At 36.1% G+C, this 60,948-nt stretch overlaps 3 protein-coding genes across 4 annotated transcripts; 2 read left to right on the top strand and 1 right to left on the bottom strand.

Annotated features, from left to right (window-relative positions):
- Nucleotides 1–7,355: 7,355 nt before the first annotated feature.
- Nucleotides 7,356–24,820, top strand: LOC147488714 (bidirectional sugar transporter SWEET14-like). The gene is made up of 7 exons (XM_086572832.1): nucleotides 7,356–7,596; nucleotides 8,690–8,741; nucleotides 8,825–8,861; nucleotides 13,885–14,092; nucleotides 16,492–16,653; nucleotides 24,336–24,455; nucleotides 24,551–24,820. The coding sequence occupies exons 2-7, from the start codon at nucleotides 8,690–8,692 to the stop codon at nucleotides 24,626–24,628; spliced, it is 657 nt and encodes a 218-aa protein (XP_086428958.1). The 5' UTR covers nucleotides 7,356–7,596; the 3' UTR covers nucleotides 24,629–24,820.
- Nucleotides 24,821–27,519: 2,699 nt separating this feature from the next.
- On the top strand, nucleotides 27,520–29,753 carry LOC147488713 (uncharacterized). 2 transcript variants are annotated; one of them, XM_086572813.1, is made up of 3 exons: nucleotides 27,520–27,891; nucleotides 28,020–28,397; nucleotides 29,174–29,753. In XM_086572813.1, the coding sequence occupies exons 2-3, from the start codon at nucleotides 28,035–28,037 to the stop codon at nucleotides 29,573–29,575; spliced, it is 765 nt and encodes a 254-aa protein (XP_086428939.1). In that variant the 5' UTR covers nucleotides 27,520–27,891; nucleotides 28,020–28,034; the 3' UTR covers nucleotides 29,576–29,753. The 2 variants fall into 2 exon arrangements, with proteins under 2 accessions (XP_086428939.1, XP_086428938.1); XM_086572812.1 differs by lacking the exon at nucleotides 27,520–27,891 and having other exon boundaries at nucleotides 27,898–28,397.
- Nucleotides 29,754–31,281: 1,528 nt separating this feature from the next.
- On the bottom strand, nucleotides 31,282–46,603 carry LOC147488712 (uncharacterized). The gene is made up of 20 exons (XM_086570173.1): nucleotides 46,398–46,603; nucleotides 45,107–46,327; nucleotides 44,952–45,023; nucleotides 44,671–44,869; nucleotides 44,341–44,437; nucleotides 39,199–39,330; nucleotides 39,017–39,058; nucleotides 38,836–38,917; nucleotides 38,664–38,723; nucleotides 38,519–38,571; nucleotides 38,270–38,436; nucleotides 37,789–37,972; nucleotides 36,550–36,607; nucleotides 36,405–36,461; nucleotides 36,067–36,312; nucleotides 35,278–35,339; nucleotides 33,277–33,333; nucleotides 33,049–33,142; nucleotides 32,002–32,142; nucleotides 31,282–31,762 (listed from the first exon to the last, which is right to left on the bottom strand). The coding sequence occupies exons 2-20, from the start codon at nucleotides 46,304–46,306 to the stop codon at nucleotides 31,637–31,639; spliced, it is 3,129 nt and encodes a 1,042-aa protein (XP_086426299.1). The 5' UTR covers nucleotides 46,307–46,327; nucleotides 46,398–46,603; the 3' UTR covers nucleotides 31,282–31,636.
- Nucleotides 46,604–60,948: the final 14,345 nt, after the last annotated feature.

The raw sequence follows: 60,948 nt of genomic DNA, 5'->3' as shown, positions 1-60,948 counted from the left end.
ACAAAATAGCTCATAAATAGCATTTAATATATAAAATTAAAACAAAGTAAAATGGAAAGGGCTTTTTTTTTGTAAGTCACCTCAATTAAAAGCCCATTAAACCATTTGATTTTCAACGCCTATCAGAAAAGAAGAAATCACAGCACATAACGCTTGCTTCAAAAGTTTATATTTACTTCTCGACCGTTTCAATTTGTTTTCCCTCGTAAGACTTCTTGAGCCTATTTATCTACAAACTAATCTCCTCTTCCTTCTTCCTCTTCAGGTATCTCTAGACCCTTTTGATTTCTTTTGGATTTTCTATGAAGCTTTTGTAGCTATTGTATGAAGGTCTGATTATATTTTGTTATGGACGGGCTCATATTTGTTTTGACCTCTCTTAGGAAATAATATATTAAGATGCTAGCTTCTTTGTTTTATAATTTTTGAAATATTTTTCTCCGGTGCATCTATTCATCTCAATCTAGAACTCTCATTTTTTTTCTCTCTTTTTGCAGGTGTCTCACCTATCCTTTCCGCACTCACGTTTACAGGGTAAGTTTATTCTTTTCTTTTTCCCCTTTGTGTTAGTTCATTTATTTTTCCAATTTAATTTTAAGTTTCCTCTCTAATTTAATTTTGCACTCCCTTTTGTATTTGGATTGGTACAATCGCTTAGAGAGGAAGCAAAAAAATTACCCAGTCTTTTCTTTTTTGGTCAAAATAACCAAAGAAAACCAGTAACTTTCCTGTCAAAACATTATGTGGTCTCCATAAAGTTCAAGTTTCTAATTGTTTTCTGATATACAATCTGGAATTCTCCTTTTCCTCAACTAACATTTATGTTAGTTTTTCACTGTGCACCACAAATAAATGTTGATTAAGCGCATTGCCTATAATATCGTTCAAGTGATCGAAGTGTACCTATATCTGTAATTGGTTTAAAGTAGACAATGATTCCAATGATTACTATATTTAGTATAGGTTGCTTCGTGTTTTCCATTCCATCTATTCTTTGAGGCGCAAGGCTTGGGGCTGATTTTGGACTAATTTCCCTCTTTAAGTTATGAATTTCAATGTTGTTTTGCTGTTTTTTTGTTGTTATAATCTGCAATGCACTATTGACACCATTTCTTGCACCCTTCTCTTATATAATTACGTAGTTCCATTTTCTTTTTATCTGTTTAGGTTTGTGACTACAAGAAAGGATGGAAATAGAATGACTCCTTTATATTCAAAAGGTCTTTGTGACAGAGGGCTTTGGAACTCATTGCTTCCAAAACACGACATGCATTCAAGGTATCATTTTGAAGCTTAATATGGATCACCAATTGCGAGACAAACAAAATTTGGTTACCTAAATTTGTTAGATTTTTTCGCAAATCATTTTGGAATTAAAAGCTTACTACATATGTAGTGGATCAACATGGATTTTGTCAGGATTATAGTTTGAGAATGTACTTTTATTTTAATTGATGAAATTATTTTTTATTAATTTCAAATGAGAACAATTGTTGCTCTGAAGAAATTCAATCTAAGGTTGAGCTATATAATAATTTCAGGCATGTTGTACAGTTGTTAAACGATCACAGTTCCATATCTCATCTTATCAGTTTACACCGATTTTGTAGATTCCATATGACTATGAGTGTTATTTGTTTGGGCATTTTTCAAAGCAACAAGGTAAAATCTCTTATGGATATTTTTCAGAGCAACACTTTATGTCAATTAGGATTTATTGCTACTTTGAAGAAAAAAAAAATAGAACAATTGGCTGTATACATTTATGAAATATTTTAAAGCAATGAGTTCCTATAACACATCCTTAATTCATACTATATCAATACCTCGACTTATACCATATTATCTTCAATGGTATATAGAATATGTTTATTGTCTTTAGCACATTTGGATTTCTACCACTGATACAAGTCACATAACCCCATGCGGACATTAGCAAGATGATCGTTTTTGAAGAACAATAATTTAAGATCAAACCGCATTGGATCAAACTTGATCTTAAGGATCATTTTAGACTAACATAGACCAAACATAAACCAATATATCTTTAGGATCATTTGTGGAGATTTATGATACTATAGATCAGTATAGATATGTGATACTAAGACTCTTTTTAGACCAACATCATAATGACTCATTTTAGATTTTACATGTGTAGTCGTCACTAACATGGTTTACATGGTATTTGAACACATGGAATGGTTGTACGAATCTATGGATTGGTAATGTCCTATACATGAAACCTTTTGGGAATGTTTTTATTTCTCGCAACGATTATTACAAGTCAATGGTTGAATTCCAAGTTGTATTCCCTTGACCTTCCTTCAGTGTGCATTTTCTCAAGGTTTAATTTGTGTAAGTAAGCTCCTGGAGATTGCATTGTAGACGAGATTCCTATTATAGTTATTATATTTTTTTTCTTACTTCTACCTAACAGGCTTTGGTCTCGGGTTTAACATGCATCACTTTAGTCGCCTACGTACTGTAACTCATTCTCTTCCTTTGATATAAAAGTGTGTACTATGCGTATTGTGTTTTTCCATTTTCTTTGTCATTGTGTTTTGCTATTTATACGAATGTTGCATTGTGTAGAAACTATTGATAAGTTTAAGAGGTCATCCAATTTTTGTCAGCTTATACTGTGGCAAAATCATGTGTGGAATGGATCTTAACACAATTGAGATTGATTACAAGCTCCAAGTTGGCTAACCACTAGGTAAGCTGCTACAAACTCCATTTGTTGATTCTTCATATTACTCAATTTAAAGTTGGCAATGCATTGTAGGATTTAATATCTATTTACTCAAAATGGTGTATAAAAAGGAGGAAAAAAAAAATCAAACAAGACAATCTAACGTCAAGGTTTTCATTTATTGTTTTTGTTTCTTTCGCCTTATTGTGTCCATAGTCTCCCCATTTAGGCATTTACCATTGTAAGTTTGTAACTATGACATCTGTAAGGAAGAAGCAAAAAAGTTCAAAGGAAAAAGCACTAACATGTGATGTTTTACCATATAATTTCACTAACGTTTAGTTTTTAGTTCAATTTATTTTATTTTATTTGCTCAGCATCTAATTTACAACTTTGTAAAACTAAACAAACTGAATAGGCCTGAGCTACAAAGCATGCAATCAATTGGAGTGTGATCTGCAACATATGTAACTTGGAGGTATGAACCCCAACAATTTATTTTTAACCATTTTTAAAAAAAAAAAAAATTATTTTTTCGTTTGATTCTTGACTACATAATAAGAACTAAGTTATCAAATATGACATTTTGGCATGTATTTTCTTTTTATTCATCTTAGTGGTTCCATATCATGTTGAGAATTTACACTAAGGTGTCATTCAAAATCTGATTTACATAGGATTTGTTTTGAAATGCATTCCTTCTTTGTTTTTATTGAGTTGAAAGGCATTCTTGTTCAGTTAATGATAGTTCATATTGCCTTTGCATATTTTAAAGATTTTCTCCTTCAAAATGTGAATTTGTACTAGAATGGTATCGTATACGCTTCTAATAATCCATTCTTATTGTATGTTTTTTATCAACATTTCTTATGCAGTAGCAGTGGAACAAATTGAATGCGTAAAACTTTCATGTTTCAATTTTTTTATTATACACAAACTTGCTAATAAGAAGAACTTGAATCTGTCCATTGATCTAGCGAGTGGTGAATAAAACATGAACTTCATTCTAATGCCATTTTTTTTTATGGTTATTTGAGATTTGGAATCCATGTTGGCATCAATTTAATTGTAGATTATTTAGCAGTGATGCACTAATGTGTGGTTTTCTTAGTTAGAATATCGGTGGCAGTAATAATTTAGAGGAATAAGCAACTTTGGCAATGTTGTCAAGGTCATTGTATTTGTTACGGTTAGATTATCATTCTTAGTGTATAGTGTCTTTGTACTTGATGTAGAACCCCGACATGATAACACAGACTGCAGATAACAACCACCACACCAATTAATATTTAGGAACTCAAAAGAGGAGTATGCTGACTTGCCATAGTTGGTTGCCTTTGTATTAGCAACCCAAGTAACAAACTATATATATAACCCGAGTAACCCCAAACTAACCATAGTTGGGTTATTCAGATAATGCAACGCAGAAAGTCCAATCTAGGTGCGATCTTAATCTTTAGCATGTTTAGTTAGTTTGGGGTATACACAAAGTAGGGGCTCCACCTTAGGTAAACATTTGAGTATAAATTTCGCATGAGATGAAACATTGAGGCAAGACTGCCACCTTTGGATTCAAGTCTAGGCGTTTAGATTTCTTAATCTTTTCCCAACTCTCTTGATCTATGTTAATCAGTTTGTGCTTTTGGAAAAGTTACCCTTTTATCGCTTTAATTCAACATTTTATATATTTGCAACTAGGATGGGAGCTGCTACTATTTTTGGAGGGGTTAGAGTTATTGACTTTTGCAATGCTCACTAGATTGAAAAGAAAAAGCTTTATGTCCAAATGTGTGATAGAATAGTAGACCTGGTTGATGCCAAGCTTCCCCGATGTCCACAATGAGATTTTGTTTTAATGTACTAATAAAGTGTATCAAAGGACCTCACTATGACTAACACTAACAGGTCATTGGGAGTAGTTTACCTTTGTAATCCTCTAAGTGTTTTTAATAGAATAATTTGATTCTCGCCATATCAAAGGTAAAAATGTCATTTATTTTTTCAAGAATCAGAGTAAACATGTCCTATAGCGAAAGGGCATCGTGTCGATAGAATATTTTGATTCACCATATCAATAGTAAATATGTCATTGTTTTTTTGTTAGAATCAAAGTAAATATGTCCTATAGCTTGCTAAGGGCTTCGTGTCGAAGGCACGCTATATCTAGGAGTTGGATTTTTCTGCTTTGTATTGCCATTTTAACTTGAGTATAAAACTTTGTGTTGCAACGTGCAGGTATCTGTTTAATAGAGAAAAGGAGGTTGCTGACTATTTTTGGGTACGTCCTTGGTGTAAATAAGTTGATAATCTTTTAGCTGCTCATTGACTCTTGCAAGTAATAATTCATGGGATAAGTGATTTTCCCCTTGAGCTTTGGAGACTTGAATAGGGTTCCCATTGCCCATGGCTCTCAATAAGCAAAATTAATTATTGGCCTAGCATCTCAATGAGTGAAACTTTTCAGGTGGGATGAGTAACTTAAATCAGTCGTCTTTTAAAGCGTATTGGGTGGTTCTGTGCATGCAGAGGAGATCAACTCCATGGTTTTGCCGACAAAAGGCCTAAAGGGAGTGAACTTGCTATTGTGGAAATCAAGATACAAGTCCCTTTCCTACAAAATGTTCACAAACTGATGTCCATTGTGGCTAGTGATTTCCCTGTCATACAAAATGTCCACTCTGAGCCATGCATGTTGTTACAGTGGTTAATTATCTGCAAAACGCTCTTAATCTTATTTGACTATCTTAATGTGCAAAGGTTGAAAGTGTTCAATGGAGAAACATGGAGTGGTTAAGATTATATATTTTATGTTATCATCATTTCATTTGCCTTAGGCGTTTCACGTTGTTGTTTGTGTTATTATATTTGTCTCTTTTAGTTAATATTTCTCTTGGATGGTATGTAATTTGAAGTAGAGAGATGTTTTCGAAATATTGTAAAGAGATGTCCACTTAGTATTCACAATTTTTAAATGCAAATAAATAAGCACAACCAAATTTATTCACTTTTTTTACTCTCCTTTTGATATTGAATTTGTCTAAGAACTCTTATCTTGCTAAGAAAGAAAAAGCTCCCACCTCCCTAAAGATTTTTTTTTTTAATTGTAAAGTTTGCGTCCTTTCTCTCATTTCTTCAAGTTTTCCTCACATTTCATCAAGTTTTTGTTTATAACTCTTGGATTTTATTGGAGTAGAACTGGCGCAACTTTAAATGTATTTACAAGGGTGTATGAATTGTCAATATTTTTTATTAATTTTAAAGGAGTGGATTTAGTACGTAAAGTTGATTTTCTTTTTGCTTGTGAACAAACTACTAATTAGTTGTTGTATTTTAGAATGATAATTGTTCTTTTCTCTCGCATTCAAAGAGGCTCTCGAGTCACTTGAAATTTTGTTACATCTCAAGCAGTATGTCTGTTTAGCAAATAGTTGCATTTTCTCAAAAAAAAAATTATTTACATGCGTGTTTTAATATGATGGATATAAATCTTGACATGCCACAAGTGTTATGGGTTGATTGATAAAGTTGGTTTGTTTGTTGTTGGTTGTATGGATTGGATTTTTCACGTCTTTGTTTAGTAGACACCCCATGATAAGAGTTTGTTTGGGTGAGAATTTGAGAGTTAATGCTCTATGTTGTATGTCTTGGGTTGCTTTGGGTTGTTGAAGTACTAACATGAAAGAAATTAATTATAATGTCAATCCCACTACTCAGTTTTATGTTTCTTATAAAATAATAATAATAAGATACAACCATCCATCCTCAACTCAATTATATCCAGTAATTGCTTATTGAAAAAGTTATATTCATAAATTCAGGCATAATAATTGTTTTTTATGTTTTTTTTTCATCCTTAGTCATAGTTTGTTTGTCTCAATTGAATGTGTTTTTTTTTTCCTCTAATTGGCATATAATAGTTTATTTGCAGAATGAATAATATTTCCAAAGTGCCGGATGAGACATGCAATAAAGTTCTTACTTCCAGTGAAGACAAATTCCCGGTTTATAAACCTATATGCACCCTCGGCACTTCAGGTCATCAAACATTCTTAACAATATACGACTACATTTGCAAAGCTTAGCGACCTAAAACCGACTGTCACGATTAGGGGAAAAAAATTAAAAATAAAATAAAAATAAAAATAATAATAAATGAAGAAAATATTTCAACAGAACCAGAATGCTTGTGTGGTTTTGGCCAATCGAACCGGTGTGACTTTTCTAACAATTCACAATGCATTGAGAGCATAGTTGAGTGCTCTTTGAAATTTAGAAGATTAGTAAGACAATAATAAAAGGTGATGTCGACAATTTCTGGTATGATGTTATATAATAATAATTGACATTAATTTTATCGTCTTTATATTGTTTGTTAAAAAAAAATATATTAAATGTGAACAACTATCCATTGGTGAGAGTACGGTGGATGAAATTGTGTTTAATTCATGATTTCAAATTGGGTTTTATAAATAAAGCTTAATCTATACTATTTCAAAAAATATATTCATTACCACATATTGGCATCCACAAAATAAACAACGACAGAGAAGTATGTCATCCAACGTGTAGTACCACTTCAAAATAAAATGTCTACAAATTCTCACATAGGCTACACATTTGAAAATATTAGGTGTACCAAGATTAACGTCATAAACAACATAATAATAAACACCTCATAACAAATCGTGGCGTAGGCACGGGGTAATACCTAGTTTTAAATATATCAAAGGCACTATGAAACCACTTACCAGTTCCATCCTAGTTCATAATTCCTCTCTGCATTTTGTTTTTCCAAATTTGGTACTAAGTTTTCCATCAACAACAATGACAACCAAAAGCTTTCATTTCTCCCTTCTTACGTTACGGAACAAGGTTTTCAGCAAAAAAAAAAGATACGGAACAAGGTGAGTTTTTTCTTTCAGTTTTTTATCAGCAATCTTTTTAACGGGGAAATAAACCATTGAATACAGAAGGCGAATGAGTAGCCTAAACTTGTTGGAAGAATGCATAGATTCATGTAATGCTGGACATGATTTTAGAGGTGTTGTGTTGGTTTAATTGACTATGAATGGAGCCATGTTTAGTTCAACTATATGATCCTATTGTTTATAGTTTCTTGTTGTGCAATATTGTTCTTGTCTTATATATATTTTGCAAATACAAATGTCAGACCTTCTTTTCAGAAATGAATGGCTACGTCAACTCTTTGTTTATCACTCGACAATTATTGTTTGAATAAACGTATTCAGCAACACCCTGCAAAAGTATCTATGGTTGCAACCAGGATAGAGAAAAGTAGTTGTTAATCAAAGAAACTAAATTTGTAAGATCAATGTCTCACCTTTGGTCCTTTGATGTACCTCAACACATTTATTTTTGAGTTTTTGGGAAAAATAAACAATGAATTCTGCAAAAGACTGGAGATGGGCAGACTAAGTTTGTGAGAAGACTATAGAAGATTACAAGAAGTCAAGAACAAATTTGTAGACAAGGTTCCAGGAAAAAATAACACTTAGAAGTGGGGTGATCAAATTGAAAGTTGTCGTGTTTGCTCGAATATTATTTTAGAAAGGGAGTGGCAAAAAGATGCCAAATATGTAGTATTTCCATTAGCTATTCATCTAAAGTTCTAAACTCTAAAGATCGCAACTTGGATCTTGAACCATTTAGATTTACTGAAATAGAGATATGTCCTAAGAAATAAAAGGATTCTATGCTATTTTTGCAGGTTCTAGAACTGGTATTTCTATTTAACATGTATGTAGACCCTGTCTCCAATATGCCTTCTGTACAGATAGAAATGATAGATGATAAAAAACTTTTATGCCTATAGGCTATTACATTATTAATCCTTGATTTTGTATCCGTGCATGGTGTAGTTCTCAGCACTCTTTACAGAGTATGTATTATATTTTTCAAATCAGAAAAACTGTTGATAACTCTCAGCACTCTTTATAGAGTATATAGTATATTTTCTAACCACGTTTTTATAAATAGATGGCTGGTGTAGTGATATTCCACCCTTTGGACCTTGTTTTTGGAGTATTAGGTATGTTTTTATCTCTCTGTCTTATTTGATTTCTGAAACTATTTACTAGCTATCACTAAGTTTTTGTTGTTGACTTTTGACAGGAGTTGTATTGACCTTTTTTGTGTATTTAGCACCAGTGTAAGTCTTTTAATTTCTCTTTTATTACTTAGTAAGCCTTATTACCATTTTTCGTAATCTTGCACATTTTTTATTCTAATAGTATGTAGTATGGGCGTGTTATGTGATTTAATGATACTAGCAAAAGTGCACATGCGTTGCACGTGGTTAACAATATTCTATTTCTTGAAAGCATTCTTAGTTTTTGCAATATTTGTTGAAGTTGGTGACTCTAAACTTTTCTATTTGTATTGATTGCATATTTAATTCGTTTTAAAGTGAACTATTATAGTACTGTTATATTCAAAGTACTTAGTATTGACTATTGTATTGTTAGATATTGTTTTCAAAATTGTTCACCCCAACCCAATGAGCCAAAGACATAAGGAAATAAAGAAATAACAACCCCTATGCACGTAGAGAAGCCAGAATTGATAATTGGGTTGGTTCATTGTTGGTCCATAAAATTTTACCTGCGCTCAAACGGTTCACATAATAAGCAATTTTACAAAACATTATTCTCCGTTTATAGCGCAAAATATATTCATTCCATCAGAAATTTTATCAAACATATAACTACTACAATAAACTCAACAAATACTATTTCCGAAATTTAGAGGTGGAATACAATAAGTGGACAATAGTCATTAAATACATTTACAAAGATGGATGAAGTGAATGAAAAGAAATGCTTTTGTTCTTTTTGAAAAAATCAACTACTAATAAAGAGAAGGTGGAGGTAGGGGAAGTTCTTGAAGGAGCTTTTTCATTAACTATTCGTTGTAGATGGGGTGAGAAAGCTTACTTCAAACCCCTCACAAACTCCTGCTCTAACCAAAAGTCTTACTTCAAACTATAGTCCACCGGACCATAGAAATTAGAAAACATACACCAAGGTGTGCTAGTGGATGATGGAGAGGCTATTACTAATCATGTGGTGGTATCCAATGAAACTCTTTACAAAGGACTGAATATATGGTGACCAAGATTGGAAGGGATTAACCTTGATAGAATTTCTTTGCAAGATAAATTAAGACTGGAAGATCCTTTGCTAGAAGAAGAGGTGAAATAGGCCATTGATGAACTAGGGGGAGATAAAGACCCGAGGACGGATTTCCTTTAGCATTTTTATTACAAGAAATGTTGGCACTTTTTGAAATCCCATGTGATGCAAGTAGTGAAGGAATTCTACGAAAATAACTTTTTCGATTGGAGGCTTAATACAACTTATGTAACTTTGATACCAAAAAAGGAAGGAGCCGGGGAACTCAAAGGTTATAGACCGATTAGTCTCCTTGGTTCGGTTTATAAAATCATATCCAAGATCCTTGCAATGAGATTGAAGACGGTCATGTGCGGTATCATCTCTAACTACCAAAATGCCTTGTCAAAAAGAGGCAAATTCTTGATTGGTAATGAGTTGATTGACTCCAATATGAAGATGAGTGGTGGTGGCATGGTTCTCAAAATACATTATGAAAGCTTTCGATCGTGTGTCGTGGAATTTCCTTGATTATGTTATAGAGAAGATGGGGTTTGGTTGTGTTTGGAGGCGATGGAATTTCTATGGAGTGAAGCTATCCTTACTGCGTGTTTCTTTATTAATAGAATGCTATCGAGTGTCTTGTGGAGTTTAAAACACCTCTTAGGGTTCTTTGTCCTGATTTTCCCCTTTTCCTGTCCACCCAAAGTCTTTGGGTGCTCGTGTTTTGCTCACGTCTTTGATTCAAACAGAAATAAACTAGATCCAAAAGCATTAGAGTGTGTGTTCCTTGGATACTCTAGGACCCAAAAGGGATATAAGTGTTACCATCCAGGTACTCGTCGTTGATTTATCACTACGGATGTCTCTATTTTTGAAGATCAGCCATTCTTTGTGGACCCTGATCATAGTCTTGCTCAGGGGGAGTGGTTCAATGCACTCACTAATGATGAGCCACTACCATCGTCTCCCCTAGCCTTACCAATCCTTCCGGAGTCTTCCACTGTCCCTGATAATGTGGTATCCACACCAATATTTTTAGATGCGGTACCATCTGCAGCAAAAGAAATGAAAGTATACTCTAGGCGCCCCAAAAAGGTCACCACGGAGCCACCCTGCCACATCTCTAAGGAACCAAGTCATTCCACAGGTAATTCCTCTCTCCCTACCACTTATGATTTGGATGTTCCTGTTGCTCAACGCAAAGGAGAACATACTAAACATCCTATTGATCGTTTTGTCTCATATCGTGCTTTGTCTGCGTCTTATCATTCATTTGTAGCTAAACTCTCATCCATATCCATTCCTAAAAATGTATAAGCTTTATCCATTCCTTATTGGAAAGCAGCGATGGACGAAGAGAAGCGTGCATTGAAAAGAATGGTACTTGGGAATATGTGTCATTACCACAAGGAAAGAAGTCGGTAGGGTGCAAATGGGTGTTCACAGTCAAATATAAACCAGATGGTACAGTGGACAAGTATAAAACTTCCTAGTCGCTAAAGGTTATTCCCAGACTTGAGACTTAGATTACTTGGAGACATTTGCACCAGTGGCAAAGATGAACTCTATCTGTGTTTTGCTCTTTCTTGTGGCAAACTACTCTTGGCCACTTCATCAAATGGTTGTCAAGAATGCTTTCCTGCATGTCATTTTGCAGGAAGAAGTGTACATGGACCTTCCACCTGGTATCACCTTTTCTAATGCTGTAGGAAAAGTTTACCGATTAAAGAAGTCACTGTACGGTCTAAAGCAGTCTCCATGTGCCTATTTTGAGTGCTTCAGCAATGTCATGCTTGGAGTTGGGTATTGCCAGTGTCAAGCTGATCACACCTTCTTTGTTAAACGAATTGGGATGAACATTACTGCACTCATTGGTTATGTTGGTGATATAGTTATTACTGGCAACTGCCCTACTGAGATACACAAGTTAAAACAGTTGTTGAGTCAGCAGTTTGAGGTTAAAACCTCGGTCCTCTACGGTATTTTTTGGGGATTGAGGTGGCAAGGTCGAAATCTGGTATATTTATCTCTCAGCGTAAGTACGTGTTAGATCTCCTTCAGTCAACTGGTAAAGTTGGTTCTCGACCTAGTGACACCCCCATTGAGCCGAATCATAAATTGGGTGATTCTGAAGGTGAGCCTCTGGTCGAGATTGGTCGGTTTCAGCGATTGGTGGGGAAGTTGATATATTTGTCCCTTACTAGACCAGATATTGCTTATGCAGTGAGTGTTATCATATTGTACTCAGACAACTTCTGTCAGGTTCAAGTAACATGGTGAGAAAAGCATCAAAGAGAGAGGAGGGTAAGATACCTGGTAAGTATGTCCATGAAGACATTTAACAGTTAAGTGGTCCACACTGCAGCAGAGATTGGTAACCATTTCTATTGTTCAAACCATTTCTAACAAACAATAAAAAGATTATGTGCATAAGCTATAATAACCAAAGAGAGAAGGAAAACTTGTAAGCAGGACCTTCTTTATGAAATGCTTTTTGGGAGAGTACGTGGCCTAACTCCTTCTAGTCCAATAATGACATCCGCTTTGTTAGGTACTAACACGCATAATCTTGTATTGCATAGAAAGCAACCCCCTTTGCAGTATTGTTTTTCTCTGTACCTTTAGATTAAAAAGACCAACCAATTCTATAACATCAAAATACCTTAGAAAATGATCAAGCGGTTAAACCGCCAAGCAGGTGCATCAGTACTTAAACCAAGAAGATGAACTTGCTGTTTAAAATTCACATTGTTTTATTAAAGCAGACAAAGAAACCAAGAATATCAATTAACGTAAACAATGAACATTTAATTATGAAAGAAATTGGACCTCACATGCCTAGAATATTTTTGGGTACCCCCATTGAGTTGATATACCCAATTGTCATACTCCAGCACCAATGCTAATGGACAACAGGCCAAGTACTCAAATTACTATGAACCTTAAGCTTTCTCTCAATGGGCTTCCCACCATTACTCCTGCCAACTCGCCAAGGATTGATTAACATGATTTAAACTTGTGAATTTACAGTGAGACACTAAACCAATGTACTAAGCATTCAATTAGCAATAGCAAATATTCAAAAAAATATCAATGTAGAATCTTTTATCCAAAAAAAATATCAATGTAGTATATCTTGTCTTTTATTTAAGTTTCCAAGTTTTGGAGTCCTAATTGTGTTGTCCTGCAACAACTATCAATCAAGTTAGAGTGTTTGTAGATTCTGCATTCTTTTCTCTTCTCAAAAGGCGTGTCAAATTGTCAACAGGCTATCATTTCATTGTGACCGACTTTGTAACTGACATAATTTTATCATTTTAACTTGCATTATATTCTGAAGTTACTTGATTTGATTATCAAAATTGGTGTGCATTGCTGAACACAAAATCTATTGATGAGTGTTGACATTGTCACCTGAAGTAGATCGCGACCAAGATAGAGTAGTCTTACTTTTCCTCTTCTTTGCTAAATCAAGTGCTATGTTACCGTAACTGATGCCAGTTCAGGCTGGACATTTCATTGGATCCATGTTTGTTATGTAGGAGCCTCAGGATCGCTTTAGGAGTTTGCTCCTTTTTTTAAAAAAAATTGATTATGCTTACATTGGGTCTGGGCGTATGTTTTCCTTAAATTTATTTGACACGGTCATGGCTTTCATATGTTTTCCACCAATTTTTGAAAATTTATATGTTGTTGCTGATGGTATATTTGAAATGCTTTACTATAAATTTGTCAAGGCTTAATGAAACTAAGAGGCTTTTCAGTTTCCATCATAACTGGATGGGGAGTCACCACTCTGTTATAGGTTTGTGTTGACTACTGGGAACAGTAAACATAGTTGTACTACAAATCTGATTCCCCGATATGGTTGTTTCCTTCCTTTGGTTTTTGCTTTGCAACTTCCAAATAAGATCAGTTATCATAAGCAATGTCATCTAAACGAATTGAAAGAAGTCAAAAACTTCTTGGTCAATGATTGAAGTGTGTATTTATCTCATTGCTTCATGATTATACTACTGACAATAATTTAAGTTGCGTGTTATCTCATTTAATTGACAGGCCCATATTTTATAAAATCCACAAACGGAAAGCGACCGAGGGTTTCCAGGCGTTTCCGTACATCATCTCTCTGCTTAACTGCATGCTCTGGGTGTACTATTCATTGCTTGCTTGGGACATCTACCTGCTGACAATAAACACAGTAGGCTGCCTTCTTAGGATTCTGTTCATTGCTGTACACACTGTATATGCTCCCAGAGGCGTCGGGGTAAATTTTTCTTTAAGAACCAAATGCTATTTTTCTTCTTTTTAAAGGTGTTGGTAGTGTGGTTACCTCTGATGGAGGGGGTATCCTTTGGTTTTATGGAGGTGGAAACAAATGCCTCTACACTCCATTGGAAACTACTGGTGATGTTAAAGTGAATATACAAGTTTCAATCATGTAGAAGCGTGTGGGAAATCGGCTGTGGTGGTAGTAACAGGCAACACAAAAGAGGTGCAAAAATCTTCTTGAGCTGACCCCTAGGAAGCACGGATACCGATACGCGACACGGATACGACACGACACGACATGGATTCGTGGACACGGCATTTTTCAAAAATATAGGACACGGATACGTCATGGACGCGTTTGAATAATATATATATAAATATTATATAATTGAGCATTTTTCACCAAATTCAAATTAAAATGGCAATTCTACTTCATAAAATGATCAATTCAAACACATTAAGCAGCAACTTACATGTATAACTTGGATTCACTTCATCTTTCTTCTCTTGCATCTCTTCTTAACTTGAATTTTATTTCACTTGTTTTTTTTTGTTGAAGTTCCAAAAAAATTTCTTGTATGTGTGTGAGATTACTGTCTCCCGCGTATCCCCGTGTGTCGGAAATTAAAAAATTAATTATAAAATCGGATACTCCAAATCGCGTATCTGACACGTATCGGACGCGTATCGGGGCGTATCCGTGTCGGACACGTATCGAACGCGTATCGGGGCGTATCCGTGTTGGACACGGATACTTCACCCTTAGGGACGTATCGGTGCTTCATAGCTGTCCCCACTCTCACCATGAAAGAGTTGCCATCTGATCGCTCTTCTGTGACTTGCTTATCCTTATTCCCATTATCTTGGATCATGCTTTGATGCTTCAAATGCCATCAAGTAGGAGATCCCCATGCGCTTCGCTATAGGTATCACCAAAAATTTGATCCACTTGATCAAGTCATCTTCAGATTCACATTTGCTTAGGCTTATGAGAAGATTTCCAGTCGATCCTTGCTCTCCTCCCGGGTTGCTAATTACTTGCGATTCATGGATTGGCATATGCACTGGTGTAACATTGGATGACTCCCCATGCGCTGTTACTTCTGCCAACTACGACCCACCATCTACTGTCCTCATTCAAATTCAAATTCGAGGCTTGAACCGGCCTTACTTCTTGTACCACATCATCCAGCTCACTGGGGTCCACCCCAAATCCAAGTGGCCTACCAAGAGACTGCTGAGTGTTGCCTACGGCATCCACATTCGCGTTTTGCATGACGAGGCGTTCCTGATTGTGCTCTTCCACCGTTTCACCGCTAGACTCGTCGGCACCACCGTGACTGAGGTCTGTTCCTTCTCCCCAAACAGTCCAATCACGGACCTGCATACTATCTGCTTCGTATTCCATTTCAATATCCACCACAACAGGTAGCTATAGCTTTTCTCACAGATCATAATCGCCCTTGGCGTTTTTCCCAATTGAAACCTATCAATCTCAGCTCTAGCCTGTGGAATTTGAAATATCCAAGCTTTGCAAGTCTGAACTTTTCCATGTCCACACTTCTTAGCTAGGAGTTTGAGCACCTCCTCTCATTTTGATGCAGTGGGATCCCTCTGAAACCAACCCATCTGGTGCATGTGTTGAGGACAGACTGTTTGTGTGCATTTAGTTCCGATCTCCATCTTTCGAAGGTCACGGTGTCTCCTTGAGCTTGTAATGGAACTATTCGAGCAATCCTCACCGCCATATCGTCGGATTGCACAAAAATAATTGCCCTGCGATCCTCAAGAACTCTAAGATCAACCTGTCCAATGACCCCACTCACCATCTGCTTAATCCAAGTCCAATCTGTATTTTGCACACTTGGCGTACCCACCACCACGCAACGTTCATAACGACGCCGTTTGAACTGATGTTTATCGAGGGAACGGTCTCTTTATCTTCTCCAGCATTTTTCGCCCTAGGGATTTGTAGAGATGGCCATTTCCATGAAGAATTAGGTGCATTGTTTGTATTAGGACTAGTACCTTGATATGCCAGCGCCCCATCTGTGTAGCCCCCAAATCTGATTCCCGGAGTGAACAAATCAAGGAAACACAAACTCATTTCCTCCCATCCCGTTCTGTTCTTCCCTGCTGGAACACAAATGGTTTTGGACGGTGTTCTCTCGTTCTTCTTGAAGAACAACAACTGAACAAAGTCTCCCCAATTATGTAAGTTTCTTAGTGGATCTGGACTTACAAAAAAAAAAAGGTCGACTTAACTCGGTTAAAGTTTAGAAAATCTTGGTCGAAGTTGAGAAAGGCAATTTCTAGTATCTAGCTAAAGTTTAGGATGAATGTACTAATTTCAATGTAATACTTCTAAATACAAATCTAAACATTTAATTGCAGATCACAACAGCGAAGCTGGTGGTGCTGCTGAACGTTGTGCTCTATGCTTTGATCTTCCTGCTCACGCTTCTATTGGCAGAAGGATCAAAGCGTGTACACATTCTCGGATGGATATGTGTCGTCTCCGGCATTAGCGTATTTGCGGCTCCTTTGAGCATTTTGGTTAGTTAAAGTTTATTTCCTTCATTATTATTTCTTCATTTTTCTCACTCATTGCCTTTCCATGAAATGTATCCATGCTTTGCACATATGTTTTCCTAAGTAACCTGATCATATTCATACCAAAATTGATTAGGTTGGACATAATTTTCCTTTTCTATTTTTGTGTCCCTAATTTAGATGATTTGTATATATATGTGCCTCTATGTTATAGTAGATGGTAGCAGCAGTAGTTACTCCATGTGTCTAAATATGAGTAAGAGTAGTAGTAGTTATTCCATGTGTCTGTCTCTATGGCAAACAGGTACTAGTGGGCAGTTGATGTAGTTGTTGGCCTGTATGTGTATAACTCATTGCTGTATGAATAAAGAACTCATGTTGGTATTGAAAACTTTTAACTCTGTGTTTCACTCTTTTCTTTCTGGAGGTTTGGTTATCCCTTGAAGAAAAACCATTTTCTTGTGCATTTCTGTCCTTAAGATATGTGATACCTTAACATTTGGTATAAGATTCGGGTTATGATGGCAAAACATGCAGCAGTTATTAAAGGTCTTATGGAGAAATCTGACATATGATGAGAATTTTATAGAGATTATGCAAAAGTTGTCTGCGTTAGATGCAAAATATGATCAAGTGGCGAATAGTCATCTTCATGAAAGGACTCAAAATACGCCATTTCAAACTAATGAAGCCGGAGATACGTCTAATCAAGGAGGCTGGGGAAGTATACAAGCAAGGACATTTCGTCTTAATTTTCCTCGCTTCAACGGTGAAGATCTGGATGGGTGGATATATCATGCCGAACATTTTTTTTCTCACCATCACATTGGCTTAGACCAGCGTATGGCCATTGCTTCTTTCCATTTAGAGGAGGCACTTCAGTGGTTCAGGTGGATAAATAAGGCTAGTGGACCCACTCTCATGGCAGGAAATTTCTATTGGGTTAGTAGAAAATTTTAGTACATTTCCATTTGAGGACCACGCTGCAAGTCTTGCTAAGTTAAAGCAAACAACTTCTGTAAGAGATTATGAAAGTCGATTTGAAAAATTGGCTAACAGAGTTGATGGACTACTGGAATCTTTTCTAATTAGTTGCTTCGTTAGCGGACTTAAAGATGAGATTTGGTATGAGGTGCTAATGTTCAAGCCTAAAAGTGTGGTTACTGCAGTTGGCCTAGCTCGACTGCAAGAAGAAAAACTATCAGCACAAAGAAAGGGGACATCAAATGGCTACTGACCAAACAACCAATCTGGTGTATTGGGACCAGAACCGGCAACTCCACCTATTAAGCGCCTAACTCCAGAGGAGTCACAAGCATGAAGAGATCGTGGTCTATGTTATTACTTATTATTGTGATGAGAAATATGTGCGCGGACATCGCTGCAAGAGTCCAACACTTTCTCTCATTGATGGGAATTCTGCAGATATTGATGAAGAACAAGGTGTTAGTGTGGAAGACAGCAACAATTTTAATGAGGAGGTATCACCAGATAGAAATCTCTTTACATGCAATTGTTGGAGCTACAAATCCGCAAACCATGCGTGTAATTGGTAAAGTGGGCAGTCTACCAATTACGGCCCTCACTGATTCAGGAAGCCCACACAATTTTATTGACCATGCTGCAATTAAAAGGGGAGGGGTACAAACTACAATGGGGATCAATTTGAAGTCATGGTGGCAAATGGTGATCGTGTGACTAGTCAAGGACGATGTGCTGCACGAACAGGCACGTTACAAGGCTTACCCATTACTACTGAATTTTTCATATTGCCTTTGGGGGGATGTGATGTTGTATTAGGAGCTCACTGGTTACAAACTTTGGGTCCTATCATGTGGGATTTTTCTACTATGAAGATGAGTTTTGAACATAATGGGAATCAGTGTCTTCTACAAGGGGCCAAATCTTCTGACTTGGATGTGGTGGATGGTAAAAAGTTTTTAAAGGAGACAAAGAAACGTGGAAAAAATCTTATGTTTCAATTGATTACCTTCAATGCCATTGATCATAATGAGGTGAATGACAGCAAGTTACAAAGCCTTCTCTCGGAGTTCTCAGATGTGTTTGCTGAACCAGATTCTTTACCACCAAAGCGAGGACATGATCACCAGATTACGTTAGTTGAAGGAATTAAACCGTTAATGTGCGACCGTCTCCCTATCCGCATTATCAGAAATATCAAATATGAGATAGAAAAACTCGTCAAAGACATGCTTGCAACTGGAATCATTCGACCAAGCACAAGTCCTTATTCTTCACCTGTTTTAATGGTTCGCAAATCTGACAGGAGATGGAGAATGTTCGTAGACTATCGCGCATTGAATGAAGTTACCATTAAAGACAAGTTTCCAATTCCAGTGATTGATGAGTTGGATGAATACACGGCTTTCCGAACACATGAAGGCCACTATGAGTTCTGGTAATGCCATTCGGTCTCACCAATGCTCCATCTAATTTTCAATGTCATATGAATGATATATTTAAGCCCTTTCTATGAAACTCTGTACTTGATTTCTTTGATGATACCCTTGTATATAGCAACTCCTGGGAAGAACATATGGAACATCTCCAGGAGCCATTGTCAGTACTTAGATCTCATCAATTATATACAAAGATGTCGAAATGTCGATTTGCAAAACAAGAGGTTGATTACTTGGGCCATATTATTTCTCACAAAGGAGTTGCTGTAGACCCAACCAAAGTAGCTCATGTATTGGATTGGCCTACACCAAATACACCAAAAGCTTTACATGGATTTCTTGGGTTGACTGGTTATTACAGAAAATTCATTAAAGATTATGGAAAGATTGCTAGACCTCTTACTTGCTTACTGAAAAAGAACTCTTTCTTTGGGACGAAAAGGCTGACCAAGCCTTTATTGTTCTCAAGGAAGCCTTGTGTCGTGCTACTGTTTTGGCTTTGCCAAACTTTAGAAAACAATTTGTTGTAGAATGTGACGCATTGGGTAATGGAATTGGCGCTGTTTTGATGCAAGGTGGACGTCCAATTGCTTTCCATAGCCAGGCTCTGAAAGGGTGCAACCTTCCTCTTTCTACCTACGAAAAGGAGATGCTAGCAATTGTTTTGGCAGTTCAAAATTGGAGACCATATCTCTTGGGACAACCTTTCGTTATCCGTTCCAACCGACGAAGTCTAAAGTACCTTTTGGAGCAAAGAATTACTATTCCTGCACAACAATGGTGGTTTACCAAATTGCTGGGATATGATTACAAAATTGAGTACAAGTGTGGTAAGGAGAATAGTGGTGCAGATGCCCTCTCTCAGAAAATGGAACCCAACCAGTGTTTTGCTATCTCCATGCCTACACCAGATTGGTGGAATGAGGTACAGAATTCTTACTCACATGATTCTTATTTGAAAGATCTAGTACATAAGTTTCAGGAAGGAGATTTGAATCAGTCAAAGTACTCTTACACCCATGGAATTTTATTTCATAAGGGAAGAGTTCTGTTGAGTCCAGCATCTTCTTTGGTATCAAAACTTTTAAAAGAATTGCATGAGAGTCCACTTGGTGGACATTCAGGGTATCATAAGACTCTTTCACGAGTCAAGGCCAATTTTTGTTGGTCTGGAATGCGTAACGATGTGAAGGGTTTCATTAAAGAATGCGACACTTGGGAAAGAGATAAATCTGAAAATGTTGCTCCTGCTGGACTACTACAACAATTAGATATTCCTGCACAGTTTGGACTGACATTTCAATGGACTTCATTGAAGGGTTGCCGCCATCAAAAGGTGAATCGGTGATCTTTGTTGTGGTGGATCGCCTCTCAAAATATTCTCATTTTAGCTAAATGGTGTGGAGATGTTCTATTTCTATCCAAGAAAGGAGAACAGAGGAGAATCTCAAATGTCCTCTATGACCCAGAGTCGAACCACAATCTGCTAAGTGTTGGCTAGCTTTTGGAAGGGCCATGAAGTTCTTTTCAGGGGAGATCGGTGTGATATTAGAGACAGGAACAACTCATTGCAAGGCTACAGATGTTTCAGAACAATATGTTCGCATTGAACATTCAATATGATTCTTTGGTGTGCGTAAGTGCATTGATCAATAATCTTTTGTGGCATACCTTCGATTTGGACACTTGAGTTTCAACATTTGTCATTGATGAATACAAAGCATATGGTGAGAGGCATGCTTATGATTGATCGGCAACTGCAAGTATGTGAAGGATGTGTACTTCGAAAGCATCATAGAGTGTCTTTTCCTAAGGGGATAACATGGCGAGCGTTTCACTTATTGGAGTTAGTACACTGACTTGTGTGAACCCTTGAATACAACGTCCTTGGGAGGTAACCGTTACTTTCTAACTTTTAGTGATGACTACAGTTGAAAGACCTGGTTATACTTTCTCAAACAAAAGTCTAAAGCATTTGGGTACTTGAAGACCTTTAAGGCGTTGGTTTTAAAAGCAAAGTGGTTTCTTACTAAAGACTTTGCGTTCTGATCATGGTGGTGAGTTTACTTCAAATGAGTTTGAAGATTTCTTGAAACAAACTAGCATTTGACATCAACTCATTGCTCAGTATACCCCACAACAAATTGGAGTGGCGGAACGGAAAAACATGACTATTATGGAATTGGCTAGGAGTATGTTGAAAGCTAGGAGAATGCCTAATGAGTTTTGGGCTGAAACTGTTGAATGCGCCATCTATCTCTTGAATAGCGCCCCATCAAAAAACATTCAAGATATGACTAAAGAAGCTTGGAGTGGTTTCAAACTGTGTGCTAGCTACTTGAGAGTATTTGGTAGATTGCCTACTCTCACATTTCGGATGAGACACGAATGAAGTTGGATGACAAGTTAGAGAAATGCATTCTAGTTGGATACAGTGAGAAGGCCGAAGCTTACAAGCTATTCAACCCGGTGACAAATGAAGTCATTGTTAGTTGAAATGTGACATTCAGTGAAGACGAATCATGGAGCTGGAAGGAAAGTGAAAAGCAGAATACAATTTTGCTTGATGTGGAGCTAGAAAAGCAAAGAGAAGCCGACTCCTAAACTATTTACAAATCTTTATACAAAAGAGCAGGGAGAATAAAATATGCCTAAAAAGACTAAGGGGGTGTTTGGATCCTATTTATTTATTGCCAAAAAGTGTTTATTAGTGAAAAAATATTTTTTGAAAAAATAAATGTGTTTGGTTTCTATTTAAAAAAAAAAGTTTTTTCATCCAAAAACACTTTTTGGTCCCAAAACTTGTTTTATGATAATTAGGTAAAACTTGTTTTTAAGTTAAAAACTATTTTTCTTTGTTGGAAACACTTTTGGTACTAAAGGCAAATGAACTCCCCGGATGTTTTAGACTTTAGTGATTTATGCCACGATATGCCAAAATATATCGAGAAACATAGTGTGAAATCTGATTTTATAAAATAGCTTTTAAGAAAAGTCACAACCAAACATGTTTATTGAAAAACTGTTTTTAGAATAAATACTTTTTCATAAAAGTGTTTTTTAAGAAAAAATAATTTTTTGAAAAAATGAGAACCAAACACCCACTAACCATCCACATCAACCGTCCAACGAGGTATCCATCAAGTGAATACGTTAAGGTTATTAATGGTGGTATGAATTTCGCTTTGTTTGTAGTTACCAATCCAATTACTTTGAGGAGGCCCGAAAAGATGAAAAGTGGATTAAGGCTATGGACCAAGAGATTGAGTCCATTGAGAAAAACAAGACTTGGGAGTTAGTTGAACTTCCAAAAGGAAAGATAACCATTGGCGTGAAGTGGGTTAGTTGAACTTCCAAAAGGAAAGAAAACCATTGGCGTGAAGTGGGTTTACAAGACCAAGTTGAATGGCAGATGGCTGTGTTGAAAAGTACAAAGCTCGATTGGTAGCCAAGTGCAAGGAATTGACTACAATGAAGTTTTTGCCCCCATTGCACGTTTTGACACAATTCATATGGTGTTGGTACTAACTGCCTAGAACCAGTAGAAAGTCTATCATATGGATGTGAAGTCAACATTTTTGCACAGAGTATTACAAGAAGAAGTGCATGTTGATCAACCTCTCGGTTATGTGAAGAAAAATGAAGAAGCGAAGGTGCGCCGATTGAACAAAGCCTTGTATGGACTGAAGCAAGCACCAATGTCGTGGTATAGTGAAATTGAGAAGTACTTTCAGGCAAATGCCCATATGAACACTCTCTACACCAAGAAGAATTCACAGGGTGAGATTCTCATTGCATGCATATATGTTGTTGATTTGATCTTTATTGGCAATGGTGTGTGCATGTTTGAAGACTTCAAAAGGTCTATGATGCAAAAGTTTGAGATGACAGACTTGGGTTTATTTCATTTCTTCCTTGGAATTGTAGTAGAACAAAACAAAGATGGTATTGCTGTTTCTCAGAAGAAATATGCAAATGAACTGCTGGAAAGGTTTAGAATGGAGAATGCTACACCAATTAGCACTCCAATGGAAGTTGGTTTGAAGCTGAGTAAAAGCGATGGAAAGTTAATGGTGAATCCAACGCTTTATCGAAGTCTTGTCAAAGGTTTTATGTATCTGACCACAACCAAATCAGATCTCACATATTTGGTAGCCTTTTTTAGCCGATTCATGGAGGCTCCCTAGAGATGTTCATTGGGAGCTTGGAAAAAGACTTCTGAGGTACGTGAAAGGAACAACAAACCATGGTCTCCATTTCGTCAGAGTTGAAAATCCAAAGTTGGTAGGATACTGTGATAGTGATTGGGTTGGAAATGTTGACGATTGCAAGAGCACATCTGATTTTGTCTTTAACATCGGGCCAATTGTTGTTTCGTGGTCTTCAAAGAAAGAACAAGTTGTGGCTCTCTCTACAGCCGAGTATGAGTATATTTGGCTCTTGCTTCCGCCGGTTGTCAAACAAGGTGACTGAGATGGATTTTGGAGGAATTGAACCTGAAACAAGTGGAAGCTACAAAAATGTTGTGCGACAACAAAGCTGCTATTTCCCTCTCCAAGAATCCAATGTTTCATATAAAAAGTAAGCACATAGGGATCAAGTATCACTTCATTCACGAGTTGGTCAAGGAAGACGAAGTTGAAGTTGTATATTGCAAGTCTCAAGATCAAATGGCGGATTTATTCACAAAGCCGCTGAAGAAGGATCTGTTCATGAAGATGAAAACATTGATGGGGCTGAAAGAAGTCTGCCTTAAGGGGGGCTGTTAGAAGTTAATAAGCCAGATTCTTTTCACATGCGATTCACTTGTACGTGGTTAAAGACCATATGTTTCTTGAGATTTAATAAGTGTTGCATTAATGTAGGAGTTAAACATTAATAGGGATGTTGCAATATATAAATAGGGCGTGTAATCACATTTCACAATCATCGATTGAATTAATCAATTCTTTCTTTCACTATTAGTAATCATTATTTGTTAGTTTGTTCTTGATCATTTGTTGTCTAGTTACCCTTGTTGGAAACAATCTACCACAATATTCTAGAGATAACTTACCGATCAAAAAATATAAATATCCTAGAAATAACTTAACTTAAATGAAATTTGTAACTAATGTAACGGAACTTCGTAGCTTATATAAGATATTCTAAAAGTATTGCTACCGCGGTATCTTTGGTGCACTTTTTTGGTTTCTCTATTTATTTTAATTTGAAATATTTTAATCAAAACAATTTCATAATTTTTAATTTTGTTATATTGTACAGAGGCAGGTACTCCAGACACGGAGTGTGGAGTACATGCCGTTTGGGCTGTCGCTCTTCTTGACTCTTAGTGCAGCAGTGTGGTCTGCCTACGGAGTTTTACTGGGCGATGTTTACGTTACTGTAAGTAAATGAGTATTCTACTATTATTTAACTTTTATTTCTTTCAATTTTACACATTTTTATTAACAATACCCTTTTGTTTCTTGTTTTCACAGATACCTAGCGCCCTGGGAGTTTTGCTGGGGCTAGCTCAGATAGCCCTGTACGTCGCGTTCAGAGAGTCGTCAACGTAGGGTGGATTATAGTAGGAATTAGTAGTATTAAATATTTTGTAATTGGTATTATAGTAGGAATTATCCATTTTTAGTTGTTGGTTTGACAATGATATTCATTTGAGTGATTTCTCCGGCCTGACTGATGTTTCCAATAATCAACCCAGTAACATTTTCTTCCATAATTAAACAATTTCATCAGGAATGACAACACACAATCGGCATTTTTAAATCCCTCTTCCCCTAGGTAATAGTAGTCAACGACGTACAGGTGTTTTTCACCTAAATCGATATATGCAGTTTTTATAAATGTTTTTGTTTTTCTGTGCCTAGTAAAAAAAAGTTGCCCCATCCGTCACTTCGTGTAGTTCACCTAGAATGGGTTCCTTTGAAGCTTTTGTAGCCAAAAAATCATGTGTTGCATTGCAGTTGAGAAGCCTAGTTGTGCGTGATCTATCCATACCACGTTCAACAGTGGGTGCCAAAGCAGTTTGTGTAGCCAAAAACGCCTGTATTGCACATTTGAGAAGCCTAGTTGTCGTTGATCCCATCATAATGAACCCAACCACTGTTAGTTTTTATGTTATATCATTCATCATTCAAAAGATTGTAATAACTGATTTCCCACAGGGTATTACTCAATTTATTCCCTGATATTATTCCCAGCCATTGCTAAGAGAGTTTTAGATATGGTACATCTGAATACCAATGGGTGTTGGGGTGTTGCTCAATACATGGAACGATGAGCAAAATCGTGACATCAATTTGAGAGCCGAACTTTTATGAACTCAAACAATTTGTGAATATCCAATTCAACTGCAGGTGCTAACTAGCAAATTCGGTAAAATCTTTGGGTGATAATACCAGACTACCAAAGGTCTAGGATTCGAACCCGCCAGCATCAAAGAGTTACTAATCTCATTTAAAACAGGCTTACCAATAATAATAATAATAATAAAAAATCCAATTCAACCATATCAACACTTGACCTTGACTTAATACCAAAGATTTTTTTATTAATTAATAGTTATTATATATAATTTATTTTTTTATTTTTTATTATACAAAATATTATATAAAATCCTAAACTAATAATATAAAACTATAATAACAAAATAATAATAATAAATGACAAATATAATATTTATAATAGTTTTTATAGTGGTAAAATGAATTATTCCAAAACAAATAAATTTTAATAAATTTTAATTTTTGGATCGGATATTATCCGATATCCGTTTCGGATATTCGAAATCGGATTCGGATAATTTTTTTAATATCCGTCGGATTCGGATATCGGTATAAATTTTCGGATTCGGATTCGGATACAGCCATATCCACATCCGAACCTATCCGTTTGCACCCCTAGCTGAACTGAACTTATGAACTAATAGTCATATTGCAAACACTGAATTAAAAGTGGGGCCAAAAGCGAATAAATCCATTAAGTTTCTACGATAGCACCGGGAAGTATGAGCAATATACTCAATATAGGGGTGCCAACGCGTCGGTTTTGGGTCAGGTTTTAGCATTTTCGGTTTGAGTTTTATTATTTACGGTTCTATCGGTGGTTTCGGTTATCAACGGTTTTAGTATGAGAATAATAGAACCCAACCTAAAACCATCAAAACCTACGATTTTTTTTATCGGTTTCAGTTCTAATTCAGGTTTTTATTTTTTATTATGATTATTAAACAATTTCAATCATTTAAACACTAAAACTTGTTTTTATTTTATTTTTTTATTTTTATTTTTTTATTTTCCCACATGATAATTTTTTATGTATAATTAGTGATGTATCAACAATCATATTTACATCAATCTATGAACATATATAAATCATACGCGTTAAAACATTTACTATTAATGTGATAATTTCAAGCTTTGATATATAAATTAAAATAATCAAATATCTAACCCCAAAAATTTGATTTTTTTTAGGTGCATACACATATGTTTGTTTCATTGTATTAACTTGATCGTGTACACGTGCAATTACATATATTTGTTATCTTGATATATTTTATGTGCATACACATATATTTGTACACATGTATTAACTCGCATTTTAAATCGAACATGCGAGTACATGCGTTTTACAATTACATTTTATCACTAATTTTTAACATGAACACTACATATTAGTTTATAATAAGTGTGTGTACCATAATATATCAAACATGTATATCATATTTAAATATATACGTGCATAAATTAATAAATATAAAATATATTAATTAATTCGTAATATACGTATTGACATTATTATTAACATCTATGATGCATTTGTTTAACGTATTGTTATAAAATATACATTTAACAACACACATTCACTATTATGCTATATATATTTAATAGACTTTTACATGTAAAAAATATATTTTATATTATAATGTATGAGTTTGATTATCTTAAATGCAATATAATATTAAATTTTATATATCCAAATCATAATAATTAGTTCCGATTTCGGTTCGGGTATCAAGAGATTTTTTATATTCGGTTCTACAATTTCAATTTTCTATCGGTTTGATTCTTAATGACCCATTTTAAATGGGTCTAATTTTTTAAGACCTAAAACCGGAACAAAAATCGGGTACCCATTGGCACCCACTCAAGTAAATTAGGGAAAATGTTAAGTGTTTGGGCGCCCCTTGCTACACGGGCTTTAGTTGTTAGTAAAAAGTAAAAACCAAACGAGTTTGTCTACCACGAGGATATTCTCATAGGGACACCAACTGAGACCGTTGGATCTGAGATCTACGGTCCGAAAATAAAAAACAAATCCATATTCTCTTTCTTTCTTTTTGTTTTTGATTTTCAGACCATTAGATTTAGAATCCAACGGTCTCGGAACACTCATCCCTATCCCTATAGGGATATCCTCATGTAGCCCAGATCAAACCAAAACCACGTCCCGATACGTTGAATTGAATTGTTTACTCCAACGACTCCACGTGCACACGTTTTCCCCCAAAATCCTCTTCCTTTTATTATCTCACAATTTTGCTTATGGCCTGATTTCTCCTCTCAGAAAAAAATAAAAGATGATTCCGTCGAACGAGCACTGTTTAGCAACAATGATTACGTCATTATCATCATCATTAGCTAATAATAATTCAAACTCCAGTTTTCATCATCGTTTTAAACATCTCGAAAAATCTGATCGTCGTGGTAATTTGATCAGTTAACATCAAATTAATTTTCTTTCTTTATTATTATTATTATTATTATTATTATTGCCACTTGAAAAAACCCGGTTGGAATTTGCTGCATCGAGTAAGGTATGATTTTGTTATTGAATAATGAGTGAATGAATGATGGTAATTGGTTTCTTTCATATTACATGCGTGCATCAATGTAAGATCTTTTGCATTATAGATTTTGGCTTTCGTTTCGTGCTTTTATTCAGGAACTGCTTGCATTAATGGATGACCTGAAGCATTCTTGTGAAAGTCGGAAGCTAGGCTGTAATCGATTGGATGCTAATGCTACCGTTGATGACAGTGTGATGTTCAAACTTGGTAATGCGCTTAGTGGAATCCTACATGTTCAAGATGTCCACTTAGGCTGCATTTCTCTTTCGGTTGAGAGCAAATTACCTGAAGGTTTCAATATACAACATTCTAAACGTTTGAATGTAACAACAACTCAGGAAAAATCCAACTATTATGGGCCATCATCCTGCTCTGAGGAGAAGGCCTCTAATCTTGTCTCTTTGGATGAAAAAGATGAGGTTCCTGATACGGAATCTGAAAACCTAAGCGCGGAATGTCCAATATCTCTTCCTGTAAGTTATCTGTTCTTTAGTATTTCCCATAACGCTCTAGTATATACTATTTAAGTGTGCATGACTTATCATAACAATTTGTACCTGCTTCTTTTTACACATGACACCCTCCCTGTCAACATCTCTTGTGTTTATTCCGGATATACGTTTTTTTTTTGTTATAATAATGTCTGACGTTTGATGGATTCTTATTGACGATACCATTGAAGTTTTAGCAATAATCAGCATGTCACATGACTTCTTTGAAACTCCTATATTCGTGTTGGAACAACTCATGTCTTCAAGTTTCATGTAATCATGTTATGCAAAAGACTGGTGGAGAAAGTAATATCAAACATTGTTATAGAGTTTTCTTTAAATGGAAGAGTGGACTGATGGGCTCACTTATATTTAAGTAAATGGAGATGTCAGGCTGTTTCCTAGAAAATCTTTCCATCAGTTTTTACTTCTTACCAAAGACATTGTTGTAAATATGAGTGTATTTGTGTTGTCTCATGAATTTTTTTGAAACTTATGTTTTGTTGGTTGTTGAGTTGTTGGGTAGCTGGATTCTTAGAGGCTTAGAGCTAATGAGATGTGGTCTATCGAGGGGCCCTAGATAGAACAGAAGAGTGTTCTGGTGCTCTTCACTTGTCCCAAACTTAGATTCCTTCAATTGGATGTTTTAAGGCTGTTTTTGAAAGTTAATATGGCCAAACGCATGATTAACTACATATGATGCTCAACCTTGCACTGATAAATTATCTTTTTCCTTGTTTTGCCATGTCATCTGTCAGACTTTCACAAAACCTGTATCCGCCATGAAAGGAAGCCGTGAGAAGGTGGGGATACCGCTAAAGAAGTTAAGTGTGACCTGGGCGCCAGATGTGTATGATCCACCTTGTAACTCTATCTCCCACATGGTGAAGAGCCACAGCTCACAACGCTCCAGAAACAAAAAAGATAGCAAACACAGACACAAAGGGAAATCTTCACAAGGGAGCAACAGCAGCAAGCGGTATAAAAAACATGCTGGAAAAACTGATTATCGCCTCAAGTCATCTCCAACCTCTGTGAGATTGTCGTATCCAAGCTCCGCAAGATTGCTTTATGGTGATTATAATCAGACCAAGTTTGGTAGTAGCTTCCTCAGGACATCGTTAGCTGAGGTGCATGTAACAGTTGCTGAAGCTACATAAATAATGCCGTCTCTTCGTTGGTCTTACTACTGTTGAATTTGTTATTTAAATGAAGTTGAATCATATATATGGTTAACGGGCATTTCTTCTTTTTCATATAGTACCGTACGTAATAGATCTTCTTTAGTAGCATGTAGAGTTTAATGACACTTTTATGGAGGTATTGTTTTTCACTGGAGTTTGGAGGATTTGATTCAGTTGATCTCAAGACCAGTAGTTACAAAATTAAGTAGTTTAGAGTACTTTATTTTATCAGTAGGACTTCCCATTTCAGAAAGGTTTTAGACCGTTTAATATTCATTCAAAAGTATCATCCTGCAAAGCATTGATCGGGGAAGGAGAGGAGTCTGATAGAGCTGCAATAACTCAGAATCAGAGGGAGGACCCTAGCTCGGGCTTTCAAAAGTAGCCCGAGCCCTTGAGACCCAGCTGTTTTGGCAAATTTCTGGCGAAGTCTCCTTTGTTTCTATTGGTGTTTACTGGCGGTGTCACCAAACCGCTGAGTAGCGTTACGCTGCACTCTGAAATCCTGTCCATGCTCGTGATCAAATGAAAGTTTATTAGGCCTTCTTATTAAATTCATTCCGAAGGACACTATACGTGCCGGGTTTAAGGGGTTAGTTGGTTTGCAATACAACCAAATTTGACTGAGAAATTACTCTTTTGTTTCAGTGATAGAAATCATGGCTATGTGTTTCAGAATTCAGATATAGAACTTGCACTTGAAAACATTTTCCGAACTTAGAATTTGCACTCGCGCCTTTTGGAAAGAACCGCATCCCCACAGGGTGATACACACTCAGAGAAGCTCACTTCACTCACTAGAGAGTCCAGACAAATATTGTGATCTCTTAAAAAATAAAGGTATGTCCAGCAGTATACCAGTAGATCTCCAATGACAACCATGTAATGTTGAGCTGTTTGTCTGCTCACAGAAGGTGCTACCATTCCCACTTGCTACACGGTGGCCAACAGCGATTGCTCGAATAATATTATAGAATTATGTAGCCTTTCCATTAGCAATTCATCTAAACTCGAACGATCGCACCATGATTCATGAACCATTTAGATCTATAAAATATGAATATGTCCTGAGAAATCAAAGGTTTCTAATCTATTTTTGCAGGTTCTAGAACTGGTATATTTAACATGTAAGTAGACCCTGTCTCCAACAAGTCTTCTGTACAGACTGAATTCAATTGGCTTTTACATTGTTAATCCTTGATTTTGTATCCGTTAATGGTTTAGTTCTAGTTTCGTGAATCGACTAAGTAAAATGGCTAATTATTTTGATTTTTGAGGGTTGAGCCAACATGTTTCATTTCAATTTCAAATTTTCCATTCTTCGAACTTATTTGGAAGAGCCTTACCAAGAAAAGGGAGACTTCCAAATTAAAACTAGCTACACGTCCGAAATTTTGTTACTGTCCAGTGTCCACTGCCTGGCCCTAATTATGCAAGCTGGGCTCGGGCTGAGTATAGCACAAAGTTTTAAGACTGGGATTGATCAGTTTTGGGCAGAACTTTCATCACTCGTGATGAGCATTGGTCCGTGATGCTAATAACAGTGGTTTGACAAGTACCCAATTTGAGTAATCTGACGGTAAAAGATCAGGTTTTAAAAACCAGTCAGTACCACTGTTACCAGTATCATGTACATGCTCGTGAGATAAGTTTGTTATCTGATTGAGAGAGAGAGAGAGAGAGAGAGAGAGAGTCCATATCTGATTGAGCAACAAGACTATTTACAATAAAGTGAGTAAAATATATATGATACAGGAACCAGTAAAACAATTAGCAGCAGAAATCATGATAAAATGTCTGCATGCACAGATTGCAGCATTCAAATTGCACTCCATGCTCCTGGTGCCATTCTTCACTTCAAAGGTTTTCTTCTCTTCCATTTTATCTTGCACCACCTTATCCCCAACTCCCAACCATGACTATTTTACGCGAATGGAAAGAATAACCGGCTAAAAATGTGATTGGCTGCTGCTTACTGAACAAAATAGCAGCTACGTGGTGAAATAGTGAGTCTAAGAGATGGAATAAGTTTGGCCCCTACGACTCTTGCTGAATCTCTGGACGAGGCAGAAGCTCACTATCAATGCCCCTCGGCACTGCCTTCTCCAGCATTAAAGTCCCCTTAAATGATATCAGCTGGATGTCTTTGGTATACTTCTGAAACTGGTCAGTAAACATTTTTTAAGTTAACTTCACCATAAAAAGAAGAGAGGAAGGAACAACGAATGCTAAGAGAACGAAGGAACAATGAATGCTAAGAGAATGAAACCATCCTACTAAAGTTAAGGAAGTCAACCACCTGGACAATGACGATTCAGCTGCATTCATGCAACCTAACGGTGAAGTGGGTGAACAGAGTACCTTTTAATTTGACATTTTAAACTACAACGCAGAACACTCACTTGATCCTCGGCCATCCTGCTGAAACCAAATTTGTTCGTCCAGATTGATTCAGCCTCCTCAGCAGCAGGAAGCACAAGCTTCTCCACATTCAAAAAGTGCAAGAGCCTCTCAATGCATGAGAACAATGCTTGGAAATAACCCTAAAATAGTAACAAACGACAAGTTGAAAGTAAGAAAATCAGCAATTGGATGCTAGAGGGAGCTCAATTATTTTTCTTAGGTAATACAGAAACGTGAATGCTACATATCGATACTTATTGCTGGAGGAAGCTCAACAATTAACCATAAATTAAAACAAATATATCAATTCTATTCATAAACCAATCCGTACTTGGGAAAATGCTCAGGTATAATCTTAGACAATTACACTTCATAATATAATATGAATAAGAACATTAGAAATAGAGGTATTTGGCTGCTATAGTCCTTAACTTCAAACTTTTAGTTTCAGTGGAACATACGATTGAAACTTCATAAAAAACATCCTTAAAAGTAGTTTATAAGTTTTTTTTTCTTACCGAAAAACAACTATCGAGTTCCTTCAAAGTGATGTTTGCCAGTTCCCATATTCATTCAAACATATCAGAATATACAAAGGGAAACGAGCAGACAAAGGACTTGATCCACAGGCAATGCCCTCATAAAGGTTATGGATTTAAGTTGACTTGCACTTGATGCACTTATAATTATGGGATCAACTAATGAAGCGATTAAGTAAGAACCTAGATTATAGACAAAACTTGCTACCTGTATCAAATTCGTTAAAAAGCAACTTTTCGTTGCCTCTGACAAAAAAGTTCAAAGATAGAAGCAACCATTAATTAAGTCAATCTCACAAGCGCTCTTTTCTAGTTAACACATGACCAACTGTATTACAATGTTTAGAATTAGTCAACAAATCCTCAAATTGTAGTTCAGAAGAAAACTTATTGACCTTTTAATACGTCAGGTATCAACTTTAAAACAAGTAATCTCAACACGGACATGCTTGCACGCAAAAAGCTTTTGGATATATGATGATTATCGTAAAGGAAAAAGCAGGTTACCTTTCCTTGGCTTTCTTTACTTGTTGCAACCAGAGGTAATTCAGCAACTTCTCGACCAAATATCCTGAAAAGTCCAACCGATACAGCAACTGACCTGTATTGAAGACAAGCAAAATATATTTTGTTAACCCATTTAGTCTTAATACACGATCATGATATAACTGATGCCAGTAGTACCAATGGAGATACATATTAAGAAGAGCATTTTGTCACAGGGAAATTACTTACTTCACACTTAAAACTGCACAATACAGCCCCCCGAATTCTTGCCCATCTATATTTCGCCTGCAATACGTCCAGTGACACATAGCAAATTAATTAAATGGAGTTGCATAAATTAGATATAGGAAGGCAATGTAATTGGAGCAATGCATAGGTACACATGCAAAAGAACGATGCAGACAAATCCACACAGAACAAGAACATAACATAGATGGACTAGTCTAAGAACTATCTAAATTTTAAAGGCAAAACCAAAACCTTATTGATGGATTTTTAATCACACTGAGACATACGCTTTGTCTCTCATCCACAATAAATTTGTAAATTAGGGAATAAGGTTTACATTGTAGATGAGATTCCTTCTGTATTCTTTACAGAATACAAACTAGTAGTTCCCAAAATAAGATAATGACCAATGCCAAAGTAGATTCTTGAGAGTTATTTTATAATCGAAGAAGAACAAAATATATTCACATCCTATTTTCACTGAAGAATCACTTCATGGTGTTAGAGGCTTAGAGAACCCCTTCAGTGTACATATTCGTTACGTATTTAGGTTTTCCAGCAGAGTGTATAGTCGACAGCACATGTCTTTTTTTTTTTTTGCTCGGTAAAGATGAAATCTCATTAAAAGTGAAAAGAAAGTAGGCCGAGAAAGCCTACTACAAATAAACAAAATAAAACTAAAAACATAGCCACAGGAGACTAACCCGAGATCTACAAATTATTCTACTTCTAAATACAAAAGTCTATCGTATCTCACCACAAAATACTCAAAAGGGATACTCCTAAATTTTTTTAAAATCTTAGACCACTGAAATAATAAAGCCTTAACAGATATGATAAGCTCTTGCTTAGATGCGGAAACACCTTCAAAGTGTCGACGATTTCGCTCAATCCAAATACCCCACAGAATAGCAAATGGTAATAAGCTCCAAAGACGATTGCCTGATGAGGTAAAAGGACCATGACCCCAACCCTTCAACAAATCCATCACTCGCCCAAGACTCACCCAATAAAAACAAGACTCTAAATGGAAAGAAGACCAAATGTTCTAAGAAAAAGGACACCCCAACAAAATATGATTTACAGATTCACCATCTTTTCTACACAATTGACAATAGTTAACAATAATTTTTTTACGCTTCCGAAGATTATCAATGGTAAGAATACGCTCTAAGGAGGCTTTCCAAGCAAAGAAAGAAATCTTGGTGGGGACTTTAGCTCTCCATATGACTAGATTGTAATAGATATATTTCTTATAGAGAAGAATAAAGCAAGCATTAGAAACCTAAAAACGTAATAGATATATACACTGAAAAGGTGCTTCGGAAAGAAGTTGGAATGCGAACTTTGGTGGTTCAATTAGGGGAAAATTTCAGGCGCTGCTGGATAATCGAAGGGAGGAAGGAGAAAGAACAGCCTATTGTTGAGGAAGTCCGATGAAGGTGACTTCAACGATCTCAACGACACAGAGGACATAATATTGGATCTCGAACTATTGGAGGAATAGTACAGCAGAAAGGTGGATGGTGAAGCTGAGAAGGGAGAGACTGGAACAAGGGACGAGGAAGACAATATCTAAGGTGCACTGAATGCGCTCATCTCACTATCCCATCCCAATTACACATGAAATCAACAAATCTTACACCCTTACACAATGATGTAGCACATGCTCAATCAAAGAGAAGCTCCTTGATCTCCTCTACTAGCTTATGCGTACCCTTCTCTTTTTGTTCAACAATTTTTTTGGTATTAAGGAAGAAAACAAGAAAAGAAAAAAAAAAGACGAAGAAAGGGGTGCTCTAACACATGAAGCTACCTAGCAACATGACAATGTCAGTTCAAATACTAAACGAAGTAATGATTTTTTCAGGAATTCGACATTTATACCTCCAATGGGAATGAAATACATTATCAGCAACACAACAGGAAATCAAATCAAAAGAAGATCATCAACACAGAATTAGCAGCACAACAAGAAATATCATTATATGATCGACTTACCCGTACACCATTTCAGGTACAAGATCCCGACCAGACCTTTCAACTATTGGAGCAAAAGAGTCCTGGAGAGAAAGAAGTACTTAATTGTAAAAACGTAAGGAAGGATATCACTAAAGCTACGCATTCTTCCTATAAGGTATGCAGTAAAATTAACTAAGTCTGTAAGTCATAATAAGTAAACCATTGAAACAAACAATCAAAGATAGAACCAACTGATTTCCATCTGGGGTAAATTAATTGATTGTCAAATTGATGAAAGATAATAATGCAGAAACAGCTTTTTTACTTTCTGCTATCTGTTTGGTTTCAAAGAATTGCACTGTCACCAAATTAGATTCCTCTTTCAGAAATCCTACAACTATATAAAAATTACAGGATAATAACTATCAAAAATAAAAGGATGCACCAGAGCTATATTGCAACACATGGCATGTCAAACTGGAACACCCAATCTCATGTTTTCTTGTTCAATTAAATTCTGGGAAATGGTAGAAAACAGTTTATCTTAGGGACCTCTGCGTGCATTTCAAATTTTCAACAATGATATACCATACCAATAATAAAAAAAAAATGATAAACCATTAAAAATAATTGTCCGCTACATTTTGGTAGGCACCAGAACGAAGAGAGTGTATAGAGACACGCCAAACAGATGAACTGACTTATCAAAAAAAAAAAAAGATGAGTTGTAAACCTAAACTCCATTATGTAACAGGTATCATGTCCAGGACATACAAGCAGATACATTATATGGATTGAAAGGTGGAAGCAACACCAGGAGAGACTTACTCGGAAAATTGCAACAGCCCTAGAAAGCAAACATCGATCTTCTAATGACCCAAATTTTCCACTTAGCAGTTTCCATTTCACATCAGTGCCAACATCAACGGTTAATCCTTTCTCGATAAGCTTCTTATTTATTCTACTTGACAATGAAGCTGGAATCACCTTTTCCCCAGTAAAGATTAATTTTTGTAATATGGCATGAATCCTGCTACATTCTTCACAACAGAACCACTTGCCCATGGGAAGTTCCTGAAGATGAAAGATTAGTTCAATGTTAAAATGTTTCGCACAAGTCTAGAAATGTTAAAGGATAACATCTATATGCCTACACACCAACTTACCTTCAAGTCACACAATCCACGCTCCCGCAAACAACCAACATGGTACTCCTTTTCACACTACGCAAGAAATGGAATATAAGATTCGATTATATTAACTAAAGGACAATTATAGCCTTGACAAGAAAAGCAGCAAGAGAAGGCGTACTTGGTCACAAAGCATAACTGTTCGCTCATCAAATTTTAAAACACTGAAGTCAGGGGCCCTATTATAAGAAGCACAAGAAGATGATGTCAGTTAATACATAGGTCCTACTATAAAAGGCAAAAGAAGATGAAGTCATACGAAGCACAGATAGGTAGTAACATTTATTTTTTACATTGCAGTTTAACTATCGAATACAACAATAATTATTTTTCCAGATCATGGAATCTGGGGAAGAATCACCCTAAAAGATACGCAAAACACATACATCCTAAAAGATACGCGAAACACATACACCTTGTTACATTCTTCTACTTAGGATGCAAACTTATGATCTTGAGTATTACAAACTTGACCAGTGTACTCTAAACAATGACAGTGAATATCCAAAAACAAAATTTTAACTGGTACACATTTCCGGATATACATTTTCAAGTTATGTAGCAACCCTAGCAGATATGAGAAAACATATATGCTATTATGGATCAAGTGAAACCCTAACTTACTTGTGGAAAGAAGCAGTCAAACACTAAAAACTCCATCCAAGTAAGAAGTAAAATACTTTTTATGTCATAATTTACAACTAATATGTGGTACAGGATACTGAAAGAATATATCAGTCTATGAACAATTGAACAGCAAATCAGGTCAAAGGTAATAATTAGTAAACACCATAACTATCAAGATGAATGTTAAGATCTACCAGTTGGTAGGTCTGTACTCGTAAAGCAAATCCTCCCTAAACAAAAAGCTCTAATAGGTGACCTCGCAGCCCAAAGGAAGTGTTAATTAGGTTGACATCAGAGACTTGTCAGGTCTCAATCAAGAAGGAGCTTTTGGTCAGTTGAATTCAAAGTCATCAAGTGATCAAGAGAGACGATACTCAAATATTCGCAGGTTGCAAGCAGACTCCTATTTGGCACATTCTCTGAAACCGCCTTCGGTTATGTGAAATAAAAATGAATTCAAAACAAAAGGATGCTAACTAAACATTGTATGCTAGGGGGGAGGGGGAGTGTTGTGCTGGCTGTTGTCTTGGTAGTGATGTAATTCCTGAATTATAGAAATAAATTTAATTTATCAACAAAAAATCAAGTTAAACATCTTATGATCCTAACAGGTAAGATTACCTAGCTCGTAAACGTATGAGTAGGACCCCTCTAACCATGAGTTGTAGAGGTACCATAGTAAATATATTCCTTCTAATAAATTTATTTTTCTTGTTTTACTGTGTAACCCTACCTGCAAACAACACATCCTCCGATTTCAGCTGCCGGACCTTTAACAACTCTGGTGAACCGTATGGTTATTGGCCTGGCACCACCAGAGGATTCATTGGAAGCTGTCTTTCTACCAATCCCTAATTTATCTTTGCAGTATGGGCAACACCACTCACATTCTGGAATGCACTGTAATCCCAGACAAGCTGCAAATACAAAGAAGTATTTCAACAATAAATATGCAAAGGCTACAAAATGAAATAACAAGCACAGTTGTGTGGGGAGCAAAAAAGTATCTATCCTAGCAACATTGTCAATTGAAAAGTATGCAAGAATGAGACTGAAAAGTTGAAGCACGTAAAAATGTTGGCCAAGAGATTAGGTACAATCCATGAATAAAAAAAATCACATCCAGAAATGCAGAGCAATCACAACAAAAAAAAACCCCATGAATTAACAATAAAATGCTTGAATTAAATACTCAATTCAAAACTCATATGTACCTGCATGAAAAGCCCGAGGACATGCATCACAGAGTATAAGGTCATGACCATCTCCACACACAGAGCACACACCATTACTGTTACTGGTAGTAAGACATTGACCATATGCCAGAGAGACTGATAGATCGTGAAGTGAAGCTCCAGTTGAGGTATAAATGTGACGATATCTGCCATCACACAAGAGAAGTGAGATGGAAAATAGAAATTTGACGATTCCATATTTTAATTAGTGCTACATAGAACACTCACGGTTGTCGCTTAGCAGCGCAACCAGCATGAGCCTCAAACTGTGAGGGGCTAATCTGTTCATAAACAAAAACAAGAAAGTAAAATTAAACAGTATATAGATAGTTTTAAGTTGTAAACCTACAATCAACCATACCAATTGTCTTACCTCATTGTTACAGCAACTACAAACTATACCATGTCCCTGCTTATAGCCATCAAGTACTTTCTGCAATATATAATTGGATGCAATGTTAGAACGCTCTCTGGAGTAGAATTACTTGAGCGTGTGTGTGTCTATACGTGTATGTATAGATATAAATCAAAGCTAAGTGTATAACCTGTCCCTTTGAATAATAAGCCAATTCAGTTCCATCTGGGAGCCCATTTGGCAAGAAAAGCACTCGGTGTAAATCATTGTCCCTGTCAAGCGAGTCCATAATCAATTAGTGAACAGAAAAACAAACTAGAAAACATCATTAGATGACCAAACAAGCATCCACATAAATTTCAAATACACACCTTTTCTTACCACGATCACCAATATTCTTTTTTGATGTTGACCTGAAATAAAATATGAACAAATGATAGCTTAAGAGGGATTGCTAGTTGAATCAAGCCTCACTAGGCTGTTCAAGGTAACATTCAATACTACCAAACATTTAACACCAAGTCAAAAGAAGTTATAAGATGAAAGAACAAACAATTTCTTTGGAGTCCATTTTCTCTCTTTGCTTATGTCTTGCACATCTGGAACTTTATGATTGATGGAAAACTTTTGAGCCATGAATCTTGAAGCAGGGGCAAGGCTGTCCTCGGTATCTTCACTAGAGTAACTGCATATTTTGGGTAATTTGTAAGTTTACATCAACAATCACTAACTCTAAAATATAAGGAAAATAAGTAGATTCAAGCTGTATCAAGTCCTTCGAGAAACCAAGATATAACCATTATTTTCTCTATGGAAAAGATGTAACTATTGAACAAAAGAACAAATCAAAACAACACTAGAGAGCAATCACAAAAGTCATACCTATTATTACATACTATTTATTTGTATAAAAAAAATTCTTTAGTGGACAAAATCTGTATGTTTCCAACTAAGGCTGAACATACATGCAATGCAATTGTTTATTACCTAAAATAAGTTACATATCAAAAACACAATCTAACCTATATTGGGAAAGTCTAAATGTTCATAACTTCTAAATGTCTTTTTCGAGTAATTTGTGATCTTTTAGATCAGAATCACTGATCAAGTAATTGACTCTGAAGAACAACACCCTTGATCAAGTAATGAATGCTGTACATACTTACTTTTAATGTCATCGTGGATTTTATTTTCATTTGCATTTCCAGTAATCTTTGCAACAGCCCAGCTACTGTCACCATTTTAGCTACCCAATGATTGATTAAGAAAAAAATATCTTGACATATAACAAAAAGGATGCTAACAAACAAAAGCAACAACACTGAAAAAGAGATCTGCCAATAGCTACGAGTACTTTACATACTTCTACAAACCCATTTCATAATTTCTATCCGGATTTTCTCAAAGCCTGTAGAAATTTGCACTCTATTGCAGATCAAGATCAGGAATTTAGGAGCGCCCAGAATCTGTCAAAGTGCGTTGCTCACTCCAAGATAGCTTGGAGCAGGTTGAAGTCAAGAAAGCTCACTGTTTTTTTTCCGAATTTTTGTCGATTTGCTTAGTTCTTTGGCTATAGTAGAGGAAGGTTCAACCTTTCTACACAATAAATCTACTGGATATGATGCTTGCTTAATCTCTAAATGAGGTGCAAGACTGGAGAAGCTTGATGTAAGGTGAGTTCTTTCCTTAAATCTTCTTGGGTGTCAAATCTAACTATTGCAAGATCTTTCTTCCCTTCAAGTTACACAGCAAACCAAGGCAACCCCTCGGTGGTAGGCTTTACGGTAAAACCTTGATTCAGGGATTTCCTTCTAGTATGCTAGTTCAGGAGCTAGGAAGACGTCCATAGGAGACCAAGTCACTAGTTTCCATACCTAATAATAAAACTAGCATAACCAGTGAGTCCAAAAGAGAGTAGCAATTACATATGAAATCCTGATAATGCACATCCCCAAACCCCAAGACCCCCCTAGAACAATCAAACAAGATCTCCCTAATCTCAACGAAAATCATATGAGTATCCTCTGCAGTGCTTAATTTTAAGGTTGCGCACCTTCCAAAGTACCTGCATAATTGCTTTTTGAATATGGTCTGCTAGCCACTTTGCCTTAGCTGACAAAGGACTAATATGAGTAATGGCTTGTTGAGAGAAGCTATAAAGGCCTCCAAATCCATCTTGCCTCCATACATGCAACAAGTAAACAGTGAGTTGGCAACCATCTTCCTCTGAATTCTTGCAAAGAGCACACGCTTTGTAGTTCAATACCTCTTGTTGAAATTATATATAATATCAATGAATTAAGAAAAACAGCACTTTATGAGATATGGACTTTTTACCCAAATCCTCTCGTGTGGAAATTCCTTATCAATCTCCCCAACTTCAAAGGACATATTTCAGTATGTGATTTTGCACCCCATAGTATGATTTCACCGCGAAATCATCCTCTTTTTCGTTGTCCACCTTCTCTCGCCCACTTTTCCAATTTCTCTATCTTCTTAACAAATAATGTACATCAAGACAATATAATCTTCCACCTCCCAGTCATTAAGAATTCTCCTCATTACAACATTCCAAACCATACCATTTTCTCCCACATCTAGATAATCGGAGATGGTTGCGTTTTTTGTTAGAAACCCATACACCCTAAAACCGTTCACATATAGGTTTATACCTAAGTATCACATCATATATGTATATAACATTTCTCCTCTTCGCCTTCTTGAAATTAAACCACCCACTAACAATACCCTACCAAAGAATTACTCCAACCATGTTAGATGGTTCCATAGGTTGCCCCTTCACATATCTCACGGTGATCACCTCATGCCCTAGGTGATTTTCCACCTACCCGTACCTTCACAACTAGGGCAGGGAATTGGGTTGGGTGATATCTGACCAGACTGAAACCGTATACAGTGGGTTTGGTACATATAACTATATGAGTTAACCAATTATTTTTTTTGGGTCTGGACTACTGGGTTCGGGATCGAATTCGGTTATATAAAAAAATCGAATAACCCAATAGATCCGAAAAACTTTATTAAGTTAGATTGAATATTAACAGTAAGGGCTATAATTGGAAAGTACATCCCATAGATTTAGCCAATCTGATGAATTTACCATTTTGGTAAGAGTGAAAAGGTCTAGCACGGACTTCTAAATCCTTATCTCTTAAATTTCCCTACTCCATACTAATGGCGCTAGATCTGTTGAGGTCAATTATTTTCTTACAGATAATGGTGGCGAGATAAAATGGGATTCTGAATTCTTCAATCAAAATGATCATGTTTGACACAGATGTTGTTCCAAAAATAGATGTCTCTTTTCGAGTCTGTATTTCACTATTTCACAACTTTTTCTGGTTTTTGAGCTCTCTTTTAGAGTTGCCAATGAAAAGATCTTGCTTGTTCAAACTTCTCCTAATCTCTAACAATTGGTTTCCTCTTGGTTTTGGACACTGATTCTTCTTGTATTTGGGATTTTTCTTGTTGAATTTGAAGGAGGAAGCAATGATTCGGGCCTGACCAGATAACCCGAGTTGTGTAACATTTTTGGATTGGGAATATAAGTGTGATCTGAGTCAGATTTGGGTACGAGTTCGGATACACCTAAATAATTTGGATATACCTCAACCCACCCCGTTCCTTGCCCTATCCACTTAGCAAGAAGTGCCTTATTCATGACCGCTTAACAGTGTGGCGGAGCCAAGAATTTCTTTGGGGGGGGGGGGGGCGCAGCGTGACTAGTGAGGACAAATTCCGATAATATATACACTTTATCGCAACAATTTTGTTAATAGGAAAAAGACGGTTAACAAAATGTATGATCAATAATTCATTAACAAAGATAGCACAATTAACAAAAATAAGTAGTACGTATAGATTCTTTAGCAATAATAAAAACTTAAAACAAAGTTCACTTCTCCACTCCAATGACATAGATTTTCAAAAGCTCAAGCAAGCAATGAAATAGTTAAGCAATAGAAAATTTTGGTTTCAAAAACTGAGCAGTTATTTGTTGAATTTGATTTCAGAAAATGAGGTTTTGGAAAAAGGTTTTTTTTTTAAAAAAAAAAAAAAAAAAAAAAAAAAAACTGGAAAACTAAGGTAATTCCTCTTCTTGGATGTAATTTGGTTTATCAATGACACTGTCACACCATGGTTAGTTCCAGCAAGAGACTTGTTGAATGTGAAAACTCAATACATATTTTACATACATAATACTAACATTGGTGGGCTGGGTATTAAGTTGCATTATATTTGTTGAGACCTCATATTAGCTAGCCTTTTCTTTTCTTCTTTTTGTTTGGGTTGTAGACTGTGGACCACATATAGGATACAAGTCGTAGTATTTTATTTTTTGTCAAAGTTGGAGAGGGGGCCCAGGCCCTACCTGACCTCTACATAGCTCTGCCCCTGCCGCTTAACCAATTCCCTCATCTCTGTTAGAAAAATCCAATCCCACTTTCCCCAATGTATCTTTCTTTTTTCTTCAACTCCCCCTTCTAATAGAGATCTTTTGAACACGGATTTGTGTCAGCTTGATATTGAGACAATCTACATTTTAATTTTATTACCATGAAATCTTTTGTGTTGAACATTTTATCAGTCTCTCGAACATGAATGCAGTGATTGTTCCCTTCAATGGTGTTATTCAGAAAATCAACCGTACAGTAGTAGTAGCTCTAATGGGTTCATCTCTAACTTTCCAGTCTTGAACCACCATTGGGGCTGACTATAGATTGGTTACTGTCTGTGCCCACCCCACCCCCCCAACTCTGGTTCTCCACCTCTCACCCCATCTCTAAGGCCGACTCTCTCATCTTCTCATTCTGCACTTAATCAGCAAGTCTCCTCCGCTCATGCCCCACTGCATTGCTGTATTCTAGTTGTAATACTTTTTTGGGTCATTCAATGTGTTTATCATTATACTTATGCCTACCTCATCTAAAACTTCTTTTGGAACAAATCAGATGCCAAATAAACTGGAAAGGACATGTAAACTGTCAAGCTTTCTGAAGTGTCATTTCTTTTTGGTTTCTTGGATCTTACGTAAATTCAAGATACTATACTTGGAGAGACAATACTTGATGCAAGTATACAACTATATAATTTAAGGAGATAATGCAGGATAATGCAAGTACACAAACTAGTGTACAATTTGCTTCTCTAGCAAAATATTTTCCTCTTCATACAATTTTACGCTATTACCTAAACTCTTATCTGTTTAATACTTCACCCAGAAAAAACTACTCCAACAAGATGATCATTTGGAGCTTTATCTAGTTTACGAGTGTTCTTTGGTTGCTTTACTGCATCTAACAGTTAAACCAAATTAAGAGCAGCCCAAATAAACAGTTATAAATAACCACATAATGTGCTACATGGTCTACTACCTGGGCTATTAAATCAGTGATTAATCCCCGATTATTCCTCAAGTAGTCGTTAGTCGCTACTCAGCCGATCCGCCTTGCCAATTAATCCTTAATTTAATCGGAACTAAAAAATCCCCGTTTAATTCAAATTAATCAGCCGAGTTTACAATTAATCCCGATTTTAGGTCGACCAGTTTGCAAATTAATTCTCAAACTCCCGATTAATTCCGATTAACCTAGTAGAGCATACTTAACTTCCTGCTACCCTTATAAAACAAGGCATACAATACAGAAAAGAAAAAAATGGAGAATGGATCTACCTCATTGTCGACTGAGAGTCAGCAAGATCTGTATGACGTTGGTAGTCTCTTTTGCCATTCTTTCGATTTTTCTGAAAATTTCCAGTTTTAAGCGATTCTGGAAGGAAGATAAAGGAAACTCCCGATCAATGACAGTGACAAAGTTATGGATTATATCAAATAGAAAAGGAGAAATTTGCCAAATTAATGTTTTAAATATGTAACTAGCAAAGACATATAGCAGTCCAAACTTATCATCCATTTACCACCATTGTGTCTGTTATCAACCAAAATTTATTTTTCAGTAGTCATCTTATATAAAACCTCTGAATCTAATGACATAAGCATCACCTTTCCAATCCAGGTAGGCTTGCTCTCTGCCTAATGAACCAGCCAAAGCTTGCATCGCTCTATCCAATGCGTAGAGAGGTGTATTCTTTAGCTCGTAGATACTAGTGTATACTGATTTCCCATTGTTCAAAAAAATGTGATTGTTCGGATGCTTAGTCTTTCCCCCAGCATGTTGCTCAAACTCATAAGCATTAAGTACCTACACTCAGTCACTCAATCAATTAAGTGATAAGTAAAGAGCACCTCATAAGCACTCCACTTGCTATAGTTAATGAGCTCACCTTAGAGAATTTGCAAGAAGCACAACAACACAAATATCCACAATCTTTTATGATTCCTCGAAGAAACTCTTTCTGCAAAGGGTAAGAAATATGGGTTAAAACACGTAGCAGTATAAAGGACAAAAAAGAGAGAACATAAGCCAACAAAAGTTTACCTCCTGTTGAAAGTACTTCACTTCAACTCCTTCAAGAATACCAGTTGACAAAAATTTCCTAACATTTGTAGAATATTCTTTTAACAAGTCGTCCTCAGACAATTCCAATCCCATCTTCTTCTTAAAAGTAATATTAGGAGGTTCAGTTCCACTAGAACTCTCAAAGAAATCTTTATCTGTCGTGGGCTCCTCATGCAAATGGCCGTCAGAAAAACCATTGTCAACTTCCATTTTTGAAATCTGGGTTGTCGAAGAGGACACTCCATTGTTAGAATTCTTGCTCTTGCTAAACTTCAATATTATTCTTTTAACTCCACTAGACCCAGCAACGTCTGGAGCTCTTAGTACTGCTTCAGATGTAGATGCTGGAGTAGACAAATCATTTACACACTGTCCCTCCATATCTGCAATCTGTATTCTAGAATTTCCAGTACTCAGAGATGGAATTTCCCCACTACCAGATGTCGGCGACCCATCTACAGGTTTGCTTGAGACAGTTTGGCAGCTGGAAGCTTTCTCTTGGGATGAGACGTTTGGGTTCAAAACCTCCGAAACAGTTTCAGTGGACGACTCGTTTGCTGGTTTCTTATTAGGAGTCTCTGCTTCAATAACAGTATCTACATCTGGAGACTTAATATTAGATGGCTTTTCACTCAAAATTTGAGCTTCAATATGATCTACAACGCATTCGTTCAAGCACTTGGGTTCTTTCTCATTGTTTGGAGACTCTTTCCGTGGCTTCTTATTCACAGTCTCTTCCTCCATAAAATCTACATCACATTCACTCACGCCCTTAAAATCCTCATTGTTTAGAGAATCTTTTAAATCCTCATTATCAAGCTTCTTATTTAGATCATCTTCTTCAACAGAATGAACAATGCATTCATTCACGCACACGTTTTTGGTTGACGACTCGTTTGCTAGTTTCTTATTAGGATTCTCTGCTTCAATAACAGTATCTACAACCCGTTCATCTGGAGTACGATCTACAACGCATTCGTTCAAGCATGTGGAACTAGTAGAATTCTCATTGTTTGAAGACTCTTTATTCACAGTATCTTCTTCCATAGAATCCTGGTTCTTTTCATCCTCTGCTTGCTTCTTATTCGATAATATCTCCACTTCATTAACATCCACAATACAATCATGCGAACGCTTTAAACATTTATCCTCTTCCTCCATCTTTCCATCACTTCCCATTCAATAACACTTTTAATCTCTCTAAAAACAGAAAAAAAAAATCAAAATTCCAACGATATATATTGTATTAAAAAGAAAATAATAATAGTACCTTTGAACGAGTCAATGTGTAAAAGCTTGAGCCTTATAATCAATATCTGAGAATCATAGATCTGAATAAAAGAATGAGCTAGGGTTTTTATTTATTTATTTATTTAGGGTTGAGAGAAAAAGAAAGAAGAGAGTTTATGAATTTCAAGTCTCCTGAAAATCTACCAAATCTTAAAAATCAGTTCGCGGTTATTGTTGTTAATTAATAGACGAGAAAATGCTAGTTGGGTTTTTATATACCTATTCATGGACCCCACCACATCCATGTGTATCTCTTCCACGTGGCGGGTTAAAAAAAAAGGGTACTCGCCGCATCTTTATCATACTCAACAACTGGAATTGGTGGACTTAGATATAGGGCAGGGAATCAGGTTGGGTTTGACCTGAATCCGAATATTTCGGTTTCGGGTCGATTTTCATATTCAGGTCAGGTTTGGATATAATTTCATTTTATTTATTTATTTATTATTATTATTATTTTTAAAAAATTTCATGTTATCCAATCGGGTCGGTCAGGTTCAAATGAAAATTTTCGGTTTGATTCGGATTTGGGTCCGGATATTGTCAAACTATTCGGGTTCGGATTCGGATATAACCATATTCTACCCGAACCAGACTCGTTCCCTGCCCTACCCTAGTTAGATATTACAATGGTGAATTAGTATGGGTCCTGTATTGGGCAACCACCAAATTAGATTGGGCAGCCTCTGGCCCAAGCCCAACAACAAAGTCCAAAGCAAAACCCAATACACCCCTCACCTAAAACGCGCACACCGGGAACAACCTTTTTCCTCATTCTAACCGGTATCACCTCTCTCGTGCACTCACCAAAAAAACCAAAAAAACCTTTGAGATATAGGACACAAAAACATTTAATATTTCGAGTTTAGGCAACCGCCATTGTTGTTAAGAAAGTGAACCATTGTTAAGAAAGCGCCATTGTTAAAAACATTCGTCCGCTCTCATTTAATTTGAGTTTGGGCAACTGCCATTGTTAAGAAAGTGAAGTTTTCTTTCTTGTGCTATCATCAAATACCAAATGTTACAGGTTTGTTTTCTATTTATTCTATTTGTTTTAATTCATTTTATTCAATTTCATTTAGAATATTTGTAGTGATTGTAGTGTTTGTAAGGAGTTGAGTGTTTCATTTTATTCAATTTCATTTAATTCATTTTATTAAATTTCATTTAGAATGTTTGTAGTGATTGTAGTGTTTGGAATTAGGAGCTGAGTGTTCAAGTTTCTCATTTAGAATGACATAGAGTTGAGTGTTTGTAGTGATTGTAGTGTTTGAGTGTTTGTGTTATTCAACTATCTATCTTAGTGATTGTAGTAATCGTAATTTCGAAAGAATTGTAATTTAGCTGGAAATGTAGAAAAAATATATAGAAGCTTAATTTGAGTAGTAATGCAATGTCTGGTTTAATACCAGAGTTTGTTGGTTAGTTTTAGTTCGATTCCATTATCTATTGGAAATTGTTTGAATTTAATGGTGTTTGAATTTTCTTTTAATAATCTTAGTGGCATACCAATTATGGTATTTGTTTCGTTGCGAAGTAATCCCTGTTGAAACTTTTTGAAGTTTTATAAGTTTTGGAATTGTAATAGTAGTGTTAAAAATCAGAATATGATTTCAATTTGATTAAACTTATTATAGTTACTAATACTTGTTTTCTTTTTCTTTTTAGCAATAGGTCTTCGATCAAAGAATGTCAAGAATGTAGCTAAATCTACATTCAAGGGTGTACAAAAGTTGTTTGGTGGCGGCGGTTTCTCTTCAAGTCGCGGTGACATGCCTGAGCCTGAGAAGAAGAGAGTTAAAGGGTCGAATACATCGGCTTCAATCCGTAGAGGCGATAGAAAAGCGGATGATGTTGATCCTACTAATATAGGTGATGTAGAAGGAGAGAAGAAGAGAAGAAGGGGAACGGGCACCTCGGCCTCAGTGCGTAGAGGGGACCACAAAGAGGTTGTTCCGAGTAATGTAGATACTGAGAGTGATAGTGAAACTGAGAGTGAGGGTGATATTAATGTCGAATATTTAGATGTAGATACAAATGTAGATGTAAATGTAAATGTAGCAATGGATCGTGGGAAAAATATAGTTGAAAGTGATGGGGATGATGATGGTGAGGATGGAGATGATGAGGAAGAGTCTGGTGATGGGGAAGGTGATGAAGAGGATGACGATGATGAGGAGGATGATGATTTGGAAGAATTGATGGAAGTTGAAGCACCAGTGGAAGTCGAAGCACCTCCAGTGGAAGATTATGTGAGAAAATCCAAAGATGATTTGGAGTACACACGACATGTATATAGTGGTGGCTATACTGAGTTAGAGCTTCTATATGACTATGCGGTGCATGTGGCTCGCGATGTTTGGGAAAAGAAGGTATTATCATAGACTAGCTTAATATCTTTATTTTCCTTTGACTTTACAAAACCTTTTGTTTCTCCTCATTGAGTCTTTGTTGTTTCAGCCGGAGCGCGGAGTATTAAAGTGTGTTCCGCATCTATCAAAGTTAAGCCAATGGGGTGTGATGAACGAGTTCAAAAACTCTCCCAGATTTGAAAGAGAGCTTAAGAGGATTGGGTTTTATGATCTCGTATTTGGGTATTACAAGAATCACGATCCGCCGTTGGTCTCTACGTTTGTGGAGAGGTGGCATCCAGAGACCAACACCTTCCATATGTCATTTGGGGAGATGACTGTGACTTTGGATGATGTCTCCTAAATCCTAGGCATCTCGATTAGAGGCAGAGCAGTATGAGGGAACACGGAGTTGAGCCATGAACAATCGGAGAATCTCCTACACTGTGCTCTGGGTATCTCGCTGCCTCTGATTAAGGCAGAGATGGAAGCAAACCAATTCATTTTAAAGGTAAGGCTAGAAATCCTGCGGTGCCAGTTTGTTGGGAAGGTTTACGATAAGGATAAAGATGGGAATGCAAAGAGGAAGGTGTCGATTTTGACGGAGGTACAACGGGTTGTAAGAGTTTATCTAATGTTTTTTTTTGGATGTACCTTTTTCACCGACAAGTCTGAGACTGGAGTGCCTATTTATTATTTGAGGTTGTTGCTGAAATTCAGTGAGATCAATGAATATGCGTGGGGTGCAATAATTTTGGCCTTTTTGTATAGAGGACTTGGGACTGCCACGTGTGCAAAGGTGAAAGGTGTTTCAGGCTTCCTAACTCTTCTACAGGTAAAACTTAAATATTTTGCGAATTCTTTTTAATGTTAATTATATTATTCTATTAGTATGTTAATTGTGTGTGTGTGCATATATCTAGGCTTGGATCTATGAGTACTTCCCGTTATTCAGGCTAATCCCAAATTAACTTGGAGTATAAGTTGTTTGAGTCGCGTGTTCTTAGACACACAGTTATCGCTCTGCACTATGAGGACACATGTCATGCATTGCAGTATTATCGAGCGATACTTGATGATATGACGGTGTTCAATGTAAGTATTTCAATTTGTTTCAATTTTTTTTTTCCAGTAATTCATAATTGGAGTATGTGATTAATGACACATTTTATTTTGTTTAAGGTTGATTGGCGTCCATATGATAATGTTAGAGCTACACACCCAATCGATGACATTGCCTTTTTTGAGGGAGTGATATGTTTTTTTGACATTGTGGAGATTTACGTTGTTGCAAGGGTCGTGCGTCAGTTGGGTCATGTGCAGTTTATACCTGCAACTCCTCCAACACCAAATTGGATGACCAGGATTGTAGCCGGACACGGGTATGACATGAGATGGACATTGACGACTGTTGGTGTTACACCCCAAATTTTGACAAAATCGGAAAAACAATATTTGTTCCCGACTCTTCGATTTTCAAGGTGTGATGCACTCTCAACTTCCAAAAACCCATTATTCGTTTAACTATTCCAATAAATGGGAAACCAATAAAAACATTTTAAATAAACAAAAGTTCTCTTCATTTCAAAAATTCACAAATATGATTAAATTACAAATTTTCTTTCAACAACTCTTTAATTATAATTACAACTGAAAATACAAAACAACATTGTCTCAATTGAAAATCTATTGCACCTAAAGGGAAAACAAAACATATCTTGTAATGAGACGCTAACGCGAACCACAAGCAGCAATCATCCTTCTTCAACACTAATCCTATCAAGACTTATCAATTGGGTTCATTTAATGAACACACCCGATAAGCAAACATGCAAATTAGGTCAGCTTTATAAACAATGCTGATATAAGTAGCCATAAAATACAAAATATACTTATACATATATATACACAATCCATAAGGCAGTTAGTTCCTCCACTGAGACGCCTTCACTTTCAACGACTAATACAACATTCTTAATTACCATAATTAAGGTAGGTAGTTCCTCCACTGAGGCACCTTAGCTTCTAATTCGATCAATACTAATAAGGCATTTAGTTTATCCACTGAGGCGCCTTAGCTTCAAACCGTACTAAATCAACTACATCTAATAATAAAATAATAAAACTAAAACTTACTCTATACTTACACTGGTGTAAGCCAAAACACAGAGTGGGTCACATCTGCATAAATAATCAATTCAACCCACCCTTCTATAAAGCCATTGTAAATGTAACATAAATTATAATAAATAATTTATTATAGATTCAACGTACACTTTGATATATCATCACCATTATTGTTTAAAGTTTCTTCAAGTGTCTCTAGAATCACGTCGTCTCTATGTCTTACCTAATTTCCCTGGCTACCACAATCGCTCCCCAACGCCGAACATGTACATCCACATGTCTCCCCTCACATAATGAACCACTTCGTGCGTAGTTACCATAAGCGAGATATCGCATACCAGGTAACCCCCACACGACCGCCATTATGTGGGTACTGCCACTATTCGGCATAAAATATCGCGCGTCTCGTTCTAATTTTGCAAACAAGATAATCAAGCCACTATTCGGCTATGCCAGAAGGGCCATTCAGATTCACTGAAACGCTAGAAGGGCCAATCAAATCACATACGCCCATCACAAGGGCCAAATCACATGAGTTGTGGTAGCTAGGTTCTAGGATTTTCATTACGTAATTTATTCAGGTGTCATACCTTAGTATCTCATAACCATTTCACTTTATCACGTGCATGCCAAAGACATTATTGCACTAAGCCACAACATTTAGAAATATCTCAATACATCTCATACCAACTTTCATTCTTTCACGTGCCAATATATTATTGCACTAAGCCACAATCCATTGGGAAATATCTACAAATATTATACTACCTCATAGTAGCATCTCACAGATATACTAATGGAGCCTTTATATCAATTTCTCAAAGATATTGCATTTAATAGATATCCTAACATATGATATCATTTAACAGAACAACAATTTCAACATACTACATAATGTCACAATTACTCCAAATGTATTGTATAACATTTTTATAGTGTTTTAAGAATATTATGTCTCCTAAAATTTCACTCTTGTCACGTGTCTAAAAATACACAATATATCAATATCAAATCTTTCTTAGATAATGACAAACCGTTTATACAGGCTTCCACAACATGCTATCATTTGATTAGTCCATAAAATTTAATATATATATAAAAAAAAAACAAAGTCAACAATCAACAATCAACGGTCAACAGTCAAATGGTTTACTGGTCAACAAGTCAAGCCCAACAGTCCACAGTCCTAAACCGGTAGTCATCCAAACCCATGTTTAAAACACTTCCACCTATAGTCCTAACCCAATTAACCAAAACAAAACAAAGGGAAAAGCCCAAGCCCAAAAGTCTAAAACCCACCTATTTATCCAACCTGATCTAATTGGGGACATTAGACCAGCCCACAAAAAAATGAAAACCGGCCCAAAGAAATAAAAGAAACTGGCCCAAAGAACTTAAACTGAAACTGGCCCAAAACTTAAACTGAAATTGGCCCAAAACTTTAATTGGTTCGGCCCAAAGAAAACAAAGAAATAGATTTTTGGCCCAAACAAAACAAGTCTAAAACCCAAGCCCAAGCCCAACCGAATAGAAACTGAAATGGTGAGATGGGAGCACTGGATCAAAATTGCAGTCATCCCCTCCACCACACCAGCTCGGTTTCCGGCCACCACTTCTCCCTTCCTCATCACATCGGTTTCATTCCTCATAAAAAACCAACAACCTTTAATTAACACACCACTCACTTTTATGAATTGTCGAGATCACTCCCCAAACCCAGATCTCGACCGCCATTAACGTCTGTTCAAAGCTTCGCCCGCTCCACTGCTAACCTCCAACCACCCCCAATCGGTTCGGTTTTGATCTCCACCAAAAACCTAACTATAATCAAAACCCAAACATCCTCACTCCTCACCAATTGATCTCTACACTAATTGATCTCGACGCCATTACAACCTTTTTTAAAGCTTCGACAACCACCTCTCCATCACTCAACCAATATACCACAACAACCTAACATTCATCCTTAACTCCCCCGACATCAACCAATCACGTATTAAACATTTTAAAGGTTCAGAAAAAGATAATATACAGGACGATTTTCTTTTTTTTTGGCTTGACGACGCCATTAACACACTTAACAAAGTTTCAGCAGTAGTCCAGCAAAACAATAAACCAACAATGAACCATTTTTAACAATTCGACGAGACCGCATCATACTATAGAATAACTACAGAATAAATAAACAGAAAAAAACATATTGCATGGAAAACCTTTTAGACAGTGAAGCTATCTCTGCATAGCCATGAAATAGAAAAAAACTAAACTACTCACCTGTATTGCGTAGAAGTATCTAGAAAATTAAGCGAGAAAACCAATCCCAAGCTAGCTTGCACAATTCACCCTGTCTCCGTTCGTCTTTGTTTTAGCTAATGTGTTTAGTTCTTAAGAAAACCTTATTTTTCTGAAAATCCTGAATTTTTGATAAACCATTCCATTCTTAAGAATTTATATTATGCTTAATATTTTAGAAACTTCCTATTTTACCAAATATTTATATTCCTAATATAGAATATTATTTTCTATTAAAAATATTCTATTTATTACATACCTATATTAGCATCTCTTTTAAAAACTTTCCAACTATTAAAAATCTCTATACATAATTAAAAATTAAAATTACTAATTTTCCTTCCTTTCTCTTTCTATCAAAAAGTCAAACCAAAATTTCTATCCTATTGACCATGTATTAAATATCTAATCCAAAAATATTAAATATTGTAAAAATAATAATGTAGAAAAAAATAGGGGTTTTACAGTTGGGCCTGTATATTGGGAGTCATGGCAGAATCACGTGATCCAACCCAACAGTCGAGGACCCATCTGTACTTATCCATGGGAGTGTCATCCAAACTACATGGAGTGGTATGTGAGGCATTCTCACATTCGATTGGTAAATCCTGAGCGGCTTCCTATCTATTTCTCCCTATAGGCACTTCCCACTTGTGCACCGATTATGAGTATTGCGATTTTTTAATTGTGTTTTGCTTATGCTATTTTAAAACGGTAAGTAATAATTATTTTGCATTCTTATTTCGACATAACAACGTCATCGATGAAATGAGTCACTAGAGAGAGGTCTGCAATTGGGTGGGAAAAATATTCCCGGGGAAGCAAGGTCCGAGTTCCAGGAGGTGTACAACTTGACTAGGTGCAAGTACAAGGTGTGGGCGCGATAAATAGTCGGGTTGATTTTTTTGAACGCGGCTTCCTATTTTGATGTAATTGATGTATTTTTCGATTTGATGTATTTTGAAGTGGAATTTGATGTGGAAATGAATTTGATGTGAAATTTGATGTATTGGAAATGAAAGTGGATGTGGAAATGAATTTGATGTATATGAATTTGATGTTTTGAAGTGGAATTTGATGTTTTGAAATAAATTTGAAAGTGTATATGAATTTGGATGTTTGGTATATGAATTTGATGTTTTGAAAGTGGAATTTGTTTGTGTTTGGGATGTGAATTTGATGTTTTGAAAGTGGAATTTGTTTGTGTTTGGGATATGAAAGTGTTGTAAAAACAAAATAAAATTCTAAATTTTTTTTGTCCAAAAGACCCAGCCATGTAGTCCCTTTGAGTTCCCAAACGACTTAGCCATGTCGTTCCCTCGAGTTCCCAAATGATCTATGTAGATCGTTCCATGGAACAACCCGAGAGCTCTGTCTCAAACGACACCACCACACCGCTTGGTTCAAAGTTCAAACGACTTCAGTGTATCGTTTGGGATCTCAAACGACCCATTCAGACTGCTTGGGTTGAAGCCTAAACGACTTGACTATGTTGTTTGGGGTAAAAAAAATGCCAAATTACACTTGTTCCAAATTACATAAAAATAAAATAAAATTACACTTGTTCCAAATTATATCAAAATAACATGCCAAACATTATTTCCAAAAAACATCAAAATAAAATACAATTATACTTGTTCCAAATTACATTAAAATAACATGTCAAACATTATTTCCAAAAAACATCAATATAAAATAAAATTGAACTTGTTCCAAATTACATCAAAATATCATACCAATGGGCTCGTCTTCCAAAATATTATAAAATCAAATTACACTTGTTCCAAATTACATGAAAACAATATTAAACAACTTAGTCGATAACATGTACTATTGGTCTTCAATGGGCTCGTCTTCCTATATTAGATTGGGAATGTTCAATGCCATAAATTGCAATTGCCTTGCTGTAAATACCAAATTCAAACTTTTAGCAATATTATATCAAGCTTTAAGCCATTGGCACATTAATGGAGAAACCGGACAATTTTCAACAAGTTCAAGATGGACAAAATGATTTTTACCAATATGTGCGCTACCCAACACTTTTTTCACTATCTTAGGATTTGCTTGGGTTCTCAGTGACATGATAAGGAAGCACTGATGATGTCCTAAATGCAGGAGGACAACATTAAATCTTGAAGCAAATATGTATCCAACAAAGGGCATGCTTATCCATTTATTTAAAGGTGCATAACCTTCTTCACGTGGGATTGTTTTCTTTACAAAAACAACCTCATTTTGACTGTACAAAGTACAATAAAGGGGGAGGTGGTCAATAAGCTCTTGGTACAACTCCTTTCTCATATGCAACCAATCTTCTTGACTTCTTTCTATTACAATATAGAAAGCTCTATAACCGCAGTTGCCATCGCCAACAGGGTCATTGACTATAACAATGTATTTGTGCATTTATTCAAAAATATCCAACCCGTAATATTTAGGACCCCTCGTCTTTCCAAAGTCTACCCCATCTTTCATATTTCGTAGTGTGATTGTTTTTAAAGAAGTCTTATTTCTTGGTGTGGTTATTTTTGGTGTTTTTGGAGAAACCTTCTTTGTTGGTGTGGTGTAGGTGTTTTGGGTTGGTGTTTTTGGAGAAGCCTTCTTTCTTGGTGTGGTGTGGGTGTTTTGGGTGGGTATAATGTTTTGTTGTGACGAGACCCACTCGTCATGGTCACGTTGAGAATGTTCAAAACAAGATGAATCTCGCTTTGAAGAGTTCTCATCTCTAGTTGGAAGCTTTCTCTTACAGCTACCTTTCGGCCGACCTTTGGTTTTTACTTCCTCACGAGGCGGTACTAGCTATGTATTTTATGGTACGGTAATCTCCATAAGCTTCCTAATCATAACCCTCTGCTCTTATTTAGAAACCATTGCAAACCTTTACATAAACAAGTCCATCGAAGGTCTAATATCGGGACCAACACCCACTAACACATTAAGAGAAGCAGACAATGTTTTCCAAAAGGGTCGATAGCAGTCAAAGGGATAGACCGCTCTTGCTCTTCAAACTTAATTAATTCATGAGCACATGGTAGTCCATGGATTGTGCGCAAATAACACCAACACCTGATCTCTCCATCTTTAACACGTTTTACGTGGGTATCTATTTCTTCAAAAAGCAAGTCAAAACATTTGCGTGAGACAAGGCCTTTGAGTTCAGGAAACAAAGGAATCTGGTGGTGGTGCTGAGTTACAATCATACTATTCTCGAAGGTAGCTCTAATCTCGGACATCTGGATCTCTAAAATCGGGTGGATTAAGTTAAACATACTCAAAAAATCATGACAGTTTGAATTTCCTAGTACACGTTTCACCTGAATATGAGACCCTTCAACTCTATTGGTCATTGTGCTCCTAAAGTGAATGTGTTGGTTAGTCCAATAACATACGAATCGATCCCTGTGAGAAAACCAAGTCTATCGCAAATAATTAACAAAATTGTAGTACTCAACCCTATAATAATTTTCCAAAGCATCCCATTTACCCTGGAAAATAACCTTTGTATTCGATTTGACTATAGTGTTCTATGAGAACTGGGCCTTCTCTACAAGTTATGTGCTTGGAAAAATATCGTAACATTTTGAAAGGACGCACGTAGCGATATGCCATCTACATAGATGCTTGTGTGCATTAGGGAAAACTTTATCAGCGGCACTCATCAGGGCCAAGTCCCTGTCAGAAAATATCATGAATGGGGTTTTGTCACCAAGCAAGCCACTAAACTGACGTAGGGCCCACTGATAAAAGTAGAAATTATCCTTTACTCCTACTTAACTAATTAAACTTAAATAGAAGTAAAGAATAATGATTTACTTTAAACTATCAAAGTTATACTCTCGTGAATAAAGCAATAAACGGCGTAGAGAATTCGTTACATTCCTAGTCGTTTAGACGTTAAGATTTCCTAGTTTAATTAATTCTAATAAAATCGATGAGAGTAATGAAATGAAAATATACTAATATGGTGATTGAATACTAATTAAAATGTTCTAATTTATACTACGACAATTCAATACTAAGATGTGAATATGGAGGAGGAAGTAGGGGAATTTGATTCTACCTTGATTTCAACTTAATAAACTTAGCATATATTTGTTGTAATACTAATCTTTATGTTTTCACATAAAGATTGGGTCTTTCTAATCTCTAATTATTCATGACAATCTCTACCAACTAATAATTAGCATGTGAGGCAATTTAAATCCATTCTCATGGTGAATTAACTACCTTCTAGAGTGGAATAGATTATTACAACTATTTCTACACAAACATAATCAAGTTTTCATCAAAGCTTCCTCAAACCCCTCTAATGGAGGTTTAGCTTTGATTCATCAAACTATCATTAATAGAAGAATAAGAAGAAGACATCTTTGAAGAAATATAAAATTACGTTATTAATCTAATGAAAAAGAGTTTAATGATTCAAAATATATTAAAAACTAAGTACTGACTAATTAATTAAGTCTAATCTATATTATGAATCATTAGTTTGGCGTGAGGCTTAGTCCTCTTTATATAGAAGAGGCTAGGTCTACAAATTCGTGCATGGGCCTTGGAACCATGTTTTGGGCCCTTGAATCAAGCCCAAAACCTAATTACATAAGTCCAAAAAGGGTTTCTCTATTGGAAATTACTGCAACAAACTTTTTGTCCATTGTTTCTCCTCTGATTGGGTCAAGGCTTAGATTGTTAGAAAGCTCTTTCCGAGCCGGTCGTTTTGACATATAATAGGTTCAATTCCGAGGTTTGAGTTCAAAGATACGGCCTGCGGAAGTTCTGTTGACTTTTCTGCTCTATTTCTGCCCGCATTGATTTTGAATTTTCAGCGTCGACCGGGCTTAAAAAGGTTTTTTCTCCTTGAATCTTGGCCTTTAAGCATAGAACTTCTTAGCAACCAACCTTTGCTCTTTTATCTCGCAAAAGTGACATGGTTCTTCACATATTTGACTATAATACCTGAAATACATAAACACACGTAAACAGTACTACTTCATATTTATTATACACATAATTGGTCTAAATATAATGATATTAAAGGGTTAAAACTACAGTTTTGAGCTCTTATCAAACCACCCCCAAATAGCATTTTGCTTGTCCTCAAGCAAATATGATAAATTAATATAAGTGACCAAAAATAGAGTTATAACTAATCTCGTTTCGCTGAGTACGATTGTATTGACCATATACAACAAGGCCTTAAACCACTAGGAATTCCCTAGTGGACGAGTTATAGCCTCGTGAGAGTTTTCCAGAGAAGGCACTCACAAACTTCATCTATACTACAACGACTAAGAAATAAAATTACTGTTTCCTACTTTATTATCAGATATCTATATATCTCAGTAGCACTGAATACAGAATAATCAAGTTGAAATCTAAGCTAATATGTACATAATAATCAATCATCTACGAATAAACATATATATAATAAACTATGCTATGAAATGCAATAACAGATCCATTTCTGAAACCTTGGAATGGCGTCCCTAAGTAGGTCCTCACATATATGTCAAGACAAAAACCACTCTGATTTTTCCACTCAAGTTTAAACACTCCGGTCTTGCAAGATGGGCACACTTTACCTTACAATCTCAATGACACACAAGAAAGCCAAAGTCGATCAAACACATCTGCCACTTACTATCACACTAACCTATTCCTAATTGAGCTAGAGGTCTTTATTAGGTGTTGTGGGGATTAGGAGATGGTTCAAGAAGGAAGAAAATGGATATTCAAAAAGAACAAGTCTGAGATAATAGAGTCTTAAAAAATATATAACTAGATAAAACCTTGTTCTTACTTTGCTTCTACACTTTGTTTCCATCCTTAGCCATTTTTTTCCCTTTTTCTTTTGGCTTTTGATTCTTTTGATTATGTTTTTGGAGTTCTAACTCTTTATTTTATTTTATTTTCTTCGGATGGAAATTTTCTTTTCTTATTTGAAGCAACTAACAAATTCTTGGTTTCATAGGTCTTTCTCTTTTCTATTCTTCATTTCATTTATATTCTCAGACTCATTCAAAGATGGGTAGGTTGATTTTTATTTTTATTTTGTTTTGTAAAAGGGTAAAGGATTTGCGGTTTATGAAAGGCTAAAGAAAGGCTCAGAGGGGCAACTAGCGGAAAATAATTTCATAAGGTTTGAATTTCTGGCTATATCGATCCAAATAGAGCCTAAATTCTCGCTAGGATATGGTATAGTGATCAAGTAAGTGGACGTGTGATTTCTCTATTCGGAATTTACTTCTCCTTTATGCCATTTCTCAAATATTTCACTCATATAAGGCTTTAAACTATATTCTCACTAGATTTGTAGAATAAGTACTCTAGCCTAGATTTTAGAAACTTACTGCCAAACAATCATAGATACTCATGCAATATATTTATAGAAAGATGCAATGATTATTACCAACATATTAACCTAAATTTCTGAAAATTATTCTAATATAAGAGCTAATGTGAAATATCTAGACTAATATCATCATGGAGAAAGAAACAATACCAATATTCCTAAGTGTATAGTATAAACTGTTTATTTATATTTATGATTTAAATTTTTTTTTTTACTATAACACAAGTGCATATTATACATATATTATCCTAATATGTGCCTTAATTTATACGTGTTTCTATGCCACCCCCAAACAAGAACATGTTTTGTCCTCAAAGTATTAAAATAAGAAAGTTAGGCTAGGAAATTCCATGGAAACGTGTGAAAATTGAAGAACACCTGCAAAACACATTGAAAACATACTAATATAGATAAATAAAAACAGACGTAACTCTATATGAGTTCCACCCTTATGGGGATAACAAAAAGTAAATTGCTTTGGACATAAGTAGACACGAACAAAAATAAAACAAACTTACCTCATATCCCGCATTTACTTGTCGTCCTCCTCCTTAATAAAGAATTGAGGTTCCTTGGCATACTACCACGCCATGATAATTTGCCAGGCCTCACGCCATTTATCATCTACAATCACTAACCCGTTAAGCGCCACTTGGTCGGATGGGGTGTAAGGGGCAACCCAATTAGGTTGTATCCTCCACCCCGACCAAGTCATTGTACAGAAAGAACGTATAATGCAGTTGGTGGGTCGCACAATGTCAACCCCAACCCAATCCGTGGAACGGGCACAAAACGCCGGAAAGAAACATAGCATGATTCGACAAACTAAGATAGGCATAATTATGCCTCATACTATGAGCTCGTGCTAAACTAGAAACTAAGGTCTGGGGAAGGTCATAGAGCATACGTCCCTCAGCTAGAGCAAGGAAAACGTCACAAGTGGTGTCATTCGCAGAAGAAAAACGTCATTCCCCTAATATGTTTAGCATGATAAAAAACATCACCGTGCCCACGTTAAGGGACAAGCTACCAAGGGCTACATTATATTGCCCTTGGTCCTCTATACAGAAAATTCCTGCCCCATAAGTCTCATGTAAAATATAAAAATCATAGTTGTAGGCACTAAAATTATCAACCAAATAGCCCCATGAGTCTTGAATCTCAGCAGGCATAGAAAGTCCAACAACAAACGCCAATAAGAACTTGGTTATATCCATTGTTTCATCCTCAATGGTGACGGAGAACACTTGTTCTCCATCCATGCAATAGAAAAACTTACAATAGTCATAGAAATATGAAGTAAGCACAGGAGAATAAAGTTCATTAGAGCTTACCATTAGAGGCTGCCATCCTGCCTGTATAATCATGTCGCGGAACCAAGATCCATACGTGTCACTCGCGAATAA

This window comes from Coptis chinensis, chromosome 7, assembly GCF_015680905.1.
Source record: "Coptis chinensis isolate HL-2020 chromosome 7, ASM1568090v1, whole genome shotgun sequence".
Classification (NCBI taxonomy): domain Eukaryota; kingdom Viridiplantae; phylum Streptophyta; class Magnoliopsida; order Ranunculales; family Ranunculaceae; genus Coptis; species Coptis chinensis.
Note: the sequence above shows the minus strand (reverse complement) of the source record. Positions and strands in the feature narration are given on the sequence as shown.

What these genes read in the sequence shown, in the direction of transcription:
- LOC147488714 (XM_086572832.1), top strand. Translation starts at nt 8,690, where the DNA reads ATGGCTGGTGTAGTGATATTCCACCCTTTGGACCTTGTTTTTGGAGTA. An exon ending in ATGCTCCCAGAGGCGTCGGG is followed by an intron (nt 14,093 to 16,491) that starts GTAAATTTTTCT and finishes ATTTAATTGCAG; the next exon opens with ATCACAACAGCGAAGCTGGT. An exon ending in TGGGCGATGTTTACGTTACT is followed by an intron (nt 24,456 to 24,550) that starts GTAAGTAAATGA and finishes TTGTTTTCACAG; the next exon opens with ATACCTAGCGCCCTGGGAGT.
- LOC147488713 (XM_086572813.1), top strand. Translation starts at nt 28,035, where the DNA reads ATGGATGACCTGAAGCATTCTTGTGAAAGTCGGAAGCTAGGCTGTAAT. An exon ending in AATGTCCAATATCTCTTCCT is followed by an intron (nt 28,398 to 29,173) that starts GTAAGTTATCTG and finishes GTCATCTGTCAG; the next exon opens with ACTTTCACAAAACCTGTATC.
- LOC147488712 (XM_086570173.1), bottom strand. Translation starts at nt 46,306, where the DNA reads ATGGGAAGTGATGGAAAGATGGAGGAAGAGGATAAATGTTTAAAGCGT. An exon ending in GTACCTGAAATGGTGTACGG is followed by an intron (nt 33,334 to 35,277) that starts GTAAGTCGATCA and finishes GACGTATTGCAG; the next exon opens with GCGAAATATAGATGGGCAAG. An exon ending in GCAGGATGGCCGAGGATCAA is followed by an intron (nt 31,763 to 32,001) that starts GTGAGTGTTCTG and finishes TTTACTGACCAG; the next exon opens with TTTCAGAAGTATACCAAAGA.